Below are 72,089 nucleotides of genomic sequence, written 5' to 3' on the forward strand. Positions count from 1 at the left end.
AATGTAGGCCTATTGCATGAAAACCCTCCAACAAAACCTATATGAAAGCTTTAAAGAAGAACATGTCATACACAAGCTCGTATAACCTAGTCTTTCTCACCCCAAAATACACCCATTAATAAAGCAAATTGCAGACCATTAACCACAACCATCAGGCATACATGCTCAATAACACAAACAAACCCCAGCTTAAGCATCCAGAGGCAGATAAGCCGACCACACTCTGGTCATTGACCATTGAAACAACACAAAAGGGGAAAGCAGCATGGGAATGTGGTGTTTGAGTTCAACTTCATAGGACCTTGCTGCCTGAGCAACACCCACAGTGAACTTGAATGATGAACTTGAATGCCTCCTCTACTCTCCATCCCTGTCCGTGACCACAGGCAGACCAAACCAGCAGTGTTCTGCTCCTTATTCCCGAGTGTCCAAAAACAGCCGCCAAGAGATTCTGGGAATTACTCACTATCGTCAGGCCCATCCATGGTCTCACTCTCATATCATGAAACATCCGGGAGGCCATCTCCATGGAGGATCAGGGGTCCGCGTCCCAAATGGCACACTATTCCCTGTGTAGTGCACCCATAGGGCTCTGGTCAAAAATAGTTCACTTTATAGGGAAAAGTGTGCCATTTGGGACACATCCAGGATTCTATTGGAAAACCAATAGCAGTTGCTAGAACCCGCAAAGTAAAATTCTTTAAACAAAAGCTATAGGACGAGGAGGATGCTGGTGGAAGTGAAGAGTACCACAATTCAGATTGCTCCACAACAGCTTTTTCAACTGTAAGATTAGGCCCAATTTAGATTGTTCTTAAAACAATAATATTATTTTACATTTTAGTCATTTAGCAGACGCTCTTATCCAGAGCGACTTACAGTTAGTGAGTGCATACATTTCCATACTGGCCCCCCGTGGGAAACAAACCCACAACCCTGGCGTTGCAAGCGCCATGCTCTACCGACTGAGCTACAGGGGACATATTATGCAATTTAATTTCTTCTGCTTTTTGGCACTACAGAGCTGTCACATTGACTAACTAAATCATATTGCGTTTGGACAACTCTCGGGATGAAACCAGGGGTGGATTGGCCATCTGGCAAATCTGTCAGATCCCAAATGGGCTGGACCCTTTTTTTGGTAGGTGGTCTGATAGAAATGTAAAAACATTTATATGGTTTATTTGGGGGAAAAAGAGAGACACGGCCCATGGGCTATTTTTCATTTATTTTTGTGGTAACCTAGGCTATACCTTTTTCTCTGTTGACATCAGCTTTCTCCATTGGGCCATTGCAGTGGTCAAAAGTAGTGCTCAGTATAGGGAAAAGGGTGCTATTTGGGACGCAGTCTGAGAGGTTATGAATCATTTGGTTTGGTGTCACTAAAGAAAAGGAAATGGGTGGGGGTGTTAAACCACATTGTGACTAGTTCAGTACAGTCATCATGATAATTTCCATTTGCTTCCTCATTTTGGGTAGTTGTCATATTGTCGCCATGAAAACCTGTACACTACCCAAGCAAACACAAGGTATGCCTTTCACTTCATTCAAATTAAGCCTAGTTCTGGCTCTCAACTTGCTTCAGAAACAAGCGAGGGGATTTAATTGCAGTGAAATCATTGTTAGCTAAACACTTTGCATGTGAAGAATGTCTCTAACTAACCACAGAGGAAGACAATGTGTCCCAGTGGGTTTACGCCACAAAATAACGAAGATATTCTTAAGCCAAGTATAACTAAACAGACACAGGCATCCTCAATAAGTGCTTTTTACTTGAAGATGTGAAAAAGATAAGTAATTTATGTGAGGGTGGTAGAAATACTGTATTGAGACCAACGTAAGTTATATACAGTGGATTCGGAAAGTATTCAGACCCTTTGACTTTTTCCACATTCTGTTACGTTACAGCCTTATTCTAAAATTGATTAAATTGTTTTTTTCCCTCATCAATCTACACACAATAACCCATAAGGACAAAGCAAAAACAGATATTTGGCTGGGCCACTCAAGGACATTCAGAGACTTGTCCCAAAGCCACTCCTTCGTTGTCTTGGCTGTGTGCTTAGGGTTGTTGTCCTGTTGGAAGGTGAATCTTTGCCCAGGTCTGAGGTCCTGAGCGCTTTGGAGCAGGCTTTCATCAAGGATCTCTCTGTACTTCAATCCGTTCATCTTTCCCTCGATCCTGACTAGTCTCTCAGTAACTGCCGCTGAAAATAATTACCATAGCATGATTCTGCCAACACCATGCTTCACCGTAGGGATGGTGCCAGGTTTCCTCCAGACGTGACGATTGGCATTCAGGCCAAACTGGGTTTCATCAGACCAGAGAATCTTGTTTCTCATGGTCTGAGAGTCTTTAGGTGCCTTTTGGCAAATTCCAAGCGGGCTGTCATGTGTCTTTTACTGAGGAGTAGCTTCTGTCTGGCCACTCTACCGTAAAGGCCTGATTGGTGGAGTGCTGCAGATATGGTTGTCCTTCTGGAAGGTTCTCCCATCTCCACAGAGGTACTCTGGAGCTCTGTGAGAGTGACCATCGGGTTCTTGGTCAGCTCCCTGACCAAGGCCCTTCTCCCCCGATTGCTCAGTTTGGCAGGGTGGCCAGCTCTGGAAAGAGTCTTGGTGATTCCAAACTTCTTCCATTTAAGAATGATGGAGGCCACTGTGTTCCTGGGGACCTTCAATGCTGCAGAAATGTTTTGGTACCCTTTCCCAGATCTCTGCCTTGACACAATCCTGTCTTGGAGCTCTACGGACAATTCCTTCAACCTCATGGCTTGGTTTTTGCTCTGACATACACTGTCAACTGTTGGACCTTATATAGACAGGTGTGTGTCTTTCCAAATCATGTCCAATCAATTGAATTTACCACAGGTGGACTCCAATCAAGTTGTAGAAACATCTCAAGGATGATCAATGGAAACAGGATTCACCTGAGCTCAATTTCGAGTCTCATAGCAAAGGGTCTGAATACGGTATTTCTGTTTTACATTTGCAAAAATTTATAAAAACCTATTTTCACTTTGTCATTATGGGGTATTGTGTGTAGATTGATGAGGAAAATGTTTTATTTAATCCATTTTAGAATAAGGCTGTAACGTAACAAAATGTGGAAAAAGTCAAGGGGTACTATATAGGCATCATTGAGCCATTGGAACTGTACTCAATCACAGCCCACTCTTACTGTTAAGTTATTTCCCACACTACAACAGAGGAATTGGAATTCATTTTGAGGCTACATCCCATATGGCACCCTATTCCTCTGGGTCCTGGTCAAAAGTAGTGCACTATGTAGGGAAAAGGGTGCAATTTGGGACGCAAATTGAGAGGTTATGAATCATTTGGTTTGGTCTCTGGTTTCATTATAAACAGACACAGGCATCCTAAACAGACACAGGCAAATATTTCAAGAGCAGCCGTTTTTCATCTTCGTAACATTGCAAAAATCGGAAAACTATTTTGTCAAAATTTGATGCAGAAAAGCTAATCCATGCTTTTATCACTTCGAGATTAGACTACTGCAATGCTCTACTCTCTGGCTACCCGGATAAGGCACTAAATAAACTTCAGCTAGTGCTAAATACGGCTGCTAGAATCTTGACTAGAAGCAAAACATTTGATCATATTACCCCAGTGCTAGCCTCCCTACACTGGCTCCCTGTTAAAGCTAGGGCTGATTTCAAGGTTTTAGTGCTAACCTACAAAGCATTACATGGACTTGCTCCTACCTATCACGCCGATTTAGTTCTGCCGTACATACTTAGTCGTACGCTACGGTCACAAGACGCAGGCCTCCTTATTGTTCTTAGAATTTCTAAGCAAACAGCTGGAGGCATTGCTTTCTCCTATAGAGCTCAGGTTTATGAAATGGTCTGTCGACAGACACAAACTCGGTCTCAACCTTAAAGTCTTTACTGAAGACTCATCTCTTCAATAGGTCCTATGATTGAGTGTAGTCTGGCCCAGGGGTGCGAAGGCGAACGGAAAGGCACTGTAGTTACAAACCACCATTGCCGTCTCTGGCTGGCCGGCTGCCTTATCTCCACTGGGATTCTCTGCCTCTGACCCTATTACGGGGGCTGAGTCACTGGCTTGCTCGCGCTCTTCCATCGTTCCTGTCCTTCGTGGGCTATACTCAGCCTTGTCTCAGGGTAGTAAGTTAGTGGCCTGTTGATATCCCTTTGGTCGTGTGGGGGCTGTGCTTTGCCAAAGTGGGTGGTGTTATATCCTGCCTGGTTGTTTAGGCTAATATAGTCTGATGGGGGGCTAGGGTCAGTCTGTTGTATCTGGTGTAATCCTCCTGTCTTATCTGGTGTCCTGTGTGATCTTATACTGAACAAAAATACAAACACAACATGTAAAGTGTTGGTCCCATGTTTCATGAGCTGAAATAAAAGATCCCAGAAATTTTCCATTTGCACAAAAATGTTATTTCTCTCAAATGTTGTGCACAAATTTGTTTACATCACTCTTAGTGAACATTTCTCCTTTGCCAAAATAATCCATCCACCTGACAGGTGTGGCATATCAAGAAGCTGACTAAACAGCATGATCATGTACTGGGGACAATAAAAGGCCATTCTAAAATGTGCAGTTTTGTCACACAACACAATGCCACAGATGTCTCAAGTTTTGAGGGAGTGTGCAATTGGCATGGTGACTGCAGGAACGTCCACCAGAACTGTTGCCAGATAATTGAGTGTTCATTTCTTTACCATAAGCCGCCTCCAACATCGTTTTAGAGAATTTGGCAGTACGTCCAACTGGCATTACAACTGCAGACCAAGTGTAACCATGCCAGCCCAGGACCACATCTGGCTTCTTCACCTGCGGGATCATCTGAGACCAGCCACCCGGACAGCTGATGAAACTGTGGGTTTGCACAACTAAAGAATTTCTGCACAAACCTTCAGAAACCGTCTCAGGGAAGCTAATCTGCGTGCTAGTCGTCTTCACCAGGGTCTTGACCAGACTGCAGTTCGGCATTGTAAACGACTTCAGTGGACAAATGTTCACCTTCAATGGCCACTGGCACGCTGGAAAGTATGCTCTTCACGGATGAATCCCGGTGTGGCATTGTGTGGGCGAGCTGTTTGCTGCTGTCAACATTGTTAACATGGTGGGGGTGGGGTTATGGTATGGGCAGCCATAAGCTGCGGACAACGAACACAATTGCATTTTATCGATGGCAATTTGAATGCACAGAGATACCGTGACAAGATCCTGAGGTCCATTGTCATGCCATTCATCCGCCACCATCACCTCATGTTTCAGCATGATAATGCATGGCCCCATGTCACAAGGATCTGTACACAATTCCTGGAAGCTGAAAATGACCCAGTTCTTTCATGGCATGCATTCACACCAGACATGTCACCCATTGAGCATGTTTGGGATGCTCTGGATCGACGTGTACGACAGCGTGTTCCAGTTCCCGCCAATATCCAGCAACTTCACACATCCATTTAAGAGGAGTGGGACAACATTCCACAGGCCACAATCAACAGCCTGATCAACTCTATGCAAAAGAGATGTGTCGCGCTGCGTGAGGCAAATGGTGGTTACATCAGATACTGACTGGTTATCTGTTCCATGCCCCTACCTTTAAAAAAAAAAGGTATCTATGAGCAACATATGCATATCTGTATTCCCAGTCATGTGAAATCTATAGATTAGGGCCTAATGAATGTATTTAAATTGACTGATTTCCTTATATGAACTGTAACTCAGTAAAAATGAAATTGTTACATGTCACGTTTATATTTTTATTCATGTAGAAATGCTTCCTCTAATTCTCCTATCTCTCTCTCTCTCTCCCCTCCCGGAGGACCTGAACCCTAGGACCATGCCTCAGGACTAGCTGGCCTGACGACTCCTGGCTGTCCCCGTCCCTAGTCCACCTACTCGTGCTGCTGACCCAGTTTCTGCTGTTCTACCTGCGGCTATGGAATCCTGACCTGTTCACCGGAACCCTGACCTGTTCACCGGACCCCCCACATGCTGTCTCGACTTCTAAATGCTTGGCTATGAAAAGACAACTGACATTAACTCCTGAGGTGCTGACCTTTTGCACCCTCTACAACCACTGTGATTATTATTTGACCCTGCTGGTCTTCTATGAACGTTTTAACATCTTGAAGAACGATCTGATCTTAATGGCGATGTACTCTTTTAATCTCCACTCGGCACAGCCAGAAGAGGACTGGCCACCCCTCAGAGCCTGTTTCCTCTCAAGGTTTCTTCCTAGGTTCCTGCCTTTCTAGGGAGTTTTTCCTAGCCACCGTGCCTCTACATCTGCATTGCTTGCTCTCTGGGGTTTTAGGCTCAGTTTCTGTATAAGCACTTTGTGACAACTGCTGTTGTAAAAAGGGCTCTCTAAATACATTTGATTGATTGATTGATCATTGATATGATTTGATTAGCAGAAACTAAAAACCACCGGGTTCGAAACACCATGAGCCTTTTTTCTAAACAACTGAATCCAATTAATAATAGGGGAGAGTGGAGGTAAGTTGAGCCACCCTTGTTTAAGAAACCATACAGAAATGTAATCATTTTACCAAATATTTACGAAGAGGTCATCATTTCATGGCATGTGTGAAGGAAGAAACCACATGGAAAAAGTGGTAAGTTACTTAGGTCTAAGCATTTATTGTGTTAGAGGTTTCATGATGCTTGTATCTAAACCAAAGTAGATCATTTTAAGATTGTTATTTTATACATCAGTTGGGGTCTCTATAAGCTTCAATATTAGGTCCTAAACCTAGCAATGGTAAGTTGAGCAAATTGAAGGGTTTTCTTCCCAGGCGTATTGCATGGAATTATTGCTGGGATGAGGTAACAACAGGGCCTTGCCTATGTTAAAAATGTTTTAAAAAGTACAAAGTGTTTTGTTAGGTGTTAAGCCTGTGTTAAAATATGCTTAAAATGATTAAAGGACAAAAAAGTGATTGTGATTGTGTTGAATTGTGTTTGGGAAATAAAGATAGAAATGGTTTTTAAAATGTAGTGGTAATATTTCATTCAGTACAGGAATGTATAGGTGGCTTAACTAACCCTGTCCCGTGGCTCAACTTACCCCATACCCGGGGTAGGTTGTGCCAAGAGACCACTTTATTTGGACAAGCTATGTTTTCAAAACTGTTATGTTTACATTGATTCTGATTATTTACAGGGATACACAACATCCTGAAATATATGAAGATATCTTTGTTAGAAAGAATACTATACTGTATTTCCCTTGATGGAATGACGCTTAATGTAAAAAATGGCTCACCTTACCCTACTTTCCCCTACCAGCGGCTACAATTCATATAAACTCAGTCACCATTCTACCACCAACACCAAACTAAATCCATGTGAGTGGGATGAGTATGGGAAGTGTGGGGATGGTGTACAACCAAAGTGCTGCAGCTGTGGGGGTGCTCATAGTGTGGCATATTGTGGGTGTGAGGCAATGAAACAGGCAGTGGATGTGCAACAAGTGTGAGGGTGAGTCCAGGTCCAGGGAGATACAGGTTTAAGGGAGAGATGGGTAGGAGCATCTAAACCGGGGATTACGGGGCAGGTGGGCGGCGATATGGTATACATAGATAAGAGAAAGCTGGTGACGTTCATAGCAGGAGCTATCAATAGCACTGCTGAAGTAGAGTCTAAAACAGAGAGGATTCAGCTAATAGTGAAAGCGGCTGGGAGACATCTGAGTATGACAGTGTTGACATGGGAAGAGGTTCGAGATGACCTCAATCAGCCGAGGGTGGAGTCATGTATTACTGAATCTTAGTTATGGTGGTAGTACTACAATGGAATGCTCGAAGCCTGTTGGCTAATGGGCAGTTAATTGTGCCAGCTATGCCTGATGTGATTTGTGTGCGGATGGATGGAAATGGCCAAGTGATGGAAAATCTGATAGAAATTAATGATCTGGTGTGCCTGAATGATGGCCGAGGGACCAGGATTGATGTAGCCACAGGGAAAGAGTCTGCCTTGGACCTCACTCTGTTATCTAGTGCAATGGCAGGAATCTGTGAGTGGGAGGTATGGGAGGAGTCGACAGTAGGGAGTGATCATTACCCCATAGTCTGCACAGTGGCTGGAGGGTGTCAGTGGATGGTGTAGGCAGGTGGGTGTTTGGAAGGGCAAAGTGGGATCAGTTTCAGGAGCTGAGTGAGCAGGTGATGGCTCGGGTGGATATGAGAGGGGATGTGGATAGTATGAATAACTTTGTGAGAATAGCGTTAGTGGGGGCAGCTACAGAGGCTATACCTAAGAGTTCAAGGAAGAGGAGGAGGAAAGCAGTCCCATGGTGGACGGAGGAGTGTGGGGCAATGGTGAGGAGCAGGAACAGGGCATTTTGAGTACTGAAAAGGACGCATAACTTCCAACATCTGATTCAGTACAAGCAGTCCCAGGCCCTGGTGAGGAGAACTATCCATCAGGCAAAGAGGTCATGTTGGCGTCGGTTCTGTGGCACCATTGGAAGGGCGACACCTTTGGGAGAAGTGTTGGGGATGATTAAGAGGATGAGTGGGGTCAGAAGGGAGTGGGACTATCCAGTGTTGACAGGTGGGAAGGATGTGGCAGTAACAGATGAGGAGGAGGCAGAGATGATGGCCAAAGCGTTTGTCCAAGTGCATAGCTCGGCAAATTTGTCAGAGGAGGGGCAGAGGGGGAGAGAGAGAATGAGAGAGGAGCATCCTGGAGTGCTGGATAGGAGGGAGGATGTAAATGATGCGTTGAATGCACCTGTTTACCATGGCAGAGGAGTAAAGGGCAATAGGTAAGGCTGGGTTAACTTCATCTGGAAAAGATGAGGTGTGCTGTGTTATGTTGGCGCATCTTAGTGATGAGGCACTGGATAAGGTATTGGTGTTAAACAACAGAGTCTGGGAGGAGGGGAAACTACCAGGCAGCTGGAAGGAGGCAGTAGTGGTACCAATCTGGAAGCCAGGGAAGGACCAATAGCTTTAACATGTACAGTGGGGGAAAAAAGTATTTAGTCAGCCACCAATTGTGCAAGTTCTCCCACTTAAAAAGATGAGAGAGGCCTGTAATTTTCATCATAGGTACACGTCAACTATGACAGACAAATTGAGAAAAAAAATCCTGAAAATCACATTGTAGGATTTTTAATGAATTTATTTGCAAATTATGGTGGAAAATAAGTATTTGGTCACCTACAAACAAGCAAGATTTCTGGCTCTCAAAGACCTGTAACTTCTTCTTTAAGAGGCTCCTCTGTCCTCCACTCGTTACCTGTATTAATGGCACCTGTTTGAACTTGTTATCAGTATAAAAGACACCTGTCCTCAACCTCAAACAGTCACACTCCAAACTCCACTATGGCCAAGACCAAAGAGCTGTCAAACGACACCAGAAACAAAATTGTAGACCTGCACCAGGCTGGGAAGACTGAATCTGCAATAGCTAAGCAGCTTGGTTTGAAGAAATCAACTGTGGGAGCAATTATTAGGAAATGGAAGACATACAAGACCACTGATAATCTCCCTCGATCTGGGGCTCCACGCAAGATCTCACCCCGTGGGGTCAAAATGATCACAAGAACGGTGAGCAAAAATCCCAGAACCACACGGGGGGACCTAGTGAATGACCTGCAGAGAGCTGGGACCAAAGTAACAAAGCCTACCATCAGTAACACACTACGCCGCCAGGGACTCAAATCCTGCAGTGCCAGACGTGTCCCCCTGCTTAAGCCAGTACATGTCCAGGCCCGTCTGAAGTTTGCTAGAGTGCATTTGGATGATCCAGAAGAGGATTGGGAGAATGTCATATGGTCAGATGAAACCAAAATATAACTTTTTGGTAAAAACTCAACTCGTCGTGTTTGGAGGACAAAGAATGTTGAGTTGCATTCAAAGAACACCATACCTACTGTGAAGCATGGGGGTGGAACATCATGTTTTGGGGCTGTTTTTTTGCAAAGGGACCAGGACGACTGATCCGTGTAAAGGAAAGAATGAATGGGGCCATGTATCGTGAGATTTTGAGTGAAAACCTCCTTCCATCAGCAAGGGCATTGAAGATGAAACGTGGCTGGGTCTTTCAGCATGACAATGATCCCAAACACACCGCCCGGGCAACGAAGGAGTGGCTTCGTAAGAAGCATTTCAAGGCCCTGGAGTGGCCTAGCCAGTTTCCAGATCTCAACCCCATAGAAAATCTTTGGAGGGAGTTGAAAGTCCGTGTTGCCCAGCGACAGCCCCAAAACATCACTGCTCTAGAGGAGATCTGCATGGAGGAATGGGCCAAAATACCAGCAACAGTGTGTGAAAACCTTGTGAAGACTTACAGAAAACGTTTGACCTGTGTCATTGTCAACAAAGGGTATATAACAAAGTATTGAGAAACTTTTGTTATTGACCAAATACTTATTTTCCACCATGATTTGCAACTAAATTCATTAAAAATCCTACAATGTGATTTTCTGGAGAAAAAAAAATCTCATTTTGTCTGTCATAGTTGATGTGTACCTATGATGAAAATTACAGGCCTCTCTCATCTTTTTAAGTGGGAGAACTTGCACAATTGGTGGCTGACTAAATACTTTTTTTCCCCACTGTATGTAAGATTATGGAACATATGATTATGGAGAGGCTAACTTACTTCCTGGAGAGCAGGGGGCTAGTATCGCCACATCAGAGTGGGTTCAGGAAAGGTAGGGGAACTATGGACCCAGTGCTCTGCTTAGAAGCAGAGGTCAGGAAGGCTCAGGTGAACAAGGAGACTGTTGTAGCTGTCTTTTTTGAGAATGTGATAGGAAAGCATCCAACAGGAAAGTGTGATTATTGCCAGGAAACAGAGACTGTGGAGCATGTATTGCTACAGTGTGGGCAGTATCAGAGGGAAAGAGAGAGGCTGAGATCTAGTATGAGGGAGAAGGGGATACAGGAAATTAGTTTAAAGAGTATATTGAGTAGAACATCATTAGACATAGTCTCAAATATTTTATATTTTTTAAGAGCAACGGGGCTGGCAGGTAGGATTTAGTTTCTCCCCGTGTCTGGCCCACACTCCAGTACAGTAGGTTGGATGTCAACCGCCAATAAACCCCACCGAAGATGAAGTAGTATATGAGTACAGGCCAATACTTGCTCCAGCCCTGTTAAAACACCTACTCTACTAATCAGGTATGTTAAGAGCAATTCAGTTTGTAGCAAAAGCATGCATTCTGTACCCAGTATCTCTCCAGGAGGAAGGTTGGCCATCCCTGCTCTAGTGTACAGTGTTGGGACTCAATTTGGTTCATCTGTCGTCTCAAGTTGTTTGTTCCACATTATTGTATTACCAACAGGACAGTGTGGAGGTACAGTGAGGGAAAAAAAGTATTTGATCCCCTGCTGATTTTGTACGTTTGCCCACTGACAAAGAAATTATCAGTCTTTAATTTTAATGGTTGGTTTATTTGAACAGTGAGAGACAGAATAACAACAACAAAATCCAGAAAAACGCATGTCAAAAATGTTATAAATTGATTTGCATTTTAATGAGGGAAATAAGTATTTGACCCCCTCTCAATCAGAAAGATTTCTGGCTCCCAGGTGTCTTTTATGCAGGTAACGAGCTGAGATTAAGAGCACACTCTTAAAGGGAGTGCTCCTAATCTCAATTTGTTACCTGTATAAAAGACACCTGTCCACAGAAGCAATCAATCAATCAGATTCCAAACTCTCCACCATGGCCAAGACCAAAGACCTCTCCAAGGATGTCAGGGACAAGATTGTAGACCTACACAAGGCTGGAATGGGCTACAAGACCATCGCCAAGCAGCTTGGTGAGAAGGTGACAACAGTTGGTGCGATTATTCGCAAATGGAAGAAACACAAAATAACTGTCAATCTCCCTCGGCCTGGGGCTCCATGCAAGATCTCACCTCGTGGAGTTGCAATGATCATGAGAACGGTGAGGAATCAGCCCAGAACTACAAGGGAGGATCTTGTCAATGATCTCAAGGCAGCTGGGACCATAGTCACCAAGAAAACAATTGGTAACAAAATTGGTAACACACTACGCCGTGAAGGACTGAAATCCTGCAGCGCCCGCAAGGTCCCCCTGCTCAAGAAAGCACATATACATGCCCGTCTGAAGTTTGCCAATGAACATCTGATTGATTCAGAGGAGAACTGGGGGAAAGTGTTGTGGTCAGAGGAGACCAAAATCGAGCTCTTTGGCATCAACTCAACTCGCCGTGTTTGGAGGAGGAGGAATGCTGCCTATGACCCCAAGAACACCATCCCCACCGTCAAACATGTTTTCTGCTAAGGGGATGTTATGTGAATTATTTAACAAACTATTTTAGTGTCTCTGTGCGTCTCCCAAAAGGTTGTAAGTCTTTTGGGATTTAAGGAACGGCCAGAGTCCCGGTCTGCATAGTCAGAGATATTTATTCATTGAGAATTCTGCCATCACAATTTCAGAGTCCATCTTTTATACTTCATACGTCATACAAAAAAATCCCTCCCCTCTGTAGGCGGGCTGTAGTTTTCCACTCTAAAACTGCTCTACTGACCATCAGTTCACACACACACACACATATACACACATGCATACACACATACACACACACACACACACACACATACCCTACTCCCTGCATTACTCAGTTATTGCCGTTCTCACAATATTCTGCACCATGTTTTCATAACAGTTTCTCCCCTCCCTAAATTGGGAGGCCTCTTTATCTTAGTTTCTCAGTTGTCTTTGTTGTCTGGCCTAACTCTTACTCACATTGCTAAATAGTGGCTCAATGCCATAGACTTTACTGGTCCTACACTCACACATTTCTAACACATTATACACAGTTTCAGGGTGTAATAATTAGTCATTAATAATTAATCTATCAGGGGACAGGACAACTTCACCGCATCAAAGGGACGATGGACGGGGCCATGTACCGTCAAATCTTGGGTGAGAACCTCCTTCCCTCAGCCAGGGCATTGAAAATGGGTCGTGGATGTGTATTCCAGCATGACAATGACCCAAAACACACAGCCAAGGCAACAAAGGAGTGGCACAAGAAGAAGCACATTAAGGTCCTGGAGTGGCCTAGCCAGTCTCCAGACCTTAATCCCATAGAACATCTGTGGAGGGAGCTGAGGTTCGAGTTGCCAAACGTCAGCCTCGAAACCTTAATAACTTGGAGAAGATCTGCAAAGAGGAGTGGGACAAAATCCCTCCTGAGATGTGTGCAAACCTGGTGGCCAACTACAAGAAACGTCTGACCTCTGTGATTGCCAACAAGGGTTTTGCCACCAAGTACTAAGTCATGTTTTGCAGAGGGGTCAAATACTTATTTCCCTCATTAAAATGCAAATCAATTTATAAAACTTTTGACATGCGTTTTTCTGGATTTTTTTGTTGTTATTCTTTCTCTCACTGTTCAAATAAACCTACCATTAAAATTATAGACTGATCATGTCTTTGTCAGTGGGTAAATGTACAAAATCAACAGGGGATTAAATGAACTTGGCTCCGATATCAAGGTTATGTTCAAGAACACATGCAGCGAGAGGCACTCCTACAGCCACGGCAAAATCTATTGGATGTTATTAAACAAGAGGAATAATGAGAGCCTTTATGAAACCAACTCCACCTTTGCTTCTGTGACTGTCACGAACCCCCCCGTGCCTCTAAAAATATAAAAATTAAATAAAGTTGGTTCAACACAGTGGCGGGTCATTTTGACCCTAGGACAACGGGAGGGTTAATCATTGCGTGCTAGGAATATGGGACCAAATACTAAACTTTGTATTACTTTATTACACATATAAGTGAATTTGTCCAAATACTTTTGGCTCCCTAAAATGGAGGGTGTGGTGAATAATGGACGGAGTCAGGCGCAGGAGTAAAATCACGAAATGCAGAATTTATTCCTTACAGCAGTTGAATGCGCTAACAGCGCCACTCGAAACAGGTAAAGGGGAAAACAATCCAACCTGAACAAACACAGTCTCGGAAAATACAACAACCGTAATGAAAAGGGGAAAATCAACCCTGGAACAAAATACATGAGCGAGTATCTCAACAAGCTACTCTCTTTCCACAATGAACAATCACTCACAAAGACAAGGGGACAGAGGGAACACTTATACCCATACTAATTAGGGGAATGAGCACCAGGTGTGTGTGATTGACAAGACAAGACATGACAAGTGGAGTGATGAGAATGGGAGCGGCAGTAGCTAGTAATCCGGTGACGACGAAAGCCGAAACCAGCCCGAAAAGGAGGGGAGGCAGCCTCGGCGGAAGTCGTGACAGTACCCCCCCCCCTGACGCGCAGCTCCAGCAGCGCGCCGACCCCGGGCAAGTTGGAGCTGGGCGAGTCGGATGGCGACGGTGGAAATCCCTCAATAGGGAGGGATCGAGGATGTCCCTCCTTGGGACGCAGCACCGTTCCTCCGGACCGTACGCCTCCCACTCCACGAGATACTGAAGGCCCCCCACCCGACGGCTCGAATCCAGGATGGAATGGACCGAGTATGCCGGGGTCCCCTCAATGTCCAGAGGAGGTGGAGGAACCTCCCACACCTCAGACTCCTGGAGCGGACCAGCTACCACCGGCCTGAGGAGAGACACATGAAACGAGGGATTCATACGTTAATCAGGGGGGAGTAACAACCTGTATGTGACCTCGTTTATCCTCCTCAGGACTTTAAACGGCCCCACAAACCTGCGGGGGGGCAGATTCCGGGTCGAGAGTCAGACCCGATCCCCCGGTAGGAAGACCGGGGCCTCCCTGCGGTGGTGGTCAGCGTTAGCCTTCTGACGACGCACGGCGCACTGGAGGTGAAAGTGGGCAGCGTCCCAAGTCTCCTCCGCGTGCTGAAACCAGTCATCCACCGCAGGAGCCTCGGTCTGGCTCTGGTGCTACGGTGCCAGGACCGGTTGGTAACCTAAAACACATTGGAAGGGCGTTAGGTTAGTGGAGTAGTGGTGGAGAGAGTTCTGAGCATATTCTGCCCATGGCAGGAACTCTGACCACTCCCCCGGCCGGTCCTGACAGTAGGTCCACAGGAACCTACCCACATCTTCATTCACCCTTTCTCCCTGCCCATTACTCTCGGGGTGAAATCCAGAGGTCAGGCTGACGAGACCCCCAGACGTTCCATGAACGCCTTCCAGACCCTAGACATGAACTGCGGACCTCGGTCGGACACTATATCCTCTGGTACCCCGTAGTGCCGGAAGACGTGACTAAACAGTGCCTCCGCAGTTTGTAGGGCCGTGGGGAGACCGGGCAGTGGAAGGAGGCAGCAGGACTTCGAAAAGCAGTCCACAATGACCAGGATAGTGGTGTTACCTTGGGAGAGGGGAAGATCAGTTAGAAAAGCAATACTAAGGTGAGACCATGGTCGTTGTGGATCTGGTAAAGGTTGTAGCTTACCCGCTGGGAGGTGCCTAGGTGCCTTACTCTGGGCGCACACTAAGCAGGAGGAAACATACACCCTCACGTCCTTAGCCAAGGTAGGCCACCAGTACTTCTCGGTCAGGCAGCGCACTGTACGACCGATACCTGGGTGACGTGTGTGCCCAGTAGATCAGACGATCACGGATAAGCGCAGGCACATACTGCAGCCCAGCTGGACACTGCGGTGGAGATGGATCTGTGCGTAATGCCTGCACTATATCCGTGTCCATCGCCCATACTACTGGCGCCACAATGCATGAGGCCGGGAGTATGGGGGTGTTGTCTCTGGGCCTCTCCTCTGTGTCATACAGCCGAGACAGTGTGTCTGCCTTCACGTTCTTCGTACCCGGAATGTATGAGAGTGTGAAATCAAATCGGTTGAAGAAAAGGGCCCACCTGGCCTGGCGAGGATTCAGCCTCCTCGCTGCCCGAATGTACTCCAGGTTACGGTGGTCTGTCCAGACGAGGAAAGGATGTTTCGCCCCTTCGAGCCAATGCCTCCACACCGTCAAAGCTCGGACAACAACCAGCAGCTCCCGATCACCAACACCGTAGTTCTGCTCCGCCGAGCTGAGCTTCTTAGAAAATAAGGCACAGGGGCGGAGCTAGGGTGGTGTGCCCGAGCATTGGGATAAGACAGCATCTATCCCTACCTCGGACGCATCCACCTCCACTACGAAAAGTAGTGATGGATCGGGGTGGGCCAGTACCGGGGCTGAGGTGAACAGACCCCACAGTCTACTGAAGGCCAAGTCAGCCTCAGCAGACCAGCGGATGCCTGGACGGCCCACCCTTCAACAAGGAGGTAATGTGAGCTGCAACCTTGCCAAAGCCCCGAATAAACCTCTGATAGTAGTTGGCAAAGCCCAGGAAGCGCTGCACCTCCTTCACCATGGTTGGAGTTGGCCAATTACGCACAGCTGAAATGCGGTCTCCCTCCATCTCCACACCTGTGGTAGTAATGCGGTATCCGAGGAAGGAGATTGACTGCTGGAAAAACTCACACTTTTCTGCCTTGGCATAAAGGTAATTCTCCAGAAGTCAGACCAGTACCTTGCGAACCAGGGACACATGCTCGGCGCACGTAGCGGAATACACCAGGATGTCATCGATGTAGACCACCACACCGCGACCAAGCATGTCCCGAAACACCTCGTTCACAAAGGACTGGAAAACGGATGGAGCATTCATCAAACCGTAGGGCATCACCAGGTATTCATTATGCCCCGAGGTTGTACTGAATGCTGTTTTCCACTCATCCCCTTCCCAAATACTTACCAGGTTGTAAGCACTCCTGAGATCTAATTTGGTGAAGAAGCGGGCCCCATGCATTGACTCAATCACTGAAGGAATGAGGGAAATAGGATAACTAAATCGTACAGTCACCTTGTTCAGTGGTCGATAATCAATGCACGGGTGTAAACTGCCATCTTTCTTCTTCACAAAGAAGGAACTCGAGGAAGCAGGTGAAGTGGAGGGACATATATACCCCTTGCCCAGGGACTCGGTGACGAATGTTTACATAGCCTCCGTTTCTGCCCGCGACAGGGGATACACATGACTCCTGGGAGGTACAGCGTCTACCCGAAGGTTTATCGCGCAATCCCCCTCCCGATGAGGTGGTAATTTAGTCGCCTGCATCTTGGAAAATGCGAGCGCCAGATCATGGTATTTGGGGGGAATGCGCACGGTGGGGGTACCGTCTGGACTCTCCACCGTGGTGGCACCAACCGAAACACCTAGACACCTATCCGGACACTCACACGACCACCCCATAAGAACCCTCTGCGTCCATGAGAAATTGGGGTTGTGAAGGGCTAACCACGGGATACCTAAAACTACAGAGTAAGCAGGAGACTCAATAGTCAAAAAAGTGATCTGCTCAACATGAGTCTCCTGGGTAATCATGGTGACGGGTACAGTAACCTCCTTAACCAACCCGGACCCTAATGGTCGACTATCAAGGGCTCTGATGGGGAGTGGAATGGATAGGGGAACCAATGAAATGCCTTGATGGAGTTCTCTACCTGGTCATACACTGTCAAGTCAAATATGCCAAGGTACATCACTCATCTTTTAATGTTATGTTGTCTGTGTTTTGTTTGTTGCTCAGTGCAATGCAATGTGCTATTTTCCTAGACTAGTCAAAGTTAATGTGACTTAGATTTTATACAAAATAAAAGCATAACTAGAAGTTTGTCTACCACTCAAATCTTTGTGTTTCTTCTTTCTGTGTAAATGTCCAGCATGTAATCGATACATCCATGTACAAAGTCGCCCAGACAACCACTGTCACTACTACTGAAGTGGAGCCGTGTCTGTCTGCTGTGCTTTAGACCAGACCCCCTGCAGTGAATGGAGCAGGGAGGTGACAATCCTCTCCTCATAATGGTAAGGAAACACTGAGCTCTATTTCGAAAATCACAATCGCTATAAAAAATTAAAGTCAAAATAAACCCTTTTCCTGCATGTTCAGAAGGTATGTGTGAGGTAAGAGGTATGCAAGGGATCTGTTTTGTTTTTCACTGTAAACATGTTATTGTTGTTGAAGACATTAATCCAAATGCTCATATTTGCTGTGCTTGAAGAACAAGGTGTTAGACTTTGAATAGCCCACACCGTCTGTGTGTTAGCCATGTACCCTTATCAAACGTTATCAAATGTCAAAATGTGGTTTTCTCTATGAGCTTCCTCATGTTATCATATGGCATGGTTTGATAGGGATGAGCAATGCAGCTGATCAATTTCACCAGCCCAATTGTCTCATTCGATGAGTAATCGAATGAGACATTTGGATCCATTTGGAAAGTTTTTTAACAGAGCTGTGGTCTGTCTTTAGTTGAGGCATTAGGCTTGTTAAATGGGTTGTGGTGAAAGACATTGTGAACCAATTACCCACATATTTTTTGGGCCATATTTCAGACAGCTACCGTATGCGTTCAGCCTCAGTATTGAATACTAAGTTTCGGTTTCAGTCTTAGTATTGAATGGCATTTACGTGTTCTCCTTATGACCTACTGCTATATCACAAAATGACTTGTAACATTGTGAGGCTTTTTGAAAGAGGCCTACATGAAAAAACTAACTTTAAATGGGAGCATTTGTTTATTATGACTAGGCTAAACTGTCTAAACTCTACTATTTCGATGTCAACAGTGAACACAGTGCAGTTGAACCTGTGAAGGAAGATCGATGCACCAGACGACACTGGGACTAGAAGAGTGCACCTGATGTGGAAGGTGAAGTGACAGAGCCTAGAGAAAGAAGACAATGTATAGAACTTTACACTGTACATAATCAACATTTAAGCAACATTACGCTCTTGTTCTGTTTTGGTTACCCACTACCAGGGGACTCCAACTCCGGTCCTGGAGAGCTATAGTGTATGCATGCTGTTGTTTCAGCCCACCACTAACACATCTGATTCTATCAGGAGTGTTAGTGCTGGGTTGAAACTAAAGCCTGCTCTCCCAGTAGCTCTCCAGCACCACAGTTGGAGAGCTTGGTCTTTCAAAACTATATAACTCTACCAGGAGTTTACATCCTCAAAACTATGAGTGAATCTCAAACATTACTCAACTTAGTCATGGTTTCTAAATGGGGGAGGGGATGATTCTGACTGGGTGTTACGTCACAGGAGGTTGGTTGTACCTTAATGTGGGAGGACAGGCTCGTGGTAATGGCTGGAGCGGAATAGGTGGAATGGTGTCAAATACATCAAACACATCGTTTCCATTCCAATTGCTCCGTTCCAGCCATTATTATGAGCCGTCCTCCCCTCAGCAGCCTCCTGTGTGTTACGTGTTTTCGAACATGTTATTTCCTTCTTTGTATAGGGCATCTCACCTGCATGCAAGACCTTAGATGAATACAGACTAACATACATGTAAAGCCTTTGAACACCATTGTGGATAAGGGTTCTATCACTGTGGACCAGAAGGCATACAGAGTCACTCTCTTTGCCTATCGTGGTGACATCACATTTCCTGAAGATTCAATCTATGTACCAGTCATTGGAGAAAGTCAATTGCTATATTTGACAAATATTCAATATTCATTGTTAGTCATCCTATTTAGTTGCATGCGTCTAGGGTTGCAAAGGGAGGGTATATCACTGGAAAAGTTCAATATTTACCAGTAAACTACCAGAATTTGGGTAATTTTCAAGGTTTATTTACAATTTTATAAAATGTCATCTTGTGGCCTTCTAGGGTACTTCAGATTATCTGTAATTTTATCACGTGAAATATATGAAATAATAAATACAAAAAATGGAATGGCAATGCTGTAAACATTATCCTAAATAGAAACCGTCAACTTAGTGAATACCATTGGTGTTCAGCATGAAATATCCTTTATATATTTTTGTTCACACTTTTATTTATTTTTCTATGTCTGTATTTGTTGTCAATGTTTTGGTTTCAAACTGGTGGCAGTTGAGAGAAAAAAGTCAATAGTTAGAAGAGTGGCAGAGTTAATTGAAAATCATGCCATTGTTGATTACATGATTTTTTCATTAATTAGGCTATTTTCTCTTGAACCATATGGTCTATCTACTAGAAACTCATGGACAATATGGACACAGAATAAAAAATACTATATAATTTAAAAAAATAAGTAGTTCAAGTATAAATGTCCAAAGTTAAACAATGGAAAAATGGTGCGTGCATATGAATTCACCCCCTTTGCTATGAAGCCCCTAAATAAGATCTGGTGCAACCAATTACCTTCAGAAGTCACACAATTAGTTAAATAAAGTCCACCTGTGTGCAATCTAAGTGTCACATGATCTGTCACATGATCTCAGTATATATACACCTGTTATGAAAGGCTCCAGAGTCTGCAACACCACTAAGCAAGGGGCACCACCAAGCAAGCGGCACCATGAAGACCAAGGAGCTCTCCAAACAGGCCAGGGACAAAGTTGTGGAGAAGTACAGATCAGGGTTATAAAAAAATATCAGAGACTTTGAACATCCCACGGAGCACCATTAAATCCATTATTAAAAAATGGAAAGAATATGGCACCACAACAAATCTACCAAGAGAGGGCCACCCACTAAAACTCACGGACCAGGCAAGGAGGGCATTAATCAGAGAGGCAACAAAGAGACCAAAGATAACACTGAAGGAGCTGCAAAGCTCCAGAGCGAAGATTGGAGTATCTGTCCATAGGACCACTTTAAGCCGTACACTCCACAGAGCTGGGCTGTATGGAAGAGTGCCAGAAAAAAGCCATTGCTTAAAGAAAAAAATAAGCAAACACGTTTGGTGTTTGCCAAAAGCCATGTGGGAGACTCCCCTAACATGTGGATGAAGGTACTCTGGTCATATGAGACTAAAATTGAGCTTTTTGGCCATCAAGGAAAACGCTATGTCTGGCGCAAACCCAACACCCCTCATCACCCCGAGAACACCATCCATGGTGGTGACAGCATCATGCTGTGGGGATGTTTTTCATCGGCAGGGACTGGGAAACTGTTCAGAATTGATGGAATGATGGATGGCGCAAAATACAGGGAAATTCTTGTGGGAAACCTGTTTCAGTCTTCCAGAGATTTGAGACTGGGACGGAGGTTCACATTCCAGCAGGACAATGACCCTAAGCATACTACTAAAGCAACACTCGAGTGGTTTAAGGGGAAACATTTAAATGTCTTGGAAAGGCCTAGTCAAAGCCCAGACCTCAATCCAATTGAGAATCTGTGGTATGACTTAAAGATTGCTGTACACAAGCAGAACCCATTCAACTTGAAGGAGCTGGAGCAGTTTTGTCTCGATGTGCCAAGCTCATAGAGACATACCCCAAGAGATTTGCAGCTGTAATTGCTGCAAAAGGTAACACATACAAAAGCCCAGGCCCAGACAAAATAAGTGGGCATGTGTTAAAGCACTGTGCTGAACAACTGGCTGGTGTTTTTACAGACATTTTCCAATCTTCACTCAACCAGCAACACGTTCCAGTATTGTGGAAAAAATCAATAATTATACCAATTCCTAAAGTATCAAATCCCTCTGTGCTGAATGACTATCGCCCTGTCGCTTTGACATCCTTAGTTATGAAATGCCTTGAGAAAATTGTGAAAAGTCATATTCTCAGTGTCACCCAGAAGCTCCTCGACCCATTTCAGTTTGCCTATCAGACCAGCAGAGGAGTTGATGATGCCATTCTTACCCTCCTTAACATGGTCTATAGACATCTAGAAGGTGCCAAATCTCATGTCAGGGTTCTGTTTGTTGACTTTTCTTCTGCCTTCAACACAATCCAGCCTTACATTCTGGCACAGAGACTCATTCGGGACTTTTCCTTAGATGGGGGGCTGGTTTTGTGGCTGTTGGACTTCCTGAGCCAACGCTCACAGCGAGTCAAAATAGGTCCCCATGTGTCGGATATACGGAATACCAACACAGGCTCTCCTCAGGGATGTGTTTTGTCCCCACTTCTGTACATCTTGTACACTAATAGTTGTACTAGTTCCCATACTGACAGACACCTCGTTAAGTTCGCTGATGACACTGCCTTGATCAGCCTGTTGCATGATGACGAGGAACATCATGGCCCGGTCCTAGATGACTTTGTAGAGTGGTGTGAGGAATCACACTTGGTCCTCAATACTAACAAGACCAAAGAGATGTGCATAGACTTCAGGAAGCGTACAACACCTACCTCTGCAACATCTATCAGAGGCCAGAATATAGAAATTGTAGAGGAATATAAATATCTGGGTGTCTTTTTGGACAGTAAGCTTCAGTGGAGTAAATGTACAGACCAGATCTACAAAAAGAGCCAACAGAGACTGTACTTTCTAAAAAAAGTTGGGTTCTTTTAATATAGACTGTACTATATTGACTCTGTTTTACAAATCCTTTATTGAGAGTATTTTAACTTTTTGTATTGTTTGTTGGTTTGGCAATGCCACTGTCAGTCAGAGAAACATGCTGAGAAGGATTATTACCACAGCAAGTAAGGTACTTGGAGTCAAACAGACAGGCCTGGATGAGATCTTTAAGGTCAGGGCCCTCCGTAAGGCTCACAAAATAATTTTAGACCCAAGTCACCCCCTGTACCTGGACTTTGAATTACTCCCCTCTGGGCGTAGGTATAGTACACCCCTCAGCAGGAAAAATAGAACGAGACAATCATTTGTGCCAGGTGTGATATCCCTCTTAAATAGCTCGGGCAAATGTTCCCATTGACCCCGTAAGGCCAGCAGGCTAGTCTTTGTTTTAAATGTTTTAAATGTTTTATTTCTTATTTCTTACTTTTATTGGTGCGTGACTGTTATTGAAAGTTGTATTGTCAATCTTGTTTTGTATTTAACGCCACTTTAAATGTGTACATGACACTGCAACAAAATTTCCCCATGGGGACAATAAAGTAAGTAAGTAAGTAAGATCAGTCTATCATTTTAATGGTATGTTTCTTTGAACAGTGAGAGACAGAATAACAACAACAAAAATCCAGAAAAACGCATGTCAAAAATGTTATGAATTTATTTGCATTTTAATGAGGGAAATAAGTATTTGACCCCTCTGCAAAACATGACTTAGTACTTGGTGGCAAAACCCTTGTTGTCAATCATAGAGGTCAGACGTTTCTTGTAGTTGGCCACCAGGTTTGCACACATCTCAGGAGGGATTTTGTCCCACTCCTCTTTGCAGATCTTCTCCAAGTCATTAAGGTTTCGAGGCTGACATTTGGCAACTCGAACCTTCAGCTCCCTCCACAGATTTTCTATGGGATTAAAGTCTGGAGACTGGCTAGGCCACTCCAGGACCTTAATGTGCTTCTTCTTGAGCCACTCCATTGTTGCCTTGGCCGTGTGTTTTGGGTCATTGTCATGCTGGAGTACCCATCCACGACCCATTTTCAATGCCCTGGCTGAGGGAAGGAGGTTCTCACCCAAGATTTGATGGTACATGGCCCCATCCATCGTCCCTTTGATGCGGTGTTGTAGCCCATTCCAGCCTTTTGTAGGTGTTCAATCTTGTCCCTGACATCCTTGGAGAGCTCTTTGGTCTTGGCCATGGTGGAGAGTTTGGAATCTGATTGATTGATTGCTTCTGTGGACAGGTGTCTTTTATACAGGTAACAAACTGAGATTAGGAGCACTCCCTTTAAGAGTGGGCTCCTAATCTCAGCTCTTTACCTGTATAAAAGACACCTGGGAGCCAGAAATCTTTCTGATTGAGAGGGGGTCAAATACTTATTTCCCTCATTAAAATGCAAATCAATTTATAACATTTTTGACATGCGTTTTTCTGGATTTTGTTGTTGTTATTCTGTCTCTCACTGTTCAAATAAACCTACCATTAAAATTATAGACTGATCATTTCTTTGTCAGTGGGCAAACGTACAAAATCAGCAGGGGATCAAATAATGGAGTCATTAAAACTTTTTCAACCACTCCACAAATTTCTTGTTAACAAACTATAGTTTTGGTATGTCGGTTAGGACATCTACTTTGTGAATGACACAAGTAAATTGTCCAACAATTGTTTACAGACAGATTATTTCACTTATAATTCACTGTATCAAAATTCCAGTGGGTCAGAAGTTTAAATACACTAAGTTGACTGTACCTTTAAACAGCTTGGAAAATTCCAGAAAATGATGTCATGGTTTAGAAGCTTCTGATAGGCTAATTGACATCATTTGAGTCAATTGGAGGTGTAACTGTGGATGTATTTCAAGGCCTACCTTCAAACTCAGTGCCTCTTTGCTTGACATTATGGGAAAATCAAAACAAATCAGCCAAGACCTCAGAAAATTTTTTGCAGACCTCCACAAGTCTGGTTCATCCTTGGGAGCAATTTCCAAACGCCTGAAGGTCCACGTTCATCTGTACAAACAATAGTATGCAAGTATAAACACCATTGGACCACGCAGCCATCATACCGCTCAGGAAGGAGAAGCGTTCTGTCTCCAAGAGATGACCGTACTTTGGTGTGAAAAGTGCAAATCAATCCCAGAACAACAGCAAAGGACCTTGTGAAGATGCTGGTGGAAACAGGTACAAAAGTATCTATATCCACAGTAAAACGAGTCCTATATCGACATAACCTGAATGGCCGCTCAGCAAGGAAGAAGCCACTGCTCCAAAACCGCCATAAAAAAGACAGACTACGGTTTGCAACTGCACATGGGGACAAAGATCATACTTTTTGGAGAAATGTCCTCTGGTCTGATGAAACAAAAATAGAACTGTTTGGCCATAATGACCATTGTTATGTTTGGAGGAAAAAGGGGGTTGCTTGCAAGCCGAAGAACACCATCCCAACCGTGAAGCACGGGGGTGGCAGCATCATGCTGTGGGGGTGCTTTGCTGTAGGAGGGACTGGTGCACTTCACAAAATAGATGCCATCATGAGGAAGGAAAATTATGTGGATATATTGAAGCAACATCTCAAGACATCAGTCAGGAAGTTAAAGCTTGGTCGCAGATGGGTCTTCCAAATGGACAATGACTCCAAGCATACTTCCAAAGTTGTGGCAAAATGGCTTAAGGACAACAAAGTCAAGGTATTGGAATGGCCATCACAAAGCCCTGACCTCGATCCTATAGAAAATGTGTGGGCAGAACTGAAAAAGCGTGTGCGAGCAAGGAGGCCTACAAACCTGACTCAGTTACACCAGCTCTGTCAGGAGTTATGGGCCAAAATTCACCCAACTTATTGTGCGAAGCTTGTGGAAGGCTCCCCAAAACGTTTCACCCAAGTTTGAACAATTTAAAGGCAATGCTACCAAAAACTAATTGAGTGTATGTAAACTTCTGACCCACTGGGAATGTGATGAAATAAATTAAAGCTGAAATAAATCATTCTCTCTACTATTATTCTGACATTTCACATTCTTAAAATAAAGTGGTGATCCTAACTGACCTAAAACAGGGAATTTTTACTAGGATTAAATGTCAGGAATTGTGAAAAACTGAGTTTAAATGTATTTGGCTAAGGTGTATGTAAACTTCCTACTTCAACTGCATATATATATATATATATATATATATATATATATATATATCTAGTAGATATGTCATACTATCCCACTAAAGGCTATCCCACCACTATTTATCATACAGTCACTACTTCTACTACTACACTAGCCTCTAACAATTTTCATTTCTAAACTTCCACTATCATAAAAATACTTCTGGACAGCTAAAGAAAGGCACACAATTTTCCTTCAGAAAAAGTACCTTTTCTAGTTGTGTGTTGTGTTCTGTACTGAAGTGTTATTTTGAAGTGACTTTAAACCTCTCTGTGTTGTGTACCACCGTGTCACATTCATATGAGTTTATCTGTCAGGTTTCCCCCAGGTAAAGGGGACCTGGGCGCCCCTAGCCCATGTTGGTTTCATCCAGGTGGGCTTGGCTGTTCCTCCTGTCTACCCTGTCCATGGCTACATTATAGACTGGACCACCGATGGCGATACACCTGGCTACAGAGCCAAGCCACTCACCTCTCATTGACTGTTGAGCTTGGATTCTGATGAATGGATGGGTGGGTAGATGGATCCTGATTATGTAACATTATGCCACTTTACATTGACATTGGTGTGCTTGACTTGACATCTTTTAAATTTAATAAGGTTTCAGTTTCAGTTTCTACTGTGGCCATTAGGAATTATTGTAATAGTTTTGCTGTCGTTTCTCTATGGGTTTTATAAGCTCATAAATGCATACAATGTGCATTAGATAAAGAGCCATTTAGCCTATCATAGATGTGGTTAGGTGAAAGATAAACAGAAAGCTTTTAGATTATGAATCAACTGGTAATAAATGTGTGTATACAACCCACGTTAAATGACCACCACTCTTACTGTTATTTCAGTAAACAATTTGTGCATTGAAAACTACATTGGGATGTTTTCAAATAGCTGATTTCTCCCTTTCTCATACTGTAGGCCTGCAGCCTTTTAAACTATACAACATCACAGTTACTCCACTCTATGATGTGGGAAATATCATTCAGATCTGCTCAAAAGAAAGAGGCACCACTGACATGTTCTCCTTTTTCTGTTGTCCCTTTGGGGTAATGGTTAGGTATCTTTGTATTCTTATATATTTCTTATATATTCCAATTATTCAATGTGTCAATGTTTTAATTGTATCTGTCCCTTTACAAATAAATGCATTATGAAATCATATTTTCTTTATCAACTCAGCTCCACGGAATATCTCCTCCATTGATGTACATGTCTAAGACAAGTGCTCAGGTCAACTGGACTGCTGTGCCTCAGAGCCAATGTAGCGGCATTGTCATCAACTACACCGTGTTCTACAAAACAGAAACACAACCAGAGCTGAGTGTCTCCTGAAATGTTGTTTAAACGTTGTTATAACGGCATGTCAACTGTACTGAGGGTAATTTGTTGTTGTTTTTCTCCCCTCTTAAATGTGACAGTGAATAGCAGGAAACAGGAAGTGACTTTGGAGCCTCTCTAACCAGGCACCAGATCCAGTGTCCATGTCATGGCCAACGCTGTTACTGGGGCAAACAATAGCAGCGTCACTCGCTTCACAATGAGCAGATACGGTAAGGTCATGTCTGTTAGCTCCACTGACCTCTAGTAAGTCATGGTAACACAAATTGACACGTATTCATTATATGTATCCACTTTGAAGCACAGGGTTGTAGTAACACATATTCTAACCATAGAATTACAATACTAGAACGGACATTCGAATTCAAGTCAACGTTCAGTGCTGGGTGGACCTGCGGCCACATTGACTGCACTCGTTTGTACCAGTCAAATTTGAATGGACTGAGGGGCTTTGTCCATTCTAGTGGTTCTATGGTTTCTCTAACACAACTCTCTAACAAAGCATGTTTCTCCATGCATACACTACTGTTCAATTGTCCAAAAACAGGTGTAGTAACAATGGGAGAGAATGGTATGTTCTAATAATGTCTCAAATCCAGTTTTTCCCCTCAGGCAGGACCTTCATCATAATGCTTCAGTGGTCTCAGCATCATCCAAATCAAATCAAATCCAAATCAATTTTTATTTGTCACATGCGCCGAATACAACCTTACCGTGAAATGCTTACTTACAAGCCCTTAACCAACAATGAAGTTTTAAGAAAAATAAGTGTTAAGTAAAAAATAGATAAGTAAAAAACAAATAATTAAAGAGCAGCAGTAAAATAACAGTAGCGAGGCTACATACAAGGGGTACCGGTACAGAGTCAATGTGCAGGGGCACAGGTTAGTCGAGGTAATTGAGGTAATATGTACATGTAGGTTAAAGTGTAGAGTTAAAGTGACTATGCATAGATAATAAACAGAGAGTGGCAGCAGCGTAAAAGAGGGGGGTGGGGGGGGACAATGCAAATAGTCCGGATAGCCATTTGATTAGCTGTTCAGTATTCTTATGGCTTGGGGGTAGAAGCTGTTAAGAAGCCTTTTGGACCTAGACTTGGTACCGCTTGCCGTGCGGTAGAAGAGAGAACAGTCTATGACTAGGGTGGCTGGAGTCTTTGACAATTTTAAGGGCCTTCCTCTGACATTGCCTGGTATAGAGGTCCTGGATGGCAGGAAGCTTGGCCCCAGTGATGTACTGGGCCGTACGCACTACCCTCTGTAGTGCCTTGCGGTCGGAGGCCGAGCAGTTGCAATACCAGGCAGTGATGCAATTTGTCAGGATGCTCTCGATGGTGCAGCTGTAGAACCTTTTGAGGATCTGAGGACCAATGCCAAATCTTTTCAGTCTCCTGAGTGGGAATAGGCTTTGTCGTGCCCTCTTCATGACTGTCTTGGTGTGTTTGGACCATGATAGTTTGTTGGTGATGTGGACACCAAGGAACTTGAAGCTCTCAACCTGCTCCACTACAGCCCCATCGATGAGAATGGGGGCGTGCTCAGTCCTCCTTTTCTTGTTGTCCACAATCATCTCCTTTGTCTTGATCACGTTGAGGGAGAGGTTGTCATCCTGGCACCACATGGCCAGGTCTCTGACCTCCTACCTATAGGCTGTCTCATCCTTGTCGGTGATCAGCCCTACCACTGTTGTGTCGTCAGCAAACTTAATGATGGGGTTGGAGTTGTGCCTGGCCATGCAGTCATGGATGAACAGGGAGTACAGGAGGGGACTGAGCACGCACCCCTGAGGGGCCCCCGTGTTGAGGATCAGCGTGGCAGATGTGTTGTTACCTACCCTTACCACCTGGGGGCGGCCTGTCAGAAAGTCCAGGATCCAGTTGCAGAGGGAGGTGTTTAGTCCCAGGGTCCTTAGCTTAGTGATGAGCATTGAGGGCACTATGGTGTTGAACACTGAGCTGTAGTCAATGAATAGCATTCTCACGTAGGTGTTCCTTTTGTCCAGGTGTGAAGGGCAGTGTGGAGTGCAATACGTGGTCCTCTGTAGCTCAGCTGGTAGAGCACGGCGCTTGTAACGCCAAGGTAGTGGGTTCGATCCCCGGGACCACCCATACACAAAAAATTTATGCACACATGACTGTAAGTCGCTTTGGATAAAAGCGTCTGCTAAATGGCATATTATTATTATTATTATTATATTATAATAGAGATTGCATTATCTGTGGATCTGTTGGGGTGGTATGCAAATTGGAGTGGGTGTAGGGTTTCTGGGATAATGGTGTTGATGTGAGCCATGACCAGCCTTTTAAAGCACTTCATGGCTACAGACGTGAGTGCTACGGGTCTGTAGTCATTTAGGCAGGTTACCTTAGTGTTCTTGGGCACAGGGACTATGGTGGTCTGCTTGAAACATGTTGGTATTGCAGACTCAGTCAGGGACAGGTTGAAAATGTCAGTGAAGACACTTGCAAGTTGGTCAGCGCATGCTCGGAGTACACGTCCTGTTAATCTGTCTGGCCCTGCGGCCTTGTGAATGTTAACCTGTTTATCCTATTCATTGGACTCTTTTGTGTCATTCAGTAAGTTCCGCCATAGATCTTGGGAATGTTTTAAAGCTGCAAATATTGTTCCCATATGTCCAACCAGTAAACATTAAACACTCAATTATGTCAGTCAAGTCAAATAATTATGTCACACTTAATCTTAACAACACAGAATCAAAATTGTGCGTTAAAGGCCAGCTACTCGATTAGGTTCTGGGGGGGAGAGGTTTGAGATCTGAAATTAGGGCGACTGGCGGAACCAGGGCGGATCCTATTTGGTAACTTAACCCCCCTCTCTCTGCAAGTCTATGGGCCTAATGTCCCCCCCAGGTGTAGGTGCATCCTCCAAAAATTGTGATTCGTCCAAATAACCAGTGACGAAAAACCAGCGCACCAGAATAATTGTTCCTTGTTATTGGTCGCATGTTACAGTCCTGGGAAATACATTACCATTTATGTTTGTCTGTCCACAGGAGATTATGTCACACTTAATCTATCGTGGACAGCCTACATAACAGGTATTGTAAAGTATTTTTTAAAAACTGGTGGTTTGTGACAAACTGGGGGTTTGTGGGGGTAGTTTCCGTTAAGGGGGGTGGAGACTTCGCTAGTCTCGTTAGTATCTTTTCTCACACATTTCCCACCAAAACCTAATCGAGCATCTGACACAATTACACAAGATTTTAGTTCTGGGTTTCCAAGATTGTCACACTATACTAGATTTGATGTTCTTTGACAGGGCTTGCTGTGTAATGTTTAACTGATTCCTAGGTGGAAGATGGTGCCCAACCCTGGTCTCAGCTCCCTGGCCTTCTGGTCTTCTCATCATTATAATAAGGTTAACATGATAATGGTTGTGATAATGATAATCATCATAATGCTATTATAATCATCATGATACCAACATGATAATCATTGTGTATATTGTGTCCTTTCATCCTTTAAACTCATTCCATTTAGGCCTATCCTATGCACAGGGTAACAAGTCCAATTCATAAAATTGTCTGAAGGAAATTAATATCTTGATTTTTGTTTCTTTACATTTCTAAAAATCTAAACTTTTAGAGCATTATCTTTGGATCAGAATGTATAGTAGCTAATATAGTAGCTATAACCAGTCATTAATCTCCATGTTGGCTCAACATCGCTACAGTTTCTCTCATCTCCACAGATCCAGCCCTTTAACAACGCGCCCGAATGAGAGACCTTCTGTGAGAGGATCTACCCCTGTGAGGTGGACACCATAACGGACGACATGGGGCCAACCTCTACAGAGGATGAGGACATACAGGACAATGAGCCAGGCAGTGATCAGACAAAGCTTTGGCTTCGGTAGCAAGACCTCTTGTGACAGCCAACCCAGAGAGGAGAGCAGTAACCTGGGCCTGGCCCCAACCAACTTCCCTTTACTGGTTCAACAAGATGAAGGAGTCAATCTTGTGGAGTGAATCACCTCTGAGGACTCATCACTCATCAGACCTCCAGCTCCCCGAGAGCTATCTGATCAACCCCTACAGGCTGCATAATCCAGTGGAATGCCCTGTGAGATAGGGGTTGGGGCGAAGTAAGGTCGGGTGCCACAGAGGAGAGCAGGAGCCTGTTGGAGACAATGCAGATTAACAGCACAGCCCCTCTCACAGCATACAATGAACACATATACAGTATGTTTGGACACAGGCGGGCAGGTGAAGAAAAGTAAATGGCCATGAACACACCTGAATCCGGTGGACTTCTCAGTGTCTTTCCTGTATCTTTATTCATTCTGGTTTTCTGTCTCATATAGGCTGTGTTTTATGTGTTAGGGGCACTTTGAAAAGTACCTTTTGTAATTATACTTGAGAGACAATTTGTACGGTATTTATATTTGTACATGGTAAAACTGGATGGATATCAGTTTGGCATTAAGATGGTTCTTTCAATTTACTTTTTCACTTGCATCTATTTATATCAACTCAAACATACATCCTTATACTATATGTACAGTGAGGGAAAAAAGTATTTGATCCCCTGCTGATTTCGTACGTTTGCCCACTGACAAAGAAATTATCAGTCTATAATTTTAATGGTAGGTTCATTTGAAGACAGAATAACAACAAAAAAATCCAGAAAAACGCATGTCAAAAATGTTATAAATTGATTTGCATTTTAATGAGGGAAATAAGTATTTGACCCCCTCTCAATCAGAAAGATTTCTGGCTCCCAGGTGTCTTTTATACAGGCAACACTCTTAAAGGGAGTGCTCATAATCTCAGTTTGTTACCTGTATAAAAGACACCTGTCCACAGAAGCAATCAATCAATCAGATTCCAAACTCTCCACCATGGCCAAGACCAAAGAGCTCTCCAAGGATGTCAGGGACAAGATTGTAGACCTACACAAGGCTGGAATGGGCTACAAGACCATCGCCAAGCAGCTTGGTGAGAAGGTGACAACAGTTGGTGCGATTATTCGCAAATGGAAGAAACACAAAAGAACTGTCAATCTCCCTCGGCCTGGGGCTCCATGCAAGATCTCACCTTGTGGAGTTGCAATGATCATGAGAATGGTGAGGAATCAGCCCAGAACTACACAGGAGGATCTTGTCAATGATCTCAAAGCTGCTGGGACCATAGTCACCAAGAAAACAATTGGTAACACACTACGCCGTGAAGGACTGAAATCCTGCAGCGCCCGCAAGGTCCCCCTGCTCAAGAAAGCACATATACAGGCCCGTCTGAAGTTTTCAGAATGATTCAGAGGAGAACTGGGTGAAAGTGTTGTGGTCAGATGAGACCAAAATCGAGCTCTTTGGCATCAACTCAACTCGCCGTGTTTGGAGGAGAAGGAATGCTGCCTATGACCCCAAGAACACCATCACCACCGTCAAACATAGAGGTGGAAACATTATGCTTTGGGGGTGTTTTTCTGCTAAGGGGACAGGACAACTTCACCACATCAAAGGGACGATGGACAGGGCCATGTACCGTCAAATCTTGGGTGAGAACCTCCTTCCCTCAGCCAGGGCATTGAAAATGGGTCGTGGATGGGTATTCCAGCATGACAATGACCCAAAACAAACGGCCAAGGCAACAAAGGAGTGGCTCAAGAAGAGGCACATTAAGGTCCTGGAGTGGCCTAGCCAGTCTCCAGACCTTAATCCCATAGAAAATCTGTGGAGGGAGCTGAATGTTCGAGTTGCTAAACGTCAGGCTCGAAACCTTAATGACTTGGAGAAGATCTGCAAAGAGGAGTGGGACAAAATCCCTCCTGAGATGTGTGTAAACCTGGTGGCCAATTACAAGAAACGTCTGACCTCTGTGATTGCCAACAAGGGTTTTGCCACCAAGTACTAAGTCATGTTTTGCAGAGGGGTCAAATACTTATTTCCCTCATTAAAATGCAAATCAATTTATAACATTTTTGACATGCGTTTTTCTGGATTTTTTTGTTGTTATTCTGTCTCTCACTGTTCAAATATATCTACCATTAAAATTATAGACTGATCATGTCTTTGTCAGTGGGCAAACGTACAAAATCAGCAGGGGATCAAATACTTTTTTCCCTCACTGTATGTGGTAGAATATACAGTGGGGAAAAAAAGTATTTAGTCAGCCACCAATTGTGCAAGTTCTCCCACTTAAAAAGATGAGAGAGGCCTGTAATTTTCATCATAGGTACACGTCAACTATGACACACAAAATGAGGGAAAAAAATCCAGAAAATCACATTGTAGGATTTTTAATGAATTTATTTGCAAATTATGGTGGAAAATAAGTATTTGGTCAATAACAAAAGTTTCTCAATACTTTGTTATATACCCTTTGTTGGCAATGACACAGGTCAAACGTTTTCTGTAAGTCTTCACAAGGTTTTCACACACTGTTGCTGGTATTTTGGCCCATTCCTCCATGCATATCTCCTCTAGAGCAGTGATGTTTTGGGGCTGTCGCTGGGCAACACGGACTTTCAACTCCCTCCAAAGATTTTCTATGGGGTTGAGATCTGGAGACTGGCTAGGCCACTCCAGGACTTGAAATGCTTCTTACGAAGCCACTCCTTCGTTGCCCGGGCGGTGTGTTTGGGATCATTGTCATGCTGAAAGACCCAGCCACGTTTCATCTTCAATGCCCTTGCTGATGGAAGGAGGTTTTCACTCAAAATCTCACGATACATGGCCCTATTCATTCTTTCCTTTACACGGATCAGTCGTCCTGGTCCCTTTGCAGAAAAACAGCCCCAAAGCATGATGTTTCCACCCCCATGATTCACAGTAGGTATGGTGTTCTTTGGATGCAACTCAGCATTCTTTGTCCTCCAAACACGACGAGTTGAGTTTTTACCAAAAAAGTTCTATTTTGGTTTCATCTGACCATATGACATTCTCCCAATCCTCTTCTGGATCATCCAAATGCACTCTAGCAAACTTCAGACGGGCCTGGACATGTACTGGCTTAAGCAGGGGGACACGTCTGGCACTGCAGGATTTGAGTCCCTGGCGGCGTAGTGTGTTACTGATGGTAGGCTTTGTTACTTTGGTCCCAGCTCTCTGCAGGTCATTCACTAGGTCCCCCCGTGTGGTTCTGGGATTTTTGCTCACCGTTGTTGTGATCATTTTGACCCCACGGGGTGAGATCTTGCGTGGAGCCCCAGATCGAAGGAGATTATCAGTGGTCTTGTATGTCTTCCATTTCCTAATAATTGCTCCCACAGTTGATTTCTTCAAACCAAGCTGCTAACCTATTGCAGATTCAGTCTTCCCAGCCTGGTGCAGGTCTACAATTTTGTTTCTGGTGTCCTTTGACAGCTCTTCAGTCTTGGCCATAGTGGAGTTTGGAGTGTGACTGTTTGAGGTTGTGGACAGGTGTCTTTTATACTGATAACAAGTTCAAACAGGTGCCATTAATACAGGTAACGAGTGGAGGACAGAGGAGCCTCTTAAAGAAGAAGTTACAGGTCTGTGAGAGCCAGAAATCTTGCTTGTTTGTAGGTGACCAAATACTTATTTTCCACTATAATTTGCAAATAAATTCATTAAAAATCCTACAATGTGATTTTCTGGATTTTTTTTCCTAATTTTGTCTGTCATAGTTGATGTGTACCTATGACGAAAATTACAGGCCTCTCTCATCTTTTTAAGTGGGAGAACTTGCACAATTGGTAGCTGACTAAATACTTTTTTTCCCCACTGTACCTCCTCAAATGTTTGTTTCTTCTCAATGTGAAGGAGAGTTGTTGGTATAACAAGGAAATTCCCCTTTCCGTCCAACACCAGGGGTGTTGAAACACCACTTCCAGAAAACAGAAAGCAAGCGTGCCAAGACTGAAAAACAGAAATACTTCAGTATTTTGCACAATAGTGTCTCTGAGTCACTGGCTGCAGCCCAAATGGCACCTTATTCCATGTACAGTGCACTTTTAGGGCTCAGGTCAGAAGTAGTTTACTATATAAAGCACGGGGTGCCATTTTGGGACGCAACCAATGACTAGAGGCACATGAAGCTCATCATTGTTTTGACCATATACTGTTGTAGGAGACGTTTTGGCCTGTTTGTGTGTTGTGTATATGTTGTCTGTCAAGGGTTATTTTGACTTGTTTTGTACACTAGTGGGTGGTCATTGGTCACTGGTCACGTGTGTGTATATAGGTAGCACAGGTGACCAGGAAGGGTTAGCACAGGTGAGAGATGAGCACATACAGTTCTTACCGTATCACAGATACTGCTTATAGAATGCATCTCTCTGCACCTTTTCTATAGGAATATGTGTTTTGGAGCTATTTATATGTTATATGTGCAATAAATGGGAACTTCACCCAAAAAGAGTAACGTTTGGAAAGCAGATTTTTGTGGACGTGTTATGGACATAGGGAATCGCCACTGCAACTGTTCTTTAGAAAAATATAATTCACTGAGTCCAAGTCTATGGTCTGCCTGTTGGGACTGTGAGCAGCACAAAATAAGAATTTCAGTGGCCGTGATAAACAAAGCCTGGGGATTCACAGTTGAAGCATGGGATATATTATGTAAAACTAACAGGGGAAAATAAAGGAAAATATATTAAACAGTGGAGGCTCCTCAGAGGAGGAAGGGGAGGACCATCCTCAGTGAATTTCATAAAAATGTAAATGGTAAAACATTTAAAAAGTGAACCTTTTTAGATAAAACTATGCTAAATATAACCACGTCACCAAATAACTGATTAAAACACACTATTTTGCAAAGAAGGTCTACAGTAGCCTCAACACTCTGTAGGGTAGCACCATGGTGTAACCGGAGGACAGCTAGCTTCCGTCCTCCTCTGGGTACATTGACTTCAATTCAAAACCTATGAGGCTCATGGTTCTAACCCCCTTCCTTAGACTTAATTATGACAACTTTCAGGGGACATCCTACCAGCCTATCAGAGCTCTTGCAGCATGAACTGACATGTCCACCCAATCAAAGGATCAGATAATAAATCAAGTACTGAAAGCATATTTTTTATTTTAATTTTTTTATTTCACCTTTATTTAACCAGGTAAGCCAGTTGAGAACAAGTTCTCATTTACAACTGCGACCTGGCCAAGATAAAGCAAAGTAGTGCGATAAAAACAACAACACAGAGTTACATATGGGGTAAAAAAAAAAATAAGTCAAAAAAAATACAACAGAAAATATATATACAGTGTGTTCAAATGTAGCAAGTTATGGAGGTAAGGCAATAAATAGGCTATACTGCAAAAATAATTACAATTAGTATTAACACTGGAATGCTAGATGTGCAAGAGATGATGTGCAAATAGAGATACTGGGGTGCAAAAGAGCAAAATAAATAACAATATAGGGATGAGGTAGTTGGGTAGGCTAATTTCAGATGGGCTGTGTACAGGTGCAGTGATCGGTAAGGTGCTCTGACAACTGATGCTTAAAGTTAGTGAGGGAGATAAGAGTCTCCAGCTTCAGAGATTTTTGCAATTCGTTCCAGTCATTGGCAGCAGAGAACTGGAAGGAATGGCGGCCAAAGGAGGTGTTGGCTTTGGGGATGACCAGTGAGATATACCTGCTGCTATGGTGACCAATGAGCTAAGATAAGGCGGGGATTTGCCTAGCAGTGATTTATAGATGGCCTGGAGCCAGTGGGTTTGACGACGAACATGTAGTGAGGACCAGCCAACAAGAGCGTGCAGGTCACAGTGGTGGGTAGTGTATGGGGCTTTGGAGACAAAACGGATGGCACTGTGATAGACTACATCCAATTTGCTGAGTAGAGTGTTGGAGGCTATTTTGTAAATGACATCGCCGAAGTCAAGGATCGGTAGGATAGTCAGTTTTACGAGGGCATGTTTGGCAGCATGAGTGAAGGAGGCTTTGTTGCGGAATAGGAAGCCGATTCTAGATTTAACTTTGGATTGGAGATTCTTAATGTGAGTCTGGAAGGAGAGTTTACAGTCTAACCAGACACCTAGGTATTTGTAGTTCTCCACATACTCTAGGTCAGACCCGTCGAGAGTAGTGATTCTAGTCGGGTGGGCGGGTGCCAGCAGCGTTCGATTGAAGAGCATGCATTTAGTTTTACTAGTGTTTAAGAGCAGTTGGAGGCTACTGAAGGAGTGTTGTATGGCATTGAAGCTCGTTTGGAGGTTTGTTAACACAGTGTCCAATGAAGGGCCAGATGTATACAAAATGGTGTCGTCTGCATAGAGGTGGATCTGAGAGTCACCAGCAGCAAGAGCGACATCATTGATATACACGGAGAAAAGAGTCGGCCCAAGAATTGAATCCTGTGGCACCCCCATAGAGACTGCCATAGGTCCAGACAACAGGCCCTCCGATTTGACACATTGAACTCTATCTGAGAAGTAGTTGGTGAACCAGGCGAGGCAGTCATTTGAGAAACCAAGGCTATTTAGTCTGCCAATAAGAATGCGGTGGTTGACAGAGTCGAAAGCCTTGGCCAGGTCGATGAAGACGGCTGCACAGTACTGTCTATTATCGATCGCAGTTATAATATCATTTAGGACCTTGAGCGTGGCTGAAGTGCACCCATGACCAGCTCGGAAACCGGATTGCATAGCGGAGAAGGTACGGTGGGATTCGAAATGGTCGGTGATCTGTTTGTTAACTTGGCTTTCAAATACTTTCGAAAGGCACGGCAGGATGGATATAGGTCTGTAACAGTTTGGATCTAGAGTGTCACCCCCTTTGAAGAGGGGGATGACCGCGGCAGCTTTCCAATCTCTGGGGATTTCAGACATTATGAAAGAGAGGTTGAACAGGCTAGTAATAGGGGTTGCGACAATTTCGGCGGCTAGTTTTAGAAAGAAAGGGTCCAGATTGTCTAGCCCAGCTGATTTGTAGGGGTCCAGATTTTGCAGCTCTTTCAGAACATCAGCTGTCTGAATTTGTGTGAAGGAGAAGCGGGGGGGGGGGCATGGGCAAGTTGCAGCGGAGGGTGCAGTGTTGGTGGCCGGGGTAGTGGTAGCCAGCTGGAAAGCATGGCCAGCCGTAGCAAAATGCTTGTTGAAATTCTCGATTATTGTAGATTTATCGGTGGTGATAGTGTTTCCTATCCTCAGTGCAGTTGGCAGCTGGGAGGAAGTGCTCTTATTCTCCATGGACTTTACAGTATCCCAAAACTTTTTGGAGTTAGTGCTACAGGATGCAAATTTCTGTTTGAAAAAGTTAGCCTTTGCTTTCCTGACTGCTTGTGTATATTGGTTCCTAACTTCCCTGAAAAGTTGCATATCGCGGGGGCTATTTGATGCTAATGCAGTATGCCACAGGATGTTTTTGTGCTGGTCAAGGGCAGTCAAGTCTGAGGAGAACCAGGGGCAAATCTGTTCTTAGTTCTGTATTTTTTGAATGGGGCATGTTTATTTAGGATTGAGAGGAAATTACTTTTAAAGAACAACCAGGCATCCTCTACTGACGGAATGAGATCTATATCCATCCAGGATACCTGGGCCAGGTCAATTAGGAAGGCCTGCTCGCTAAAGTGTTTTAGGGAGCGTTTGACAGTGATGAGGGGTGGTCGTTTGACCGCGGACCCGTTACGGACGCAGGCAATAAGGCAGTGATCGCTGAGATCCTGGTTGAAGACAGCGGAGGTGTATTTAGAGGGTAAGTTAGTCAGGATGATATCTATGAGGGTACCCATGTTTACGGATTTAGGGTTGTACCTGGTAGGTTCGTTGATAATTTGTGTGAGATTGAGGGCATCTAGTTTGGATTGTAGGATGGCCGGGGTGTTAAGCATATCCCAATTTAGGTCACCAAGCAGTACGAACTCTGAGGATAAATGGGGGGCAATCAATTCACATATGGTGTCCAGGGCACAGCTGGGGGCTGAGGGGGTCTGTAGCAAGCGGCAACAGTGAGAGACTTATTTCTGGAAAGGTGGATTTTTAGAAGTAGAAGCTCTGTTTGGGCACAGACCTGGATAGTATGATAGAGCTCTGCAGGCTATCTCTACAGTAGATTGCAACTCCACCCCCTTTGGCAGTTCTATCTAGACGGAAAATGTTATAGTTGGGGATGGAAATTTCAGAATTTTTGGTGGCCTTCCTAAGCCAGGATTCAGACACTGCTAGAACATCAGGGTTGGCGGAGTGTGCTAACGCAGTGAATAACTCAAACTTAGGAAGGAGGCTTCGGATATTAACGTGCAAGAATCCAAGGCTTTTTTACGATTACAGAAGTCAACAAATGATAACGCCTGGGGAGTAGGAGTGATACTGAGGGCTGCAGGGCCTGGGTTAGCCTCTACATCACCAGAGGAACAGAGGAGGACTAGAATAAGGATACGGCTAAAGGCTTTAAGAACTGGTCTTCTAGTGCGTTGGGTACATAGAATAAAGGGGGCAGATTTCCGGGCGTTGTAGAAAAGATTCAGGGCATTATGTACAGACAAGGATATGGAAGGAAATGCTAGCTAGCTGTAGCATAAGCTACAGCTAGCTAGCATTGCAGTGTATAAAATGTGGTGAGTAGTGAGACAATAGTTGAACAGTTTTGAACAAATTAATTTCTTCCAAAATGAAGGAGAAGCAAGAGAAAGAGTCACTTTTTTTTCAGTTTCACTTAGCTAGCAAATGCAGCTAGCTAGTTTAGCCTACTGAAACACCCTGCTCAGAGGGATGCTATGTTAGCTAGCTGGCTATGACATTCCAACAAAACACTGGAACTCTTCCAAGTCAAGGTAAGCTTTTGGTATTACTCATTTATTGCCACCGGGGCCTGCTGGTGTAACTGCTTACTGACTGTACACTGTAACGTTACTGCATGATTGTAGCGGATTTACTAACGCTTTAGTTCTATTAGCTATGCTGACTATGACGTTACTTTAGCTAATATGGTGACAACGATGTAGGCTGTGTGTAGCGGTTTGGCTTGGAAAGGTTTTTTCGCCTGGTCACATACAGCTGATGTGTTGTGCATTGAAGTCCACAAGCTAAGGGAAGAGAAGGAATACAACGTGGCTGTTATGAGTGTGAACTCTGTTTATGCGTGATCAGGGGTGTATTGATTCCACCGATTCTGTTGAAAAATGTTTCTTAAATGGAAGCAAACAGAACAAAACGGGGATAAACATACCTGAATTTGACCATTAGAAACTCGTTTGCAACTGTTGGGCTAATGATTACACCCTATATCGTTTGCAACTGTCTGTCACCTCAAATTTGTCTCTCAACCTGTGTGCACCTACGTTGTAAACTTCCATTCATAGGCTAGATTGTAGCAACCTCATGATGGGTATAGAGAAAATTTGAGTATCATGTTTTTTTTTTATCAACTCTTGACCCTAAATAAATGGAGCTACTTGGTAAGGTAGAGGGGGAGGACATTTTATTTTCTGAGTATACCATAATATTGTATTGTGAACTCCTACTTCCTCCTTATACGATGGACTATATATTCTGTTAATGTTGAAGGTCTCACTGAAAATAAAGCACAATAAAGATTATGCTGACTTAGAAGCGTAATAAATCATTCGTTCACATGGATAACACTTTTGGTTTATTTCATACTGTATAATGTCACACATTCACAAACCATGCTCCAAAAAGGTTACATGTATTCTGGTGGCATGCAGGGAAATACAAGGCTATGTTATGTTTCCCGTATATGTGGAAAAGTAGTGTTAACTGAGTGATGGTGTCAGAATATTTTTCATAACCCTCAAAGTAGCAATATTCAAAAAGTCTAAATGTAACATCCCTTTCTCTGAGCATAAACTTCATTTTCAGTATATATAATAATGCAACAGTAATATCTCTAAATCTGACCTTGAACATTATGTTTTCAATGGGCAGGGAACTTACATTGCATTTCTTCACTTCTAATTCCATTTAACCACAAGTCATAAAGATCTCATTGTTACTTGATCCATTTGAAATGAAAGACAAAACATAATTAAAATTAAATGAAACATTTTGTAATTCCTGGGTTTTAAGATCTTTGGCAGTTGATCTCATCTTATGACTTCTGAGCAGAATTCATGACGGAAAGTCAACAAGACTTTGAAAAAATGGAATAAGGCATTGTAAAAAGGCAAATGTACATTTGTCAAACTGTTTTTCTACCTGCAAAGATGTGTCACCAATCATACACCTACTAGTGTAGCATACAGTGCCTTCAAAGTATTCACTCCCCTTGACTTTTTCCACATTTTGTGTTACAGCCTGAATTTCAAATGGATTAAATTGAGATAGTCTCTCACTGGCCTATACACAATACCCCATAATTTCAAAGAGGAATTATGTTTCAATTTTATTTACAAATTAATACAAAATTAAAAGCTGAAATGTCGATTCAACAAGTATTCAACCCCTTTTATGGCAAGCCTAAATAAGTTCAGGAGTAAACATTTGCTTAACAAGTCACATAATAAGTTGCATGGACTCACTGTGTGCAATAAGTATTTAACATGATTTTTGAATGACTACCTCGTCTCTGTACCCCACACATACAATTACTTGTAAGGTCCCTCAGTCAAGCACTGAATTTCAACCACAAAGACCAGGGAGGTTTTCCAATGCCTCGCAAAGGGCACCTATTGGTAGATGGGTCAAAATAAAAAAAGCAGACATTGAAAATCCCTTTGAGCATGGTGAAGTTATTAATTACACTTTGGATGGTGTATCTATGCACCCAGTCACTACAAAGATACAGGCGTCCTCCCTAACTCAGTTGCCGGAGAGGAAGGAAACCGCTCAGGGATTGCACCATGAGGTCAATGGTGACTTTAAAACAGTTACTGAGTTTAATGGTTGCAATAGGAGAAAACTGAGGATGGATCAATAACATTGTAGTTACTCCACAATACTAACCTACATGACAGAGTGAAAAGAAGGAAGCCTGTACAGAATACAAATATTCCAAAACATGTATCCTGTTTGCAATAAGGCACTAAAGAAAGCTACAAAATATGAGGCAAAGAAATGAACGTGATGTCCTGAATACAAAGCGTTATGTTTGGGGCAAATCCAACACATCACTGAGTACCACACTTAATATTTTTTTCAAGCATGGTGGTGGCTGCATCATGTTATGGGTATGCTTTTCATCAGCAAGGATAAGGGAGTTTTTTTGGGGGGAAATAAATAAATAAATGGAATAGAGCTAAGCACAGGCAAAATCCTAGAGGAAAACCTGGTACAGTCTGCTTTCCAACAGACACTGGGACACAAATGCACCTTTCAGCAGGACAATAACCTAAAACACAAGGCCAAATATACACTGGAGTTGCTTACCAAGACGACATTGAATGTTCCTGAGTAGCCTAGTTACAGTTCTGACTTAAATTAGCTTGAAAATCTATGGCAAGACTTGAAAATGGCTGTCTAGCAATGATGAACAACTAACTTGACAATTTTATTGTACAATCCAGGTGTGTAAAGCTCTTGGAGACTTACCCAGAAAGACTCACAGCTGTAATCGCTGCCAAAGGTGGTGTGAATACTTATGTAAATTATATTTCTGTATTTCATTTTCAATACATTTGCTAAAAACATTTAAAACATTTTTTCACTTTGTCATTATGGGGTATTGTGTGTAGATGGGTGAGAATGTTTTATACTGAATCCATTTAGAATTTAGGATACAACAAAATGTGGAACAAGTGAAGGGGCATGAATACTTTCTGAAGGTACTGCATTTCAAGAGGGTCCTGTTGTATTAGCTAGCATCGCCTTTTCACTTCCTTCAAGTCCTCTTTCTTGGAATGATGCGTAATCACACTTTGTACATTCTAAGTTAAACTTGGCCGGTTTGTAAAGAATAGCGCCCACATCTAGGCTATGCACTTTTCTTCGGACGACAACGGGTGACGCTAAATCAGTGAATGATAAACAGTACAAAGTTCGCTTTTTGAAACTACAGCAGTCAGCAGCATTGATGAGGCTTTTTCAATGAAATGTTGTCCATTCAGTGTGAATCACATAAGCATTATTGAGGTCCATTGTCTGGTCCTTGTCAGTATGAGGGAAATTTGATGACACACAGGGGTGCTATAGAATTGAATCTACCATCCTGGGAACACATGGGTTAGGTCAAACTGTAGCAAAATAAAAAAATAAAAAAATGTGTTTTAATGTGTCCAGTTACTTCCATCCTGTTTCTTCCATTTGGTGCCTGCTGAACACCACCCAGCTGCTCTGCGACTTTGCTGTTTGCGACTGACTAGATATGTTGAATACATATATGCTGTACATGAATGGAATCGACTATGATAATAACATGAAAAGGTGGTCATTGTAACTACCTAGGTCAGTAACTAACTGAAAATAAATGGGTCCACACGTAGGCATCTATTTGCTTTTTAGGATGTTAAAACAATAAAACCTCGACATACAGGCTAAAGCTTGGAGCCAAACTATGTCATTCACTTAAAAGAGATTTAACAAGGCAAGTCAGGATGTCCATATGAAGTTCATGATTGCCATTTGGGTAAGTGCAAAAATAATAGGCTGACATAATTCTGAATTTGAAAGCTTCAAACAAACGTGAAATTAACAAAGGTGCAGGGGAAGAGTAACTGTGCATGAAGTGCGACAACCTCGAACTAAAGTAACCCTACGTCCTCCTAACACTGAGGCCTGTAGCCGCTGAGCTGAGGCATGTAGCTAGGGTCAGGGCCTGGCTGTCCGTCAGGGGACTGACCCTCCTCTGTGGGTGTGGTCTGCTGAGAGTTCTGCTCCAGGGGGCAGAACCGGCACGAAGCCTCCATCTCCAGCTGGTTCAATTCCCCCAGGTCTGCGCTGTCGCCGTCGTTCCCCCCAGGCAAGCGCCTGAAGTAAGGGTTCCGCGGGTAGCGCTGGTGCGACTCGGCGCCCTCCGGGTGCTCCTCGCTGTCCAGCAGGGGTTGGGTGGACTCGGAGCGGGCAAAGCTGGGCGTCTGGGACTGGGAGGAGCTGGACTGGGGGGTCTGGGGGAGAGGGCAGGGGGTCTGGCCCTTGTAGCCGCAGGATGCCACCACCGACGAGTACTGGACGGTGCTGGCCGTGGTCTGGCCCGAGTCACCGCCCTCGTCGCTGTCTGAGACACTCTGGTGAGGCGACGACAGGCAGGAGGAGCCGCCAATGCCGCTGCTATGCTCCTCCGACAGGTACTTGTCCTTCTTGAGCGGCAGGCCTGCCTTGTCCTCCTCACACAGCGACTTCCTGTCGAACACGTCCACCTCAACAACGCTCACGTCACCCAGCACGCTCTCTTTGGGAGTGTCAGCCTGGAACGAAAAGGGAGTGTTAAGTCAAGTCAAGTTCTATTTAAAGTGCATTTCACATCCATGTTACAATACGCTGAGAAAAGAGTGAAATGGTAAAATGACTGAAATGGACACACATCTGCATTTAGCAACATGTGCCTATAGATGCGGTAAAGGAGTCAATGGAACACAGACGTTCCATTGACCAGATTGGTGCACATTCAACAAATCTGATCTAACAAAGTGGATATTCGTCAAATCCGTCATGATTTATGTATTGTAACAGGCCCACAATGTGGTTCCTTAAAGATGCACTATGCAGAAATCGCTCCGCCATTTCCTGGTTGCAAAAATTCTAATAGTTCGCCTAATTTCAGTTTATGCGACAAAACAAGCAAGTCAACTGTAGAGAATCATTGTACCATCTAAACCACTGTGAAATATATTTTCCATAACCAAAAATAATTATATTTTCAGCTTTTGAGTAAGATGCAAAAACAAAACTTAAGAACAGCAAGCATAGAAATAGCGCACATAGAACAGTATGGCGCAATTTCAGTGGCAACAGAAATTGTATTTGAATTCCATAGTTTTTTATTTTTGAATTTGTAATGCACAAATTGAATCATTGAATACATAAATTGAACTTGTATTTCATGAAACTGAATTGAGTGAATATTGCATTCAGTAAAAAATTTTTTTTTATATTTCATTCAATATTCAAATTGAATATTTATATATTCAGTATGGTAGATATTACATTCATTGTCTGTGTATCAAGTTTACATACTATAATTTCAAGTGGATCAACGTTTCATATATTCAACTTATCTAATGCATTCCAATTCAGTTTTCAAATTCAGTTCTCTAAATTCAGATTAAAAAACAGAGACAACATCCTGGTACTTTGCCAGCCAGGAAAAGTTGAGGAGAACAGATACAATTAAACGCTCACTGTTGTAAACAGAAGCTTCTGGCGGTTTCTGAAGCCAATGTGGCATGTTGAATGTATTTTCTTCCTATGAATTTGGCTCTAGCATTTGAACTGTTGCGGCTATAAACTATTATGACCCCATTCAAGAAATTGGCCACCATAACAATACAGTTGAATAGCTCTGTCATAGCCCTTCTAAGGATAGACTTTCCACTCCCTATTTAATCTTGCTCTTGTGACTGACTGGGTTCGAACTAGGTCTCCTGCATGTCACAAGACTGTGTTAGCCCACTTAGCTAAAGGCCATAGGGATGAGTTCTGGAAGCTAACACAAGTCTTCACGTCTCCAGCAAGGTTACTCTTCAAAAAAGCTTGGTTCATCGAACTACCTCAGTTACATTTCACCCCACTTTGACCTCATACTCAGAGATCACGACACCAATATAACTGACTGGGTTCAAAAACAGGCCTACTGCACAACAACACTTTCTGTGGCAAACAAAAGCAGAAGGATCTGTGCACCCCATTTAATGAGAGTGCAACAGAGATGGTTTGGTGATCCATGCACGTGATGAGCAACCTTGCCTTAGACCTGAAGACGTGTTAGTTTGACTGATGGGGTTCTAACCCAGGTCTCCTGTGTGCCAGACAATGCAACTTTTCAGGTCTCAGACAAGTTACTCCTCACACGAGCGTGGCCACCGAACCACCTGTGTTACACTTCACCCCCCTTTGACCTCCTCCTTGAAGAGACCCATCCAAGTCACAGGACCAATGCATAGGCTTTAGCTCAACAGGCTAACAGTCTTAACCCAGTCAGTCACGTTAACCTTATAATGACTACCCTTGCCGGAAACTTGAAACTAACACGTCTAACACAAACTAACACATGTCAAACTAACGCGTCTTCAGGTCTCAGGCAAGGTTCTCATCATATGAGCATTGATCACCAAACCACGCTCTTTTGATAAGTAACCTTGCTGGATCTTAGTTATTAGTGTAGCAGATGGGGATCTGTGAAACTCATCAGCCTGAAGTGTCCCCCCCTTACGCAATTAAAGAAGGCTTTTTTAAATACAGTGGGGAGAACAAGTATTTGATACACTGCCGATTTTGCAGATTTTTCTACATTTTATGGACACAGTCAATTTTACAATAATTATATTTCATTTGTTTTTGCTCCTGAACTTCTTCTACTCTCAACCTCTCCGAACATTTTCATGATGTCCATCCGGTTTGCTTCTATATGCCATATCTTTCTAACTGTGCTCTTTCCCAAAAGCTCCCAACATACAACCTACAGTGGGGAGAACAAGTATTTGATACACTGCCAATTTTGCAGGTTTTCCTACTTACAAAGCATGTAGAGGTCTGTAATGTTTATCATAGGTACACTTCAACCATGAGAGACGGAATCTAAAACAAAAATCCAGAAAATCACATTGTATGATTTTTAAGTAATTAATTTGCATTTTATTGCATGACATAAGTATTTGATCACCTACCAACCAGTAAGAATTCCGGCTCTCACAGACCTGTTAGTTTTTCTCTAAGAAGCCCTCCTGTTCTCCACTCATTACCTGTATTAACTGCACCTGTTTGAACTCGTTACCTGTATAAAAGACACCTGTCTACACACTCAATCAAACAGACTCCAACCTCTCCACAATGGCCAAGACCAGAGAGCTGTGTAAGGACATCAGGGATAAAATTGTAGACCTGCACAAGGCTGGGATGGGCTACAGGACAATAGGCAAGCAGCTTGGTGAGAAGGCAACAACTGTTGGCGCAATTATTAGAAAGTGGAAGAAGTTCAAGATGACGATCAATCACCCTCAGTCTGGAGCTCCATGCAAGATCTCACCTCGTGGGGCATCAATGATCATGAGGAAGGTGAGGGATCAGCCCAGAACTACACGGCAGGACCTGGTCAATGACCTGAAGAGAGCTGGGACCACAGTCTCAAAGAAAACCATTAGTAACACACTACGCCGTCATGGATTAAAATCCTGCAGCGCACGCAAGGTCTCCCTGCTCAAGCCAGCGCATGTCCAGGCCCGTCTGAAGTTTGCCAATGACCATCTGGATGATCCAGAGGAGGAATGGGAGAAGGTCATGTGGTCTGATGAGACAAAAATATAGCCTTTTGGTCTAAACTCCACTCGCCGTGTTTGGAGGAAGGATGTGTACAACCCCAAGAACACCATCCCAACCGTGAAGCATGGAGATGGAAACATAATTCTTTGGGGATGCTTTTCTGCAAAGGGGACAGGACGACTGCACCGTATTGAGGGGAGGATGGATGGGCCATGTATCGTGAGACAACCTCCTTCCCTCAGTAAGAGCATTGAAGATGGGTCGTGGCTGGGTCTTCCAGCATGACAACGACCCGAAACACACAGCCAGGGCAACTAAGGAGTGGCTCCGTAAGAAGCATCTCAAGGTCCTGGAGTGGCCTAGAGAGTCTCCAGACCTGAACCCAATAGAAAATCTTTGGAGTTAGCTGAAAGTCCGTATTGCCCAGCGACAGCCCCGAAACCTGAAGGATCTGGAGAAGGTCTGTATGGAGGAGTGGGACAAAATCCCTGCTGCAGTGTGTGCAAACCTGGTCAAGACCTACAGGAAACGTATGATCTCTGTAATTGCAAACAAAGGTTTCTGTACCAAATATTAAGTTCTGCTTTTCTGATGTATCAAATACTTATGTCATGCAATAAAATGCAAATTAATTACTTAAAAATCATACAATGTGATTTTCTGGATTTTTGTTTTAGATTCCGTCTCTCACAGTTGAAGTGTACCTATGATAAAAAGTACAGACCTCTACATGCTTTGTAAGTAGGAAAACCTGCAAAATCGGCAGTGTATCAAATACTTGTTCTCCCCACTGTAGCACAATGGGTTGGAACGCTTCAGGAGGACGATCACGTGTGTGAGGCAGAAGACCTGAGTTCGAGTCTCCATATGAGCTGAAACAGGAGGAAGCAGTACTTGCTAAGCAGGCAGAGTGTTGCCACTGGACTCGGATCTACAGTTGCGCTGGTTCACCACTGGGGTTGGTGTGGAGTGAGTTTAGGGGGTGAATGTAGCAGATGGGGATCTATGGAACTCACTCATCAACCTGAAGTGTCGGCCCTTGAAGAAGACCTTCAATAGCACGGTTGGCTAGAACACTTCAGGAGGAGGCAGAGGTCCTGACTTCGAGTCTCGGTTTGAGCTGGATCAGGGGGAAGCGGTACTCATTAAGCACATCAGTCATCGGCTTCGTTAATAAGTGCATCGACGACGTTGTCCCCACAGTGACCATCAATACATATCCCAACCAGAAGCCATGGACTACTGGCAACATCCACACTGAGCTAAAGGCTAGAGCTGCTGCTTTCAAGGAGCGGGACACTAATCCGGATGACTATAAGAAAGTGTCAATACAGGACTAAGATCTAATCCTACTACACGGCTCTGACGCTCGTCGGATGTGGCAAGGCTTGCAAACTATCACGGATTACAAAGGGAAACCCAGCCGCGAGCTGACCAGTGACGAGAGCCTACCAGACGAGCTAAATGCCATCTATGCTCGCTTCGACGCAAGCAACACTGAACCATGCATGAGCGCACCAGCTGTTCCGGATGACTGTGTTATCACACTCTCTGTAGCCTTACTTTTAAATGTTTCTTGTGAGTAAGACATTTGTACAAGGCCGTAGGGGCCAGACGGATTACCAGGATGCGTTCTCGGAGCATGCACTGACCAGCTGGCAAGTAATATGAGCATACAATACTTATGTTTCAAGCCGTAGTTCCTGTGCCCAAGAATGCCAAGGTAATCTGTCACTCAAATCTGTAGCCATGAAATGCTTTGAAAGGCTGGTCATGGAAACATCAACACATTCATCCTAGACACCCTGGACCCACTCCAATTCGCATACAGATCCACAGATGACGCAATCTCTATTGCACTCCACACTTACCTTTCCCACCTGGACAAGAAGAACACCTATGTGACTATAGATCGGCGTTCAACACTATAGTGCCTCTCAAGCTCATCAAATAAGCTAAGGACCCTGGGACTGAACACCTCCCTCTGCAACTGGGTCCTGGACTTCCTGACGGCTTGCCCCCAGGAGGTGAAGTTAGGCAACAACACATCCGCCACACTGACCCTCAACAATGAGGCCCCTCAGGGGTGGGTGCTTAGTCCCCTCCTGTACTCCCTGTTCACCAATGACCTCTGTGTCCACATCACTAAGGATCCTTGACTGGCTGCATCACCGCTTGGTATGGCAACTGCTTGGCATACGACCGCAAGGCGCTACAGAGGGTAGTGTGTATAGCCCAGTACATCACTGGGACCGAGCTCCCTGCCATCCAGGAAACCTATACCAGGCTGTGTTAGAGGAGGGCCCTAAAAATGGTCAAAGACTCCAGTAACCCAAGTCATACACTGTTCTCTCTGCTACCGCACTGCAAGCACTACCGATGCAGCAAATCTGGAACTAATAGGACCTTGAACAGCTTCTACCCCCAAGCCATAACACTGCTAAATAGTCAGTTAAATAGTTAACCAAATAGCTACCAGGAGTATCTGCATTGACCCTTTTTGCACAAACTTTGTCTAATCACATACGCTGCTGCTACTGTCTGTCACTTTATTCCTAGTTATACACTGCATTCGGAAAGTATTCAGACCCCTTCCTTTTTTTCACATTTTGATATGTTACAGCCTTATTCTAAAATGGCTGAAAATTTAAAAAATCCTCATCAATACCCCATAATGACAAAGCGAAAACAGGTTTCGATTTTTTTGCTAATTTATTACAAATAAAAAGCAGCAAAACCTTATTTACATAAGTATTCAGACCCTTTTCTATGAGACTCGAAATTGAGCTCAGGTGCATCCTGTTTCCATTGATCATCCTTGAGATGTTTCTACAACTTGATTAGAGTCCACCTGTGGTAAATGCAATTGATTGGACATGATTTGGAAAGGCACACACCTGTCTATATAAGGTCCAACAGTTGACCGTGCATGTCAGAGCAAAAACCAAGCCATGAGGTCGAAGGAATTGCCCGTAGACACAGGATTGTGTCGAGGAACAGATCTGGGGAAAGGTACCAAAGAATGTCTGCAGCATTGAAGGTCCCCAAGAACACAGTGGCCATCATTCTTAAATGGAAGAAGTTTGGAACCACCAAGACTCTTCCTAGAGCTGGCCGCCCGGCCAAACTGAGCAATCGGGGGAGAAGGGCCTTGGTCAGGGTGGTGACCAAGAACCTGATGGTCACTCTGACAGAGCCCCAGAGTTCCTCTGTGGCGATGGGAGAACCTTCCAGAAGGACAACCATCTCTGCAGCACTCCACCAAATCAGGCCTTTATGGTAGAGTGGCCAGACAGAAGCCATTCCTCAGTAAAAAGGACTCTCAGACCATGAGAAACAAGAGTCTCTGGTCTGATGAAACCAAGATTTAACTCTTTGGCCTGAATTTCAAGGGTCACGTCTGGAGGAAACCTGGCACCATCCCTACGGTGAAGCATGGTGGTGGCAGCATCTTGCTGTGGGGATGTTTTTCAGCAGCAGGGACTGGGAGACCAGTCAGGATTGAGGGAAAGATGAACGGAGCAAAGTACAGAGAGATCCTTGATGAAAACCTACTCCAGAGCGCTCAGGACCTCAGACTGGTGTGAAGGTTCACCTTCCAACAGGATAATGACTAAGCACACAGCCAAGACAATGCAGGAGTGGCTTCGGGACAAGTCTCTGAATGTCCTTGAGTGGCCCAACCAGAGCCCGGACTTGAATCCGATCAAACATCTCTGGGAGACGAGGTTCAGAGCGCTCTAGAGCAGGTTTTCATCAAGGATCTCTCTGTACTTTTCTCCGTTCATATTTCCGTCGATCCTGACTAGTCTCCCAGTCCCTGCCGCTGAAAAACATCTCCACAGCATGATGCTGCCACTTTCATGCTTCACCATAGGGATGACAGTAACTTGAAATGATAGTTTGTAAACTTGATACACAGACAATGAATGCAATATCTATCATATTGAAACAATATATAAATATTGAATTTGAATATTCAACCAAATTGAAATTGGGTTCTCCTAAGCTAACATATGAAATTGTTTTAAGATGGTCATACCTGGATCATTTAGCTATTTGATTTAGAATTTTAGGACCCCTTTAGGTATATATATATTTTTATTATTATTATTATTTTTTTTGGGGGGGTTGGGGGGCTTTACTACTTTAGCCCATAGAAATGCATTGCATAACATTGATAAATGACAAAAAAGTTAAAAAATAATAATATCATAAGCAATAAGGTTTTGAAGTGTCTGTCCTATATCTAGGAGATATAAGAAATATCAGGAAATATACACTACCAGTCAAACGTTTGGACACACCTACTGATTCAAGGGTTTTTCTTTATTTTCTGACAAACAATGCTGTAGCTCATTCACCTGCCACCGCAGATGCGGAAGGCCGACATAGACGGATGTGGTGGATTGAGACGCAGCCCAAACTTGTATCTCTAGCTTAAACTGATAGATTTAAATATGTTTATTATGTTACTTAGATTGTTGCACAGGATTAAGTCCGATTTGGATATAATTGGCTGTTTTCGCTGCATAACATGTAGATGTTGTCCCTTTTCAGGTTTAGAAGAAGTGACTACTAAATGCTAACTCCCGTTTGTATAAACTGCTTAGCATAGCTAGCATATAGAAATCGGTGGTGGTAGTCAGTCGTTTTTCCGTAATGCGGTTAATTGGTAATGATGACATGAACATGTGTTGGGATTGACATCCATACAAGCATTATACTGCAATTTTTACCTCAACATAGTGTGAAATACACATATAAACAATAGCCTAAATGTAAGCAATTTTTGCTGGGGGGAACTTGAGGACACTCGGGATCTTTCACCACAGACCTTCCCCCCCAAACGTTTCCATGGCAATTCCAATGTTTTGGTCGAGTTCGATTGACCTCTTTACCACATCTATCGAATAGAAATGCATGGGTAGTAAAATGGTGAAATGGAATTCCTGAACTGAAAATCAACCCAGTTTTATTCTCCTCTTGAACTGAAATGGAATCTCTCAGATTCCAACTTCTGATTCATGCTTGGACAATCACATTTTTACATTTACATTTTAGTCATTTAGCAGACGCTCTTATGCAGAGCGACTTACAGTTAATGCATGTATTTTTTTAAATATATTTTTTTCATACTGGCCCCCCGTGGGAAACATGGGGGGCCAGGGATCCCCAACCGGCAGCCCGCGGGTGAATTGATGGACATAACGTAAAAACACCAGCAAATCAGCTCCAAGTATTCCCATGCATAATAGAGAGATATACAGTGGGGAAAAAAAAGTATTTAGTCAGCCACCAATTGTGCAAGTTCTCCCACTTAAAAAGATGAGAGAGGCCTGTAATTTTCATCATAGGTACACGTCAACTATGACAGACAAAATGAGAAAATGTTTTCCAGAAAATCACATTGTAGGATTTTTAATGAATTTATTTGCAAATTATGGTGGAAAATAAGTATTTGGTCAATAACAAAAGTTTCTCAATACTTTGTTATATACATTTTGTTGGCAATGACACAGGTCAAACGTTTTCTGTAAGTCTTCACAAGGTTTTCACACACTGTTGCTGGTATTTTGGCCCATTCCTCCATGCAGATCTCCTCTAGAGCAGTGATGTTTTGGGGCTGTCGCTGGGCAACACGGACTTTCAACTCCCCTCCAAAGATTTTCTATGGGGTTGAGATCTGGAGACTGGCTAGGCCACTCCAGGACCTTGAAATGCTTCTTACGAAGCCACTCCTTCGTTGCCCGGGCGGTGTGTTTGGGATCATTGTCATGCTGAAAGACCCAGCCACGTTTCATCTTCAATGCCCTTGCTGATGGAAGGAGGTTTTCACTCAAAATCTCACGATACATGGCCCCATTCATTCTTTCCTTTACACGGATCAGTCGTCCTGGTCCCTTTGCAGAAAAACAGCCCCAAAGCATGATGTTTCCACCCCCATGCTTCACACTAGGTATGGTGTTCTTTGGATGCAACTCAGCATTCTTTGTCCTCCAAACACGACGAGTTGAGTTTTACCAAAAAGTTCTATTTTGGTTTCATCTGACCATATGACATTCTCCCAATCCTCTTCTGGATCATCCAAATGCACTCTAGCAAACTTCAGATGGGCCTGGACACGTCTGGCACTGCAGTATTTGATTCCCTGGCGGCGTAGTGTGTTACTGATGGTAGGCTTTGTTACTTTGGTCCCAGCTCTCTGCAGGTCTTTCACTAGGTCCCCCTGTGTGGTTCTGGGATTTTTGCTCACCGTTCTTGTGATCATTTTGACCCCACGGGGTGAGATCTTGCGTGGAGCCCCAGATCGAGGGAGATTATCAGTGGTCTTGTATGTCTTCCATTTCCTAATAATTGCTCCCACTGTTGATTTCTTCAAACCAAGCTGCTTACCTATTGCAGATTCAGTCTTCCCAGCCTGGTGCAGGTCTACAATTTTGTTTCTGGTGTCCTTTGACAGCTCTTTGGTCTTGGCCATAGTGGAGTTTGGAGTGTGACTGTTTGAGGTTGTGGACAGGTGTCTTTTATACTGATAACAAGTTCAAACAGGTGCCATTAATACAGGTAACGAGTGGAGGACAGAGGAGCCTCTTAAAGAAGAAGTTACAGGTCTGTGAGAGCCAGAAATCTTGCAAGGGCATTGAAGATGAATTCTCATTTTGTCTGTCATAGTTGACGTGTACATATGATGAAAATTACAGGCCTCTCTCATCTTTTTAAGTGGGAGAACTTGCACAATTGGTGGCTGACTAAATACTTTTTTCCCCCACTGTATATACAAACGTATGTGAACACCCCTTCAAATGATTGGATTCGGCTATTTCAGCCACACCCGTTGCTGACAGGTGTTTAAAATTGAGCACCCAGCCAAACTATCTCCATAGACAAACATTGGCAGTAGAATGGCCTTACTGAAGAGCTCAGTGACTTTCAACGTGGCACCGTCACAGGATGCCACCTTTCCAATAAGTCAGTTCATCAAATTTCTGCCCTGCTAGGGCTGCCCCGGTCAACTGTAAGTGCTGTTATTGTGACGTGGAAACGTCTAGGAGCAACAACAGCTCAGCCACACAAGCTCACAGAATGGGACCGCCGAGTGCTCGTAGAGAGTAAAAATCCAAACTGCCTCTGGAAGCAAAGCCAGCACAAGAACTGTTCGTCAGGAGCTTCATGAAATGGGTTTCCATGACCGAGCAGCCGCACACAAGCCTAAGATCACCATGCGCAATGCCAAGCGTTGGCTGAATGGTGTAAAGCTCGCCGCCATTGGACCTGACCTCAACCCCATCGAAAACCTTTGGGATGAATTGAAACGCCGACTGCGAGCCAGGCCTAATCGCTCATCAGTGCCCGACCTCACTAATGCTCTTGTGGCTGAATGAAAGCAAGTCCCCGCAGCAATGTTCCAACATCTAGTGGAAATCCTTCCCAGAAGAGTGGAGGCTGTTATAGCAGCAAAGGGGAGACCAACTCCATATTAATGCCCATGATTTTGGAATGAGATGTTCGACAAGCAGGTGTGCACATAATTTTGGTCATGTAGTGTATCTGATGAAAACAGGAAAATATATTTGTTGGGCAATTTGAATATTGACTGGTTTATCATCATCTGTCCACTGAAGAAAAAACTTAATTATATGGCCAATGCATGTAACCTGACCCAAGTTATGACACTACCAACCAGAACGTTCACTAATAGGTCCGGTACCACATCAACAACCTGTATTGATAATATTTGTACCAATATGGCTGAATATTGTTCTAAAGCTCTATCAGTGGCACTAGGTTGTAGTGATCATAACTTGGTGGCACTCACTAGAAAACCAAAATACCAAAAGGCTGGCCCTAAGGTAATCTGCCGAAGGTCCTACAAGGGGTTCAATCAGGACTCATTTGTGGATGAGGTTAAGAATGTGCAATGGCTGGAAGTGTGTAGTGAGGATGATCCTGAAATAGCACTGAGTGTGTTTGTGAAATTATTTAATGAGTATTGTTGATAATTATGCCCCATTACGAAAACACACTGTGCGGTCAAACAGTGCCTCATTGATTGATGATGAGCTGAGAAATGTGAAGGTTCAACGTAATGATGCCAAAAAGGCAGCAGATAGATCTGGCACTCTGTCTGATAAGCAAAGTTATTGTAAATTAAGAAATCTTGTGACCAAGCAAAACAAAGGTAAAAAGAAAGGATATTATCAGCACAAAATCTATGAAGTCAAGGGTGATGGAAAAAAACTATGGAGAACTTTGAATGTTATAATGGGTTGTTATTCAAACATGTTTGCCTCCTTTGTTGAATCAAATGGTATATGTGTTACGAAACCACATGACATTGCAAATTACTTTAATGAATAATTTATGGGCAAAGTGGACAACTGGAGAAATGCCATGTATCCAACTGATGACTCTCTGTCATACACACTTACAAAATATTGTATCATTACAGGCATTGCAAATTTGAATGAAGGATAGGATGAAGAAACAATACTCCGAGCCGCAGCTCCATACTATTTGTCTTACCCATAGTTAGAAAAGTTTGGTCCAAATCGGATGATAGGTACTATATTTATTGAATATTATATGAATCCTATAAATATAAATGGCCACTTTGAATGCAATCAATTAGCTTATTTTCTCAGAGATCAAATTATATTTCAACAAAATAATCTTCTGTTTCTAACAGAAACGATTTTAGAACAATCTGTGTCGAAATCTCGCTTTTGTACTTTTTGTGGTGGAACGACCCATGTGGACGTCACGGTCAGTGGAGAGCAGATAGGATTCCAGTAAATGTTTTGAGAGTTCAGCAACACTGATAAACTTCATTGACAAGTGGCTCAACCAGTGTGTTGTACTATAAAGTTTGAAAATAAAGTACCATCTTATCTTATGTAAACATCCTCTTTGACCAACACAGAAGGCACTTAAACTTACTTTGGATGGGAAATCAGGAAACCATTTAGCGATAGTGCTGTTGGAAGGGTCTGGAACCGGTGGCCAGATCTTCTTCTTTATCCTACACAGAAAACAACAGTGGGGTCCGAAATTATTGACATCCTTGATAAAGATTAGCAAAAATGACTGTATAAAATAAATAATTCAAATACTGAGCTATATTGTGTCCTCAAAATTTTTGGGTAAAATTATAGTATTTTATACTAATACAATTGTTCAGAGAAAAATATTTTGTTTACTAACTAATACTTTTTTCTTTCAAAAAAGGTAGGGGTCAACATTTTTGAACCCCTGTTTTCAATACCTTTGAGTTCCTCACCTTGCAAGGATAACGGCACTGAGCCTTTTTCTAAAATGTATGAGTTGGAGAACACATTGGGAGGGATCTAGACGATCCTCTCCGCCAATGAAGCGGTGTATGTAAATATATTTAATAAACACAATGATTTATTAGACCTACAGTTAACCCTTTACACTAGTGGGAATTGGCCTATATGGATAGGGCAAAACATTTATGTTTCTTACAGAAGAAATATGAAATAATCTGGATACATTCAGTAACATGATAAGAATATTATTGGAAATGCGGGGTAGGTGCAACATACAGTGGGGGAAAAAAGTATTTAGTCAGCCACCAATTGTGCAAGTTCTCCCACTTAAAAAGATGAGAGAGGCCTGTAATTTTCATCATAGGTACACGTCAACTATGACAGACAAAATGAGAAAATAAATCCAAAAAATCACATTGTAGGATTTTTAATGAATTTATTTGCAAATTATGGTGGACAGCGTGTTCCAGTTCATGTCAATATCCAGCAACTTTGTACAGCCATTAAAGAGGAGTGAGGCAACATTCCACAGGCCACAATCAACAGCCTGATCAACTCTATGAGAAGATGTGTTGCGCTACATGAGGCAAATGTAATTTCAATGCACTATTATGACTCAAAGAAGAGTCTTCAATCGTGCAAGAATATTAAATGTGTTTTTGACTCATTGTGGAAAGAGTAGAAAACACTCACTGAAAAAACACTGACTACTTTGTGTTACTCAAATCTGAGTCAATGCTCTTACAATTGAACATCACACTGCAGCCATTGTACACATCCAAATCTAAAACGTAGAGAATCTATTTCAAACAATTCAAGAGTGTAGTTGTGACTTACGAGTCCATTTTGTAAATGCAGCAGAGCACGGTCAGCACTACGAAAAACAGGAAGCTGATGCACACAGACACCACCATGGCTTCTATCTGCCCGGGAGCTGAGGGATAGACATAGAACTAGAATGGACATTGGGATCCTAGCAACATGCCTTAAAATCGACCATGTTGGTCAGGAAAACTATCCTTCTAGAAACTGTGGTACAACATATAGGAGAAATGACAGGAGGGCACATTGAATAGGGTGAAGTAGCAACTACGAAATGTATTTGGACCATTGGGTGTTCAGGACTCCTACTTTGAAAAAGCTTTACTGAAAAAGCTTTACTGGGATACATTACAAAATATATGAAAACATATTACTGTAAAACAAAATATATGGAAATATATTGAAAGGTTCTGGGATGGAACATACTGTACATATACATAAGGGAATACAGTATACCATGAAGTGTCCAGTTAACAATACTTCACTCACCATACATCAGAGTATTGAATGACAGGTTCGAGCCGTTTGTAGAGCCTTGTACTGTAGATGCCATGACCCGCACCACATACTTACTGTTGCTGGCCATGCGCTTCACAGTGTAAGAGTAGGTGTCTGGGGTGACAACTATTGCTGAAAAAACAATAAAGAAATTCGTACAAATTCATGTTTATTTTATTGCAGCTGTAAATGTTTAAGTTGGACAAATACCAGCATGTACTGTACTTACAAATATCAGTACTAACAAGTAATGTATTTACAAATACCAGTACTTACAGGTACTGCGCTTACAAATACCAGTACTTATTGTACTTACAAATACCATACTTACAAATACTTACTGGTATTTTCAAATAACAGTAAAATTCCAACTATAGCCAAAGCAACATTCATAAAGAGGTATGATTGAGTAGTAATGTCTACAAGGTGTGGTTCCTTACAGTGTTCCTTGCCCCCCGTGATGAAGAAGATGGTGTAGTTTGTAATGAAGCCTCGCTGTTTGTCCAGTGGAATCTCCATCCACTCCAGCTCAGCGTCGTTTTTCCCTGTCCGCCTCACTTTCACAGAGGGACCCTCCAGTGGAGCTGCATCAACCAGAATAGGTGGTGAAAACATGTGTTTTTAACATTATTTCTTTACCAGCTACTGTAGCAAAAATCATAACATTGGTTTATTAATGTCTGAACTTCATTGGGCGGTTTCACAGACACAGATTAAGTCTAGTCCTGGACTAAAAAGCTATTTCAGTGGAGATTCTCTATTGAGCATGCTTTTAAGTCCAGGATTAGTCTTAAACTGTGTTCGGGAAACTGCCCCTATACAGTGGGGAAAAAAGTATTTAGTCAGCCACCAATTGTGCAAGTTCTCCCACTTAAAAAGATGAGAGAGGCCTGTAATTTTCATCATAGGTACACGTCAACTATGACAGACAAAATGAGAAAAAAAAATCCAGAAAATCACATTGTAGGATTTTTTATGAATTTATTTGCAAATTATGGTGGAAAATAAGTATTTGGTCAATAACAAAAGTTTCTCAATAATTTGTTATATACCCTTTGTTGGCAATGACACAGGTCAAATGTTTTCTGTAAGTCTTCACAAGGTTTTCACACACTGTTGCTGGTATTTTGGCCCATTCCTCCATGCAGATCTCCTCTAGAGCAGTGATGTTTTGGGGCTGTCGCTGGGCAACACGGACTTTCAACTCCCTCCAAAGATTTTCTATGGGGTTGAGATCTGGAGACTGGCTAGGCCACTCCAGGACCTTGAAATGCTTCTTACGAAGCCACTCCTTCGTTGCCCGGGCGGTGTGTTTGGGATCATTGTCATGCTGAAAGACCCAGCCACGTTTCATCTTCAATGCCCTTGCTGATGGAAGGAGGTTTTCACTCAAAATCTCACGATACATGGCCCCATTCATTCTTTCCTTTACACGGATCAGTCGTCCTGGTCCCTTTGCAGAAAAACAGCCCCAAAGCATGATGTTTCCACCCCCATGCTTCACAGTAGGTATGGTGTTCTTTGGATGCAACTCAGCATTCTTTGTCCTCCAAACACGACGAGTTGAGTTTTTACCAAAAAGTTCTATTTTGGTTTCATCTGACCATATGACATTCTCCCAATCCTCTTCTGGATCATCCAAATGCACTCTAGCAAACTTCTGGACATGTACTGGCTTAAGTAGGGACACGTCTGGCACTGCAGTATTTGATTCCCTGGCGGCGTAGTGTGTTACTGATGGTAGGCTTTGTTACTTTGGTCCCAGCTCTCTGTAGGTCTTTCACTAGGTCCCCCTGTGTGGTTCTGGGATTTTTGCTCACCGTTCTTGTGATAATTTTGACCCCACAGGGTGAGATCTTGCGTGGAGCCCCAGATCGAGGGAGATTATCAGTGGTCTTGTATGTCTTCCATTTCCTAATAATTGCTCCCACTGTTGATTTCTTCAAACCAAGCTGCTTACCTATTGCAGATTCAGTCTTCCCAGCCTGGTGCAGGTCTACAATTTTGTTTCTGGTGTCCTTTGACAGCTCTTTGGTCTTGGCCATAGTGGAGTTTGGAGTGTGACTGTTTGAGGTTGTGGACAGGTGTCTTTTATACTGATAACAAGTTCAAACAGGTGCCATTAATACAGGTAACGAGTGGAGGACAGAGGAGCCTCTTAAAGAAGAAGTTACAGGTCTGTGAGAGCCAGAAATCTTGCTTGTTTGTAGGTGACCAAATACTTATTTTCCAACATAATTTGCAAATAAATTCATTAAAAATCCTACAATGTGATTTTCTGGAGAAAAAAAATCTCAATTCGTCTGTCATAGTTGACGTGTACCTATGATGAAAATTACAGACCTCTCTCATCTTTTTAAGTGGGAGAACTTGCACAATTGGTGGCTGACTAAATACTTTTTTCCCCACTGTAGGTATATTACACAGAAAATACTGTGTATACTGTCCAGTTGTTTAGTGACTAGTACTATTTCTTACCTCCTTGTTCCAGAAAGGCTGCTATGGTCAATGGCTTCCCAGTCCACCCAGAGTACATGGGATACACAGATATATCGTAGCGATTGAACTTCTGAAGGTTACCTTGATTGGGAAAATTAGACATAAGACAGTACATTTACATTTTTGTCATTTAGCAGACGCTCTTATCCAGAGCGACTTACATTTAGTGAGTGCATACATTATTTTATTTTTTTCATACAATAACGTTTGGATTTATTTGATCCCTGTGACCCGTTTACCAATACAGTCAACATTTGGGATGAGTTTCACACAAGTTTTTCCAGAATTAAATCAGTTGATGGGTGTCACTTACATTGTTATTTTAATCAAACTCATCCCTAGTCAATATAATAGACATCAAAACCAGCAGAAAGACAACCAAGGGGTTTGTAGCCAAACTACAAGACAATCCTCAGTAAAAACATTGCATCTGTGTCTCATTCTTACCTTTAATGGCTGCCATCCTGGTGTGCCTATGTTCTCTCTGCCAGTCCATAGCGCCGTCGCCGACCGACACCCACTCCAGGACGTACTCCGTCACCACGGACCTGTAGGGCTCCCCTGTGGCCGTCACATTGGGGGGCTGCCACTTCACCCACAGCCTCCCCTCCTTGGTAAACCAGCTGAGCGACTCCACCGAAGGGGGCTCTGAAATACACAGCACACACAAATACAACATGACACCATGATTGAGCATCTGAAAGCCAAAGTACAACGCTTTAAGAACAGAAATATGCAGAACACATGACATCAGTGAACCATTTACTGTAGTCTCTCTTGACCGACATTCGTGTAAATATACAGTTGAAGTCAGAAGTTTACATACACCTTAGCCAAATACATTTAAACTCAGTTTTTCACAATTCCTGACATTTAATCCTAGTAAAAATTCCCTGTCTTAGGTCAGTTAGGATCACCACTTTATTTTAACATTTATACATTTACATTTTAGTCATTTAGCAGACGCTCTTATCCAGAGCGACTTACAGTTAGCACATACATTATTTTATCGAACCCACAACCCTGGTGTTACAAACGCCATGCTCTACCAACTGAGCTACATCCCCTGCCGGCCATTCCCTCCCCTACCCTGGACGACGCTGGGCCAATTGTGCGCCGCCCCATGGGTCTCCCGGTCGCGGCCGGCTACGACAGAGCCTGGATTCGAACCAGGATCTCTAGTGGCACAGCTAGCACTGCGATGCAGTGCCTTAGAACACTGCGCCACTCGGGAGAATGTGAATGTGAAATGTCCGAATAATAGTAGAGAATGATTTATTTCAGCTTTTATTTCTTTCATCACATTACCAGTGGGTCAGAAGTTTACATACACTCAATTAGTATTTGGTAGCATTGCCTTTAAATTGTTCAACTTGGGTCAAACATTTCGGGTAGCCTTCCACAAGCTTCCCACAACAATTTGGGTGAATTTTGGCACATTCCTCCTGACAGAGCTGGTGAAACTGAGTCAGGTTTGTAGGCCTCCTTTCTCACACACGCCTTTTCTGCCCACAAATGTTCTATAGGATTGAGGTCAGGGCTTTGTGATGGCCACTCCAATACCTTGACATCGTTGTCCTTAAGCCATTTTGCCACAACTTTGGAAGTATGCTTGGGGTCATTGTCCATTTGGAAGACCCATTTGCGACCAAGCTTTTAACTTCCTGACTGAGGTCTTGAGATGTTGTTTCAATATATCCACATAATTTTCCTTCCTCATGATGCCATCTATTTTGTGAAGTGCACCAGTCCCTCCTGCAGCAAAGCACCCCCACAGCATGATGCTGCCACCCCCGTGCTTCATGGTTGGAATGGTGTTCTTCGGCTTGCAAGCCACCCCCTTTTTCCTCCAAACATAACGATGGTCATTATGGCCAAACAGTTATATTTTTGTTTCATCAGACCAGAGGACATTTCTCAAAAAAGTAAGATATTTGTCCCCATGTAAAGTTGCAAACCATAGTCTGTTTTTTTTTATGGCAGTTTTGGAGCAGTGGCTTCTTCCTTGCTGAGCGGCCTTTCAGGTTATGTCTTTATAGGACTCGTTTTACTGTGGATATAGATACTTTTGTACCCGTTTCCTCCAGCATCTTCACAAGGTCCTTTGCTGTTGTTCTGGGATTGATTTGCACTTTTCGCATCAAAGTACGCTCATTTCTAGGAGACAGAATGCTTATCCTTCCTGAGCGGTATGACGGCTGCGTGGTCCCATGGTGTTTATACTTGCGTACTATTGTTTGTACAGATGAACGTAGTACCTTCAGGCGTTTGGAAATTGCTCCCAAGGATGGACAAGACTTGTGGAGGTCTAAAAATGTTTTCCTGAGGTCTTGGATGATTTCTTTTGATTTTCCCATGATGTCAAGCAAAGAGGCACTGAGTTTGAAGGTAGGCCTTGAAATACATCCACAGCTACACCTCCAATTCAAAAGAAGCCTATCAGAAGCTTCTAAAGCCATGACATCATTTTCTGGAATTTTCCAAGCGGTTTAAAAGGCACAGTCAACTTAGTGTATGTAAACTTCTGACCCACTGGAATTGTGATACAGTGAATTATAAGTGAAATAATCTGTCTGTAAACAATTGTTGGAAAAATTACTTGTGCATGCACAAAGTAAATGTCCTAAACGACTTGCCAAAAGTATAGTTTGTTAACAAGAAATTTGTGGAGTGGTTGAAAAATGAGTTTTAATGACTCCAACCTAAGTGTATGTAAACTTCCGACTTCAACCGTATGAACCGAGCTAAACCGAGCTAGCTAGATGGCACAAGATAAATATAATATCACTGTTTCTAAACCCAGAGGCGCAACATTGCAAGACTTCCGGGAATGCTTGCGAAGCAGACACATTTTAATTAAAAACTATTTTATATATCGAAGGAGTGCCTTTGATTTGACGGCCTGCACATGACATGACCGTTAAACTTGACTTGTTTCTGCAAATGAGAATAGCTAGCTAATGTCACCATGACGTCGCCTACAAGCGTGGTGGGGGATTTCTATTGGAGAAGCAGTTTCTGCTTATCTTACTACTAGATAATTACTGTACTAGTGCTGAGTGATTAGTGCTTTTTGAGGTCGGTTTGGTTTCGGTTCTATTATTTAAAAGAGTATCACGATTTTCGATTTCAGTTTCAATAATTTTTTTCAACATTGAATGCACTATGAATTATGTGGGCTGAATGCTGTAACATAGAATAAAACAATTAATAAAAGTCCCATGATGATAGTGACTGCCCATGACTGCTTATCACTTATTAACCATCAGTTATTCACATTACTTTAATAAAATATTTCAGTTGTTGAGTATATTACATTTGCTTGTTATGAAAATGGCAACACTGAAGTACTGAAATCAGATTAACATTCTACACTGCAACTGAATGATCTAATACGGTGCCTTCAGAAAGTTTTCACACCCCTTGACTTATTCCACATTTTGTTGTGTTACAGCCTGAATTCAAAATGGATAAAATTCTCACCCATCTACACACAATACCCCATAATGACAAAGTGAAAACATGTTTCTATAAATGTTTGTAAATGTATTGAAAATGAAATACAGAAATATCTCCTTTACATGTATTCACACCCGAGTCAATACATGTTAGAATCACCTTTGGCAGCGATTACAGCTGTGAGTCTTTCTGGGTAAGTCTCCAAGAGCTTTGCAGACCTGGATTGTACAATATTTGCGATAAATATATATATATTTTTTATTCTTCAAGCTCTGTCAAGTTGGTTGTTGATCATTGCTAGACAGCCATTTTCAAGTCTTGCCATAGATTTTCAAGACAATAACTGTAACTAGGCCACAGAGGAACATTCAGTGTCGTCTTGGGAATCCAATAAAATCTCAAATCAAAGTCTTGGTAAGCAACTCCAGTGTATATTTGGCCTTGTGTATTAGGTTATTGTCCTGCTGAATGGTGAATTTGTCTTCCAGTGTCTGTTGGAAAGCAGACAAACAGGTTTTTCTCTAGGATTTTGCCTGTGCTTCGCTCTATTCCGTTTCTCTTTATCCCCAAAAAACTCCCTAGTCCTTGCCGATGACAAGCATACACATAACATGATGCAGCCACCACCATGCTTGAAAATATGAAGAGTGATACACAGTGATGTGTTGTGTTTGCCCCAAACATAACGCTTTGTATTCAGGACATGAAGTTCACTTCTTTGCCACATTTAAGTGCCTTATTGCAAACATGATGCATGTTTTGGAACATCTTTATTCTGTACAAGCTTCCTTATTTTACTTATTCTTACTGTCATTTAGGCTAGTATTGTGGAGTTACTACAATGTTGTTGATCCATCCTCAGTTTTCTCCTATCACAGCCGTTATACTCTGTTTTAAAGTCAGCATTGGCCTCATGGTGAAATCCCTGAGCGGTTTCCTTCCTCTCCGGCAACCGAGTTAGGAAGGACACCTGCATCTTTGTAGTGACTGTGTGTATCGATACACCATCCAACATGTAATTAATAACTTGACCATGCTCAAAGGGATATTCAATATCTGCTTTTAATTTTATCATAGCGTAACTGTCTTACCCTATCATAACCCAAAATATAAGGTTGCATTACTCCATTGTTTATAACAGGAACATAAACCATGTATAGCTTCAAAATATGTTCAAAAACTGTCAACTACCTTGTCCATTTCCCATCTGAGTAGGCTTATGTATTAGGCTGGTCAAATGTAGGGTTAAAAAGCGGTTTCGCGGACACAGATTTCACCTAGTCCTGGACTATAAATAATTTTGGCTGTAGATTTTCCATTGATCTTGCTTTTTAGTCCAGGACTAGACTTAATCTGTGTCCGGGAAAACCTCCCCATAATGTTTAAATGAGTGGAATGTGATGTCTTACACGAAAAAACAAGTTTACATACCAAGTACATTAATGGGGTAAACCTACTCTTAGAGTACGTATTAGGCTGTTTGAGAGAAGGTTTGAATCCTAAATCAACCTATCCAATGTGAGTACATCTGTTGTTGAAGTACAGTAGATCAATAAAACTACAGTAGTCTAGCAGTAGTCAAGCTGCTAATGCTGAAAAGCCTTTTTATTGCATAGGTCAATTTAGCTTTTTTCTTATTTTTCGGCTTCAGACAAAAGCTAATATTTAAATTAAAACTTCGTTTTTTTAAATTTATTTCCAGGGTTTTTTCCCGGAAGATCTGACATATCCTGCCACCAAACATTACTGTGCACTATAACTATTTGAAATGGCATACAACAACATGGCTGTCAATGGCAGCCTAAAGTGGTTGCTTTTATGATAGATTTAAGATTAGAGCCATTATGATAGATGTGTGGCAGAAGAGGTGGGACAGTGAGCCCAAGGGCCAGCAAATATATGCCCTCCAAAGAAATGTCAGTGGACCAAGATTCAAAGGTCAGGTTAGGAAGGAAGAGGTGGTGTTTGCTCGGTTGCGCCTAGGACATTGAACTCTTCATTACATCTGGTTGGCAAGCATGTGAATGGTGTGTGTACGGCAGGGCTACTTAACTGGCGGCCCACGGGCCAGATCCAGCCCTTTGATCAATTTTTCAGCATGATAATGCACGGCCCCATGTCGCAAGGATCTGTACACAATTCCTGGAAGCTAGAAATGTCCATATTCTTCCATGTCCTGCATACTCAACAGACATGTCACCCATTGAGCATGTTTGGGATGCTCTGGATTGACAGTTCCCGCCAATATCCAGCAACATCCACAGTCTACAATCAACAGCCTGATCAAATCATTGCACTGCATGAGGCAAATGGTGGTCACACCAGATACAGACTGGTTTTTTGATCCAAGCCCATACTTTTTTTTTTAGGTATCTGTGACAAACAGATGCATATCTGTTTTCCCAGTCATGTGCAATACATAGCATAGGGCCTAACAAATGTATTTCAATTGACTGATTTCCTTATATGAACTTTAACTGTAATCTTTGAAATTGTTGCATGTTGCGTTTATATTTTTGTTCAGTATATTATTACCCAACATTGTTCATTATCATTGGTAACATTTTGAGAAGGAAGTATGAGAGTGTAACATCACAGTGCATAGCTGACAAGGTCAACATACCTTGTGTCAATTTGGGGATGACCAAAGACGCTTCGGGAGACTCGCCAACAGAATTCCAGGCCTTCAATACAATGAGGCCTCTTCTCTTGTCAGACCAGGGAATCTGGTAAAGGGGGATAATTTTCCTCTCCTGCGACCTAGAATCCAGGTCAGAGCCATTGACCACCACCGTCTCCCAGTTTCCATCTTGGATCTTGATGCTGTAGCCCTGTATCCTTCCATTGGACTCCACTGGATCCTGTAGTAGGGAAAAGATGAAGGCAACAATCAATCACCTGTTATTATTCAAGCCAGAGAGCTGATAATAAATCAGAAGTATAGAGTACCACAGTGTGAGTAATAATAATACCCATAAAACCTAGCGGTCAAACACAGAAATGGTTCCAATAATTTTTTCACCATACATTTTTCACAGGGGATTTTAGAACCACTTCAAATAAGGTATTTCATGTAGGCTTACCCTGGTAAATCTCTTGGACATGACTTTTAAGAATATATTCGCCTGTACAGTGGCTTGCGATAGTATTCACCCCCCTTGGCATTTTTCCTATTTTGTTGCCTTACAACCTGGAATTAAAATGGATTTTGGGGGGGGGGGGGTTTGTATCATTTGATTTACACAACATGCCTACCACTTTGAAGATGCAAAATATTTTTTCTTCTGAAACAAACAAGAAATAAGACAACAAAAAAAACAGAAAACTTGAGCATGCATAACTATTTACCCTCCCAAAGTCAATACTTTGTAGAGCCACCTTTTGCAGCAATTACAGCTGCAAATCTCTTGGGGTATGTCTCTATAAGCTTGGCACATCTAGCCACTGGGATTTTTGCCCATTCTTCAAGGCAAAACTGCTCCAGCTCCTTCAAGATGGATGGGTTCCGCTGGTGTACAGCAATCTTTAAGTCATACCACAGATTATCAGTTGGATTGAGGTCTGGGCTTTGAATAGGCCATTCCAATACATTTCAATGTTTCCCCTTAAACCACTCGAGTGTTACTTTAGCAGTATACTTAGGGTCATTGTCCTGCTGGAAGGTGAACCTCCGTTCCAGTCTCAAATCTCTGGAAGACTGAAACAGGTTTCCCTCAAGAATTTCCCTGTATTTAGCGCCATCCATCATTCTTTCAATTCTGACCAGTTTCCCAGTCCCTGCCAATGAAAAACATCCCCACAGCCATGCTTCACTGTGGGGATGGTGTTCTCGGGGTGATGAAAGGTGTTGGGTTTGCGCCAGACATAGCGTTTTCCTTGATGGCCAAAAAGCTCAATTTTAGTCTCATATGACCAGAGTACCTTCTTCCATATGTTTGGGGAGTCTCCCACATGCCTTTTGGCGAACACCAAACGTGTTTGCTTATTTTTTTCTTTAAGCAATGGCTTTCTTCTGGCCACTCTCCCGTAAAGGCCAGCTCTGTGGAGTGTACGGCTTAAAGTGATCCTATGGACAGATACTCCAATCTCCACTGTGGAGCTTTGCAGGTCCTTCAGGGTTATCTTTGGTCTCTTTGTTGCCTCTCTGATTAATGCCCTCCTTGCCTGGTCCGTGAGTTTTGGTGGGCGGGCCTCTCTTGGCAGTTTTGTTGTGGTGCCATATTCGTTCTATTTTTTTATAATGGATTTAATGGTGCTCCGTGGGATGTTCAAAGTTTCTGATATTTTTTTATAACCCAACCCTGATCTGTACTTCTCCACAACTTTGTCTGTGACCTGTTTGGAGAGCTCCTTGGTCTTCATGGCGCCGCTTACTTGGCGGTGCCCCTTGCTTAGTGGTGTTGAAGACTCTGGGGCCTTTCAGAACAGGTGTATATATACTGAGATCATGTGACACTTAGATTGCACACAGGTGGACTTTATTTAACTAATTATGTGACTTCTGAAGGTAATTGGTTGCACCAGATCTTATTAAGGGGCTTCATAGCAAAGGGGGTGAATACATTTGCACGCACCACTTTTCTGTTATTTATTTTTTAGAATAGTTTGAAACAATTTTTTTTTTTTTTTCACTTCACCAATTTGGACTATTTTGTGTATGTTCATTACATGAAATCCAAATAAAAATCCATTTAAATTACAGGTTATAATGCAACAAAATATAAAAAAAATGCCAAGGGGGATGAATACTTTTGCAAGGCACTGTATATGCAATGCCATTTTTGATTTGGCAATTTTTTCAATATATTGTTGAACATAATATACTTAACGGGCATATCAAAGTTCCAGAGTGGGATCTCTGCTAGTTTTACTAATAATATTCAATATTAATGTTTATATTAATAAATGAATGTACAAAAAAAGTTTTTGAAACCATAATACTACTCATATTACAGAGCAATCGGTAAAGCTTCATATGACACCAATGTTTGCTTTGCAGCACCTACAGATGAAACACTATGGAGTCTTAAAGGAGGCCTGGGTAAGGCCAAAATGTCATAAATATGCCAACTTTAATACATTATTTCTCAATTACGCTTTTAGATACAAATGTAAAATATACACTGAACAAAAATATAAAAAGCAACATGTAAAATGTTGGTCCATTGTTTCATGAGCTGAAATAAAAGATCCCAGAAATGTTCCCTATGCTCAAAAAGCTTATTTCTCTCTTATTTCTCTCAAAGAGAGAAATAAATGTCTCTCTTTGTGCACAAACCACGTGAGCATATCTCCTTTGTCAAGACAATCCATCCACCTGACAGGTGTGGCATATCAAGAAGGTGATTAAAACAGCATGATCATTACACAGGTGCACCTTGTGCTGGGGACAATAAAAGGCCACTCTAAAATGTGCAGTTTTATCACACAACACAATGCCACAGATGTCTCAAGTTGAGAGAGAGTGCAATTGGCATGCTGACTGCAGAAATGTCCACCAGAGCTGTTGCCAGATAACTGAATGTTCATTTCTCTACCATGAGCCGCCTCCAATGTCGCTTTAGAGAAAGACACAACCGCAGACCACGTGTATGGCACCGAGTGGGCAAGCGGTTTGCTGATGTCAACGTTGTGAACAGAGTGCCAATATCCAGCAACTTTGCACAGCCATTGAAGAGGAGTGGCACAACATTCCACAGGCCACAACAGCCTTATCAACTACATACGAAGAAGAAGTGTCACGCTGCATGAGGCAAATGGTGGTCATACCAAATATTGACTGGTTTTCTGATCCACACCGCTACTAAAAAAATTATTTAAAAAAAATGTATCTGTGACCAACATATGCATATCTGTATTCCCAGGCGTAACAAATGTATTTAAATTGACCAATTTCCTTATATGAACTGTAACTCAGTAGAATCTTTGAAATTGTTGCATGTTGCGTCTATATTTTTGTTCAGTATATGTCAACAATCCTTCCTCTAAAATGACTATTCTTCTATGGATTATATTTCGTGAAAATCACAGTCCTTTTTTGTCTGGATTTTGTGAGGAATCACTCATTTGTAACTCACCCACCAAAAATCACAATATGCTGTTTTACATTGTGTTATTTGTGCTGGTCCAATTTCTATACTGGAAAAGCAGAAGAATCTTTGCGCTCTCACATAGTAATTATGGTTGCTCTTCAATGTCCCAGGTTTGTGGCATTGATGAATAAATAATTTAATCTTCACTTCAAGTCAGATGTTTATATGTTATGTATAAAAGGCATAAGTATGCATTATTTACTTTTTGATTTCTTTAAAACAATGCAATTGTTGGAGTTAATGTGTTTGACGTGATTGATGGGTGACTAGGTGCATTCTTGTCAAATAAATACGCTTATTCATGGTTATGGCTACATACTGCATTGAGTTTCTGGCTTTGAATCTGCAACAGAACATGTCAATAAGTTACTTCTGAATTGTTTTAATACAGCAGTACATTCTGACACCATGAATTGAAGTGGATTTCACCTTGTTCATATAGTTGGCAGAAATTGTGAGTGATTAAATATTAGACATCTACTGGCTGAAGGAGAAGAGGATCTGGTAAAATAAGGGTTTGTTACTAATATCATCTACGTTGCCAGCTAACTAAGAGAAAATGTTGCAGTTTAAAAGCTAATTTCTTGCAATAATAACATGTTTGCCATAGGGTAGAGATTTGTTTTTGCTGTTTTATAGCTCATCTCAACTTTTGTTCACATTTTGCCATGAGGCTGCGGGAACATTTAGCAGTTTTAAAGCTAATTTCCTACTATTTTACACATTTTGTCATGAGGCCGAAAGAAGATTTAGCAGTTTTAAAGCTAATTTCCTGCAATTCTACACATTTTGCTATTATATGCTATCTGAGGGTCCCCCCGACCTCCAGGATGGGGGCCCCGGGGCACGTGCCCGTTTGGTAATCAGGCCCTGCATTCAATCACAACAAACAAGTGCCGTAGTGAGTACAGCAAGGTAAGCAAAGATAGCTTTGCTATGGAGAGAATGACATTAAGTTGAGGACTTCTCCCCTCCTGACTGACTCACCATCTCAAGATGGTCAGCTAATTAAGTTCCTTGTGTAGGCTAAAGCCTGTGCTGACCTTGTGTTTAGCCAAGATGACAGCAGCTAGCTAGCATAGCTTGGTGATAGCTGCAGCTGGCCATCCTATCTAGCTAATATTTCTCTGTCAAATTAGTTATGGCAAGATAGCAAGAGCCAGTGTCTAGAATGTGTTTCATAAGACACTCGTTCTACAACGTTTTGCTGCGAAAGTAGCTTGCAACTTAGTTTTAATGTTTCGTCACGTCATTTAACTGCTGAATGTATATTTTTTTATCTTGCTTTGTTTGCTCTTTTCCATATTATGTCCATCTCTGATAAGCTACAAAGGAAAGGGTTGAAAATAGCCCATATTAATATACAGTGGGGAGAACAAATATTTGATACACTGCCGATTTTGCAGGTTTTCCTACTTACAAAGCATGTATAGGTCTGTAATTTTTATCATAGGTACACTTCAACTGTGAGAGACGGAATCTAAAACAAAAATCCAGAAAATCACATTGTAAGATTTTTAAGTAATTAATTTGCATTTTATTGCATGACATAAGTATTTGATCACCTACCAACCAGTAAGAATTCCGGCTCTCACAGACCTGTTAGTTTTTCTTTAAGAAGCCCTCCTGTTCTCCACTCATTACCTGTATTAACTGCACCTGTTTGAACTCGTTACCTGTATAAAAGACACCTGTCCACACACTCAATCAAACAGACTCCAACCTCTCCACAATGGCCAAGACCAGAGAGCTGTGTAAGGACATAAGGGATAAAGGCTGGGATGGGCTACAGGACAATAGGCAAGCAGCTTGGTGAGAAGGCAACAACTGTTGGCGCAATTATTAGAAAATGGAAGAAGTTCAAGATGACGGTCAATCACCCTCGGTCTGGGGCTCCATGCAAGATCTCACCTCGTGGGGCATCAATGATCATGAGGAAGGTGAGGGATCAGCCCAGAACTACACGGCAGGACCTGGTCAATGACCTGAAGAGAGCTGGGACCACAGTCTCAAAGAAAACCATTAGTAACACACTACGCCGTCATGGATTAAAATCCTGCAGCGCACGCAAGGTCCCCCTGCTCAAGCCAGCGCATGTCCAGGCCCGTCTGAAGTTTGCCAATGACCATCTGGATGATGCAGAGGAGGAATGGGAGAAGGTCATGTGGTCTGATGAGACAAAAATAGAGCTTTTTGGTCTAAACTCCACTCGCCGTGTTTGGAGGAAGAAGAAGGATGAGTACAACCCCAAGAACACCATCCCAACCGTGAAGCATGGAGGTGGAAACATCATTCTTTGGGGATGCTTTTCTGCAAAAGGGGACAGGACGACTGCACCGTATTGAGGGGAGGATGGATGGGGCCATGTATCGCGAGATCTTGGCCAACAACCTTCTTCCCTCAGTAAGAGCATTGAAGATGGGTCGTGGCTGGGTCTTCCAGCATGACAAC

The 72,089-nt window shown here is 42.8% G+C and overlaps 1 protein-coding gene and 1 pseudogene across 1 annotated transcript in view; one reads left to right on the forward strand and one right to left on the reverse strand.

Annotated features, from left to right (window-relative positions):
- Positions 1 to 17,421: 17,421 nt before the first annotated feature.
- Positions 17,422 to 31,068, forward strand: LOC121542165 (annotated as a pseudogene).
- An 11,168-nt stretch (positions 31,069 to 42,236) lies between these two features.
- Positions 42,237 to 72,089, reverse strand: part of LOC121541399 (interleukin-6 receptor subunit beta) — a 61,509-nt gene continuing 31,656 nt past the window's right edge. Inside the window, exons 9-16 of the mRNA XM_041850386.2 lie at positions 66,170 to 66,407; positions 60,535 to 60,735; positions 60,067 to 60,168; positions 58,029 to 58,172; positions 57,580 to 57,720; positions 57,106 to 57,202; positions 55,919 to 56,000; positions 42,237 to 43,968 (exon numbers count right to left, since the gene is read on the reverse strand). Coding sequence (XP_041706320.1) covers positions 43,327 to 43,968; positions 55,919 to 56,000; positions 57,106 to 57,202; positions 57,580 to 57,720; positions 58,029 to 58,172; positions 60,067 to 60,168; positions 60,535 to 60,735; positions 66,170 to 66,407 — 1,647 coding nt within the window. The 3' untranslated portion in view covers positions 42,237 to 43,326. The remainder of the gene's footprint in view (positions 43,969 to 55,918; positions 56,001 to 57,105; positions 57,203 to 57,579; positions 57,721 to 58,028; positions 58,173 to 60,066; positions 60,169 to 60,534; positions 60,736 to 66,169; positions 66,408 to 72,089) is intronic.

Source organism: Coregonus clupeaformis, chromosome 27 (genome assembly GCF_020615455.1).
Source record: "Coregonus clupeaformis isolate EN_2021a chromosome 27, ASM2061545v1, whole genome shotgun sequence".
Lineage (NCBI taxonomy): Eukaryota > Metazoa > Chordata > Actinopteri > Salmoniformes > Salmonidae > Coregonus > Coregonus clupeaformis.